This window comes from Lethenteron reissneri, chromosome 35, assembly GCF_015708825.2.
Source record: "Lethenteron reissneri isolate LAM-NWPU_2019-01 chromosome 35, ASM1570882v1, whole genome shotgun sequence".
In the NCBI taxonomy this organism is placed as follows: domain Eukaryota; kingdom Metazoa; phylum Chordata; class Hyperoartia; order Petromyzontiformes; family Petromyzontidae; genus Lethenteron; species Lethenteron reissneri.
The window spans coordinates 1,676,053-1,748,141 of record NC_083813.1 but is presented as its reverse complement, the minus strand read 5'-3'; positions in this window follow the sequence as shown (position 1 = coordinate 1,748,141).

The window sequence follows — 72,089 nt, the reverse complement described above, 5'->3', positions numbered from 1 at the left end:
CAGCGTTGGGAGTGGCACCCAGAGTCTAGTATCTTACAGGGAAGTCCCGTGTGTGAGACTCGAGTAGCGGAGGTGGGAGGGACTGACACCGTTTCTGCCAGAACGCTGGGTATGCAACAGCTGTGGGACCTGTCAGGGGGAAGAAAGTGAGGGCCAATGGCTTCTCGACCTCCCCTTGATATATACACAGACACACGTGTGAGAGGAGCACAGCTGCACCCGCCCATTTGTTTAATATAAAAATGTATATATTTTAAGCATTATTTTTACGCGTATTATATGAAACATTGACGTGGAATTGTTTTGATGTAGATGTGAGCAAATGTGTTGAGGGCCAACCGTGAAATGTCATGGTCCAACTGTCCTCAGCCACGATGCCACGCTGCCCAGGAGTGAGTGAATCCCTGTGGCGACTTTCCAGCGCCCAACTCTTCCCATGCAACGTGAAGGTCCAGCTCCCTCTGACATTCCCACTCGGGAGGACTGCCACCTCCCCTGCAGTAGCAAACCCCCGAGTCAGGGCCCTCTCTCTCTCTCTCTGCGCGTGACACTCTCTCGCACGCACGACGTGTCATCGTTTTCAAGTGAGGCCCACGTTGAGCATGCGAGCTTGCTTGTAGACCAATGGATATCCCTGACGTGTGTGTGTAGCCTATGCAGCTAAATACAATCATATCCTGAAGCTAAGAATGTCCTTTCTGCAAAGGGCACAAATTACATGTTCGGCTTCGCATCTCCCTTTCTCTGATTGCTCTGAACAGATGGGTTGCGACTAGAATGAAGGTTTTCAACATTTTCTGAAAACTGATTAAATTCCAACGGCCTTACTCATCCATAAGCAACCCAGGGGCGTCCTTAAAGTTAATTCCTACATTCTTCATTTTGTTCCAGACAGAATCAGACCATTTACATTTGCTTCTCATTGTTAACTCTTTCTATAACTTAGACAATATCAGTTTGCATGTATGCTAGTTTTATGAACGTGTTCTTGTTTCCAATACGTGACATTGTTGTATAACAGATTATGTCTACGACGAGCTTCCTGTGCTCACAGTATGTGATTTTACTATTTGCCTTCACCAGTTTTGACTTTTGATTGACTTTTCAGACCTTCATAACTACACGTATCCTATGTAACACGATCAACTTCTGGGTCCCATTTCACAAACAGTTTGATTAAATTTTTTTACTGAAATTCCATCGGCACAAACTTGCAGGAAAATCTTATTTAAAATAATGAGTGCGGATGAAGTTAACCAATCAAGTTCTGACTCATCTGCACATAAAAGAAAAAACTATCCCCCGTGTATAGCCTTTAACAGACGTTGGGGACACGTGTTTTCAGCAATCGCCTATGAAGGCTGTGTCCGTTGTGGCTCTGCTGCTGTGGCCACGAACCCACGGGTCAAGATTTCAGCCACAGAATCACGGCAACTGGTTCGCGGAAAGTTTCCACACTTTCGTAGCTTACGCACAGAAAAATGGATAACGTGTTGTGCTTTCAAGCTATGTTTTGGTTAGTTAATTGGCAATGCTGTTCGTGATTCAGTCCTATGTTGAAACTTTAGCTATCATTTGTTTTTTTGAGAATAGTCACGGAATTAAATCCACTCGGTATTGCCCCGTAAAACGACACAGTTTACTTTCGCTCCTCTTCCTGTCGCGAGACCGCCGTAAAACCCAGAACGTTTATCGTTGTTGCCTTTTAAAAATTAAAATCCAATGGACCCACCACTACCGCATTCTTCAATCAGGGTCGTTGTTGGCGTTTTGCGCACGAGCAGCGTTCAAACTTACGCAACCTTGTTTTGATTCATCGAGGAATGAAGGGACAGATGGACTGACAGATGGTCAGACGGACATGGTGTCGTACTTAGATTGCTATAAGCTACGTGTTTTGTGCCATATATTTTAATTTTTAAAATGTTAAAAAAATTGCTTCCATACCAGTTCGTTTTTTTTGCGATTGTTAGCGCAGGGGAAATATTTAATTATTTTAACCTCAGACTTTTATAGGTAAGATGACGTATTTGTTGTATTCGCATTCTTCATTATATTCTGCATTCTGTATTTTGCAGAAACTTTTCTCATATCCTGCTTTTTTGCGGCACGTGGCAAAGATAAGCTGCTGATTTTGGAAACATTATTTGACGCTGCTGCTCCTGCTGCTGTGTTGGCAAAACAAAAACATAGCAGCACAATCGTCAATAAACAGTGTGTGGTCTGAGAAATAAAAAGTATCTAAGAGACGACGTTTCGGGGAACCGATATTTTGGAACAGAAACTAATTGTTATAAACTGACTTCTGGGTTCTGAAGCCGTTGAAAGGCACTGATTGTGAGTTGCAAGTTTTTACTGGAAAAGTCACGTGTAAATAGGGTGTCACCTGGTTATAATTTACATTTATTATTATAGATGACTTTATCTTCTATGCATGCATTCTTTTAACTTAAACATTTCTAGAGATAATATGTGGCGCTTATACCTAACATGTCCACCAAAAGCCAAAACTCACTAAAACGCTTATTAGCTCAATTCTACACACACGTGTGTTCGTCCTTACACTCACTGTGCCCTCACGTGTGTTCGTCCTTTCACTCACTGTGTGTCCACTTGCAAAGGCAACACTCCCATGCAGAACATTGCTACCGTTGTCAAGCACCTGCCTACGCACATTCACTCCCCAGTTGACATTCCGCTTGATTTTTTTATAATGAGTGGACAAGGGAATTAATATTGGAACTCAAAGGAGAACACACGGATGGAGGTCTGCACCCAAATCGTCGACATCGTATTGACTGTTAACGAAAGTAAGCAGGCTTGCGTAGGATAAACCATTAGGAGGAAAGATGACTGACGGATGAGGCTGGTGATTGAATGGTGACCAACGGAGAAAATGTGCCCAAGAGGGTCATCGCCCCGGAGATGGAGCGATTAGATCGGTTCACGTGCTGGAGTGAGACGGATTATGGCATCGGGGGCAGTTAGGGGTGACAACAGCATGGGGAGGGGGAGGACCTTCATCGGGCAGCAGATAGATCGTGGCTGAAGGCGGTCACATCTGAATCCACGCTTGCAAGCTGTATGTTGCGCATATTTACGAAAAAAAATCAAAAGGGTGATGTGAACGGAAGTCATTAATTGATTAATTAAGTGTAAACGTGCCCGTGTACGAGCCAAAGATTGTGGCGCAGTGCTTGGTGCAATTTTCTTCTTAAATCCTGGGGTCAGCGCGACCGTCGGGGCAGATCTGCGCCTACTCTGGCTGCCAGAATGCATTGCCGGTTAGTGTGCCTCACTGCTGACCGAACAGCCTGCGTTGGTTGCCAGCCTTGCACAAAACCACTTCAAATGAATTTTATTTCTCCCATTTGTCGTTTGTAAAGAAGCAACAGCGGGGCCACAGTTGTATTGTTAATGCGGTGAGCCATTCCACGGCATGCGGGATGGGAGCTGAGTGGAGTCGTCCACTTGTTCCACCAGAGTGCGCGCGGTTGTATTTTGGCAGTCATCAGTGATGTGCGCCCTGATGGTTTGCACATCACCGCATTCACAGTTTGGTGGAGTCCCTGATCTTCCATGTTTGGAGGAAATAGCCCCACACTGTCTTCCGTGTGCAGTTGTTGGGACGCGGTTGAGAGCGGCCCCTACTACCGTGGGAGCAGAGAGAGAAACCTGACCGGCGATTCCTTTGTTGGGCCTACAACAGGAGTTCATATGGATTAAACTATATTTTATTTTGACCAGGTAAAACCCACCGAGCCATGTAGCTCTTTTTCAGAAGCGACATGCTACAAATGATAGCTCAACAAAGTGGCTTATCATGCGTAAATGTATAGCAGCCCAATACTCTAAATGCATGTTGTTTCTAAATGTGGAGAAAAAAAACTGGAGGATCTGGAGAAAAATCCACGTGACCACTGGGAGAGACACACAAACTCTAAATATATAACAGGCATCAGGGTCGGGATCTAACCGAAGACTTCCTGCATACAAGGCAAAGTAGTTAACATCTCCTAGCCACCGGATAACTGAGCCCTCACCTGGGTCTTGCTCACATCGATTCACGGTGCGTAAGCCGCCTATGGCGTGTCGACATGGGCACGGGCTGGGCTGGGTGCGTTTCTGAGCCCATCACCAGCTCGTGCGCTGTGCCAGCCTTGATGTCTGGTAACTAAGCACGCTTGGCAGCTCACAGAGTGCGGAGGGTACATTTTGGATTTTTTTTTTGTGAGTGTGTGTGCTCAGAAAAACAATACCGTTCATGTTCACCTGTTAGAGAGGCCAAATTGGGTTCAGCAAATTCCCATGGTTATCTGTGTATTACTGAATTAATATATTGCTTGTGGTTTAAAGAAATGTATATATATATATTTTCCTACATAATGTGAAATAATTTGCTCTTGTGTCACCTATTTGTGTGTCTCCACGAGCAATGGTAATTGTCAAAGTTCTGTCCGTGATTTGTTTTGTTCCCGTTTATTCCCACTCTGATCTCATGTTGCTGGCAAGGGATGGATATTGTGTGGATCAAGCTACCGTCAGAGTGGCAGTCATAACAAAAAGAGGAACATTGGGATAAATCAAGGGGGGGCGGGAGTGGAACAATGCATGGAGGAGATAGATAGGAGTGGGGTAGATCGCTTTTGTACTGGACGTGAGGCAGTGGCATCAGCTCACAGGGTTTATCAAGAAGAGATTTTTAAAAATAAAATTGTTCAGCGCAAGTTACAGCGTCTCCCTGTTGAAATAAGCAATAGGGTGATGCTCATCTCTGGTGTAAATTCCATGTTCCCATGGCAGGAACCATTCTTCCCCATAGGATGACCTCCCATTTTATTTTAATGAAAAAGTTAAACAAATTCCGGATTTCGAGTCCGTTTTATGCAATATTCTAAGAGTTTCTGAATAGTCGTGTCAAAAAAGTAGCAAATGAGACACTTCATTTATTATAATGGTGGTTGATGATTTAAAAAATACGTCTATTGTTGTGTACGTGAAATAAGCACACTGCAGTTAATTGACAAATAACTCAAAACGTTTGTCAACAACACCGGCTTAAAAGGAAAACAAATATATATAAAATTGGCAACATTTTTGTGCAATGGGCCTTCTTCAAAACACATCCTTTAATGTGCAAATATCTTCTTGCCCATTTACTTTACAGTCCTTTCAGATCCTTCATGAAAAGAGCTATATCATTATTAATTAAGGTCCATTGCCCAAAACATCACCAATTTAGTTGAGATTATTTTAAAAACTGTGCTTGTGAACCACTGCCAAAGCAGCGTCACCAAATCATTTGCACCTAATCCTGAGTGTTTGAAAAAGTTCAGGGTGTAATATGAGACCAAAAAACATCATGCGATCTACATTGGCTGAATATTAATTCCCCTAAACGAGTAGAGGTTAAAGAAATTATCAAAACTATTAAAGCAAAATAACAGCAGTATATTAACTTCACGTTTGCAGTCATCAAAGTAAAATGGCCAAGAAGATTTTGTGCACAATATTATTGAATTCAACATTAGTATTTCCCTCAGAAATAACAACAAAAATAACGTTACTATTCATGGAATAAAGTAGTTTTGTGTCCACTTAAACAAAAATGTCAGGAAATTATCTGCAAACTCTTAGTAAACTACATGAAAGAAACTATAAACATATTTTTATTTTACCAGGTAAGGCCCACTAAGCTACATAGTTATTTTTCAAAAGCGACCTGGTCACAAATGATAGTTCAACGAAGTGGCTTATCATCATGTGGAAATGTATCACAGCCAAATACTCTATACGCGCATTTCTAAATGAGTCGATGTTCAGGGATGGCTGCTTTGTTTTCAAGCTCTTGTCAAGTGCAGTCATTGCCAAAAACTGTCTTTATTTTACAACCATCAGGCGTCATTGAATTCATCGACACTCCAACTAGACTTTGTCCGAAATGCTTTTAGACTGTGCTTGCGCTTTCATTTCTCTGATGCTTTCAAGGGGGTCGGGGCCAAGTGGGCCAAAAATGCCTCTGGAGGTGGTGGGGAGGGGGTGGGGCGGGCTCTTCAGGGCTTCCGCTATTGGTGGCCCTTCTGAAAGCAGTGGGCAAGAGGATGTAGTCACAGGGCTGCGCTTTTACCTTCTCTATGTATGTTTAACTTGAGATACCTTCTGTATGTATGTTGAACTTGAGATATCTTCTGTATGTATGTTGAACTTGAGATACCTTCTGTATGTATGTTGAACTTGAGACACCTTCTGTATGTATGTTGAACTTGAGATACCTTCTGTATGTATGTTGAACTTGAGATACCTTCTCTATGTATGTTGAACTTGAGATACATTCTGTGTGTATGTTGAACTTGATATACATTCTGTATGCATGTTGAACTTGAGATACCTTCTCTATGTATGTTGCACTTGAGATACCTTCTGTATGTATGTTGAACTTGAGATACCTTCTGTATGTATGTTGAACTTGAGATACCTTCTCTATGTATGTTGAACTTGAGATACCTTCTGTATGTATGTTGAACTTGAGATACCTTCTCTATGTATGTTGAACTTGAGATACATTATATATGTATGTTGGACTTGAGATACATTCTCTATCTATGTTGAACTTGAGATACCTTCTGTATGTGTTTAACTTGAGATACCTTCTGTATGTATGTTGAACTTGAGATACCTTCTGTATGTATGTTGAACTTGAGAAAACTTCTGTATGTATGTTGAACTTGAGATACCTTCTGTATGTATGTTGAACTTGAGATACCTTCTGTATGTATGTTGAACTTGAGATACCTTCTGTATGTATGTTGAACTTGAGATACCTTCTGTATGTATGTTGAACTTGCGATAACTTCTGTATGTATGTTGAACTTGAGATACCTTCTGTATGTATGTTGAACTTGAGATACCTTCTGTATGTATGTTGAACTTGAGATACCTTCTCTATGTATGTTGAACTTGAGATACATTATATATGTATGTTGGACTTGAGATACATTCTCTATCTATGTTGAACTTGAGATACCTTCTGTATGTGTTTAACTTGAGATACCTTCTGTATGTATGTTGAACTTGAGATACCTTCTGTATGTATGTTGAACTTGAGAAAACTTCTGTATGTATGTTGAACTTGAGATACCTTCTGTATGTATGTTGAACTTGAGATACCTTCTGTATGTATGTTGAACTTGAGATACCTTCTGTATGTATATTGAACTTGAGATACCTTCTGTATGTATGTTGAACTTGCGATAACTTCTGTATGTATGTTGAACTTGAGATACCTTCTGTATGTATGTTGAACTTGAGATACCTTCTGTATGTATGTTGAACTTGAGATACCTTCTGTATGTATGTTGAACTTGAGATAACTTCTGTATTTATGTTGAACTTGAGATACCTTCTGTATGTATGTTGAACTTGAGATACCTTCTGTATGTATGTTGAACTTGAGATACCTTCTGTATGTATGTTGAACTTGAGATACCTTCTGTATGTATGTTGAACTTGAGACACCTTCTGTATGTATGTTGGACTTGAGATACCTTCTGTATGTATGTTGAACTTGAGACACCTTCTGTATGTATGTTGAACTTGAGATACATTCTGTATGTGTTGAACTTGAGATACCTTCTGTATGTATGTTGAACTTGAGATACCTTCTGTATGTAGGTTGAACTTGAGACACCTTCTGTATGTATGTTGAACTTGAGACACATTCTGTATGTATGTTGAACTTGAGATACCTTCTGTATGTATGTTGAACTTGAGATACCTTCTGTATGTATGTTGAACTTGAGATACCTTCAGTATGTATGTTGAACTTGAGATACCTTCTCTATGTGTGTTGAACTTGAGATATCTTTTGTAAGAAAAATCCTCCACGTTGATGAATGGCATGCGTGAAACTGCATACGCGGTGTGAGCAAGACCAGCTCTGCTAGTGTATAACAGTTCTGACACAACCCTTTGGGCACAAAGCATTCTCAGTGTGCCTGCCCTTTTGCGATGTAATGTCGTGGAGATTATCCTCAGAATGAAATGAATAAGTAGACAATACACCTCTTTCCCAAATAAAACAAGTATGTATGTTGAACTTCTTTCACCACTGTACGTAGCAAACCGTGATAACCGGAGGTGCGGGGGGAAGGACAACAAATAAAACACACCAAGAAGCAGTTTTAAAGAAATTCGTTTTCAATCTCGGTAGCGAGATGTTAACTACCTTGCCTGGTATGAAGGAGGTGGTGGGTTCGATCTCCACCCTGACGCCTGCTGTATATTTGGACTTTGCGTGTCTCTAGTCGTGTGGATTTCTCTCTGGGTCCTCCTGATTTTTCCCTCTATATTTAAAAACACGTGTTTAGAGTATTTGGCTGCTATAAATGTCCACATGATGAGCCACTTCGTTGAACCATCATTTGTGGCCAGGTCACTTCTGAAAAAGAGCTAGATAGTTGAGTGGACTTACCAGGTCAAATAAAAATAGTTTCGTTTATAGTTTAGTTTCCGATGCTGATCGCCGTTGGGGGACAAAAATGTTCGAGGATTCGGGTGGATGGAAAAGATTAACCCTCGTTCATTGAAATCTATGAGCAAATTTGTTGTAGACTTTATATAATTTTCCCAGGGTTAATGTTACCTCTTCCATCAAGCAAAGGTTAATCCACGACCTGGCAGCATGTTACATCTGATGGTTAAATCATGGATTAAATCTTTCTGTCTGGGTATATCCCGTAATAGCTTCTTCACTGTTGTATGTATTTAGCATAACGTTTATGCCCTTCAGAAATATCCAAAGATAAACCCGCAAAGAATATAAAATGTTAACTTTTTCACTCGTGTGTTCTGTTTCTCAGGCATATAAATACACATCAGATGTACACTAATTATTAATAAAAAATATGCACCAATATAAATGTAACTTTAAATGCGATTTTTATGCAGTATCATAATTACGTAAGTCGTTCTTTGTATGTTATCGGCATGTGCATTTACTATTCAGACAACTTTTTTCCATTTATAAATGTTAATTATTAAGTGTTTTCAATTAACAGGCATTTAAATAAAATTTCCTCTGCCTTTAATGTTTTACCCTTGTGCACTCATCACCGTGGAAAGACTAACATTAAATGCCACACGTGCGTTTTTTCAAACGCATAGCCAACTACAGTACTCATAAGCATACCTCGCTCAGTTTCAATACTCTTGTTTTGTAGAATGGGCCTTTTGGGTATTTGGGCGTGTGCCAGAAAACCCGAGTAACTGGAGAACACTGAGCTCATTAATTATCCCCATTGTCAAACCCAAAAGAACCCAAGGCGTCCATCCAGCTGCTTTTTAACTATCCCTAGGACAAGAATTGGAATCGGTGACGAAGCCTTTGCCTTTGCAGAACCAACGTATTGGAACATCCTTGATTCCTCCCTTAACATCGTAAATCTTCCTTCAAAAAAATAGCCCAAAGCAGAAGATTAGTGCTGGATACAACTGCATTTGCAAGTGTGATTTGTAACTTTGATGTTTATCTGTGTAGTAGTATCGATAGTTCAATGTTATTGTGGCCATTGTATTGAGGGACTCCGTGCTGTGTGGTGTTATCTTGGTGTGGTCTGGGACTGCGTTGTCGTTTTTGCTGTCTTTCCCAAGCTCGATAAATGGGACTTATATAAATAATACTTATTTATTTCATTGAGTGACTTGCTTATTTTTCTCTCTATTTTGCACTCCTTTCATGCTTTTTGTATTGTTTGTTCTTGTAACTTGGTGACCCACCTGTACTGGGCATCTGTGAAAAAGAGCTTCATAGCTCATCAGATTCCTTCAGTCTAAAGATTCTGACTCTGAACTCCAGCGCATTTGAGGGAAAGTCCCTCAAATTCCACCCACTCGCCGTGCCGATTTTGACAGGGCCCCCTCTATCCCTGGATATTACTGGCGTCTCGCACATGACTTGGGAACACAATCCAATCAACTTTCGCTGAACGTCGGCGGTGTTGCAAACATGTGCCACCATTCCGAGCAATGCGTAGTTTGGAGGAGAACGTGTTACTTACACGGGAGCCATCGCCATTACCAGTGCAAGATTACGGACAATCGGTATCTCTGCAGTGGTTTGGGATGGACACTCTACATGCACCAGGCTGTATGTTAGCGCACTGCAGGGTGGCATAGCGCAGTACACCGCAACGGGAAAGCATGATGCTGGATCCCAACGATAGATTCGCGTGTCAGCATTGATAGACTGTCCATTCGTTGTCTCATTTAGTGCCGAGTTAATAAAAAAACACATGGAAGGCATGCGAGCTTCAAAGCTGAACAGTTACGATTTTTGTTTAACGAAATGTTAATATCATTGCTACATTAGGATTCGCATCGGTATGATTAAAATTGGCATGAAAATTTTGGTCCAAACAGCCAAACCGCAAGCACACGTGTGCATATTGTATGTACCTTGAATACAACGTTATGAATTAAAAAGTAGATAATAACTCTTATTGGATGTATGTTGAACTTCTTTTGCACCATACATAGCCAGCCATCCTAAGTGGTGGTGCAGGAAAGGACAACAAACTAAACCCAAAAGGCAGTTCTAAAGAAATTAGTATTCAATATAGATTTAAAAGTGTATAGCTCCAGTAGCTCCCTAATATCGTAAGCAAGAGCGTTCCAAATGGCCACAGAAGAGCATCTGAAAGCGCGCGATGCAGTAACCGTCTTTATTTGATCGTTAGCCAAAAGCCGCCGCTGCTGCTGCTGCTGCGAGGATGACCGGAGTTTGCGCGATGATGGTTTTATCCTCCTTTACGAGATCAGCAAGGCATTGTGTTTCATTCGTGGCGAGCACTTTATGCGTAACGAGTGTTCGTAGAGCTGCGGCAGTGTAAATGCCAGCACTTGCACCCACGCGGACATCGCGGCGAGGCTAGCCGCTTGGGTGGGGATCCGACAGCCACGGTGACGGTGGTCTGCCTCCCGTCACGCCGGGCAGCGGCGATCGGGGAGGGAGCTGCCACCAGTGCCGCCGCCGCCCCTATCGTCCTGCCACCCCGTGCCGCTCGCTCTCTGGAAGCCGTTGCCAGGACTACGATGGCAGCGGTACAAGCACTCGCCACGTCGAGTTTGTGCAGTCCATAAATACATGTAAATGCATCCTTGTCTGCACTTACAAGAGCGTGGCGTGTACTGAATCACGGCGTCCCACTCGTGCCGGCGCAGCAGGTCAACGGCGGCACGAGCCGCGACGCGCTCGTCACGGATCGGTACAGAGCAGGCAAGAGATTTGATTACGGGTATTGAGCGTGAACTCGGACTTGCGCCGATTACTTTATTTTTCAAAGAACTAAACGCGTTTGTCAATAACGCCATGTGCCCTTAAAGGAGAAAAAAATACACATAATAGGTGATATTTTGGGGCAATGGCCCTTTGTCGTAGCACATAAATAGGGAGGCCAGAGAGATCGAGTGGATGATGACAGTCGAAGACTATGCTTTACACTATGGGGCCTGATGAGAAATACATTTTAAAAATGTTACCTGATGCTATCGAGGTACAGACCCTACGACACATCCTGCGATATTCAATAATGTATTACTGCAGAAACTAACTGGCATTGAAAGTCAAATTATAAAATGTTGCTGGCACATTGCATCATGGGTAGAACTGTTGTTGTGAGGTCAATGCATAATTCACTTAGTGATGCCTTCCTGGGCCCAATTCTCATTCAATAGGATTAGAGAAGTTCCCAAGACATGTCAGGGTCGAAGGGACCAAGGGGACTTGCAACTGTTTTAAATTCTTGAAACCTTGCAAGCAGAGGGTGGAGGAATTTAATGGGGGAAATTTTAAAATGCATTTCATATAAGTGTCTCATTAGCCCTTGCTGTCCAATTGTACTGAGATAGCAAATCTTCTATATATAAAAGTAAAAATTTGTCTGTGGGTTTGTGGCAGGGTTTGTGTGTGGGTTTGTGTGTGGGTTTGTTTGTGTGTTCGCGCGCTTGCCAAGGATTTCGCTCTCCAACCGTGGGGTTCACTTTAAATAAAAATAACCAGGTACCACGCCGCAAGCCCTGTCATGAGCAAGCGCTATTCCTTTTTCACATCCGTCAACTTTTAATTAGTTTAATTAGCGATTTAGTGCGCTTCCTTTATATGTATTTATTTATGACACGTGCACGACCATACCAACTCACGCGCCTTTGGTGGGGGGGACGGCCCATGCCAAGTCAAACGCCTTCAGTGGGAGTGAGGGGGACATTTTCTTTGGTGTAAAAAATGCTATAAAAATACACTGAACGCTCAGGTAAATTCCTCACTGTGTCATGTGCCCCCCACCCCGATGCGTGCAGTTACTACTATACAGTCGGTAGATGCTACCACTATAGGCCGTAGATATTACTGCAGAGCAGCCGGGGAGATCGTGGCTGGGGGGGGGGGGGGGTCAGGGGTAGCAGCCCAGCCCCAGCCTACCAAGGTGCCACCTTGGCCGGCTGGACAATCTAGGCGAGACCGGAGGCTCTGCACGGGACTAGGCCTCAGCACGCCACTCTGTAAAGTGAGTACTTTGTGCTTTAGAGTCGATAAATATTGCCATAGAGTCAGCATGTACTACTGTAGTGATAGCAGGTACCACCACAGTCGGTATGCACTGCTGTAATCATAGCAGGTACCACCACAGTATGCACTGCTGGAATCATAGCAGGTATCACCACAGTCAGTACGCACTGCTGTTAGATTTTTAAGAGTAGTTTTGAAAAAAAAATTGGCCCGGGCAATGTGTGTTTCAACAGGAGGTACAACTAAACGTAAATCTAAAAAGGCATAAGGTTTGTCTGAATGGATAATAAAGCTATGTTTTTAGCGAAGGTGATCAGTCCTGTATATACAGTGAGGAGGAAAAGTATTTGATCCCCTGCTGATTTTGTACGTTTGCCCATTGACAAAGAAATGATCAGTCTATAATTTTATTGGTAGGTTTATTTGAACAGTGAGAGACAGAATAACAGCAAAAAAATCCAGAAAAACGCATGTCAAAATTGTTATAAATAGATTAGCATTTTAATGAAAGAAATAAGTATTTGACCCCCTCTCAATCAGAAAGATTTCTGGCTCCCAGGTGTCCTTTATACAGGTGACGAGCTGAGATTAGGAGCACACTCTTAAAAGGAGTGCTCCTAATCTCAGCTTGTTACCTGTATAAAAGACACCTCTTCACAGAAGCAATCAATCAATCAATCAGATTCCAAACTCTTCACCATGGCCAAGGCCAAAGAGCTCTCCAAGGATGTCAGGGACAAGATTGTAGACCTACACAAGGCTGGAATGGGCTACAAGACCATCGCCAAGCAGCTTGGTGAGAAGGTGACAACAGTTGGTGCGATTATTCGCAAATGGAAGAAACACAAAAGAACTGTCAATTTTACTCGGCCTGGGGCTCCATGCAAGATCTCACCTCGTGGAGTTGCAATGATCATGAGAACGGTGAGGAATCAGCCCAGAACTACACGGGAGGATCTTGTCAATGATCTCAAGGCAGCTGGGACCAAAGTCACCAAGAAAACTGTTGGTAACACACTACGCCGTGAAGGACTGAAATCCTGCAGCGCCCGCAAGGTCCCCCTGCTTAAGAAAGCATATATACATGCCCGTCTGAAGTTTGCCAATGAACATCTGAATGATTCAGAGGACAACTGGGTGAAAGTGTTGTGGTCAGATGAGAACAAAATGGAGCTCTTTGGCATCAACTCAACTCGCCATGTTTGGAGGAGGAGGAATGCTGCCTATGACCCGAAGAACACCATCCCCCACCGTCAAACATGCAGGTGGAAACATTATGCTTTGGGGGTGTTTTTCTGCTAAGGGGACAGGACAACTTCACCGCATCAAAAGGACGATGGACGGGGCCATGTACCGTCAAATCTTGGGTGAGAACCTCCTTCCCTCAGCCAGGGCATTGAAAATGGGTCGTGGATGGGTATTCCAGCATGACAATGACCCAAAACACACGGCCAAGGCAACAAAGGAGTGGCTCAAGAAGAAGAACATTAAGGTCCTGGAGTGGCCTATCCAGTCTCCAGACCTTAATCCCATAGAAAATCTGTGGAGGGAGCTGAAGGTTCGAGTTGCCAAACGTCAGCCTCGAAACCTTAATGACTTGGAGAAGATCTGCAAAGAGGAGTGGGACAAAATCCCTCCTGAGATGTGTGCAAACCTGGTGGCCAACTACAAGAAACGTCTGACCTCTGTGATTTCCAACAAGGGTTTTGCCACCAAGTGCTAAAGTCATGTTTTGCAGAGGGGTCAAATACTTATTTCCCTCATTAAAATGCAAATCAATTTATAACATTTTTGACATGCGTTTTTCTGGATTTTGTTGTTGTTATTCTGTCTCTCACTGTTCAAATAAACCTACCATTAAAATTATAGACTGATCATTTCTTTGTCAGTGGGCAAACGTACAAAATCAGCAGGGGATCAAATACTTTTTTCCCTCACTGTATGTATGTATGTATTTTGAACTTATTTTGCACTGCACGTCGCCAATCGTGCGAATCGGAGATGCAGGGGAAGGACAACAAACTAAACACAAACAACAGTTCTTTAAGAAATTCGTTTTCAATCTAGATTTAAGAGTACATAGCTCCAATGGCTTGCTAATATCGGAAGGAAGTTGCGTTCCAGACGGCCGCAGAAGCGCATCTGAATGCTGTGACCGTCTTTGTTCAGTGGCTAGCCAAAAGCTACTGCTGTGAGGATGACCGGAGTTCCTGTGATGGTTTATGCTCCTGCCAGCTGTACTGTATTAAATTTGGTCTCATTCCTCCCACCAGAGATCGAGACGAGGCCACGCACCTGCACACGCCACTGGGGCTGTGGTCTCCACTGTTGGATGTGACGAGCCACTGGTTTTGACATTGCCTGCACGGCGAGCTGATAGAAGACGTTGGACAAATCTATTGCCGAGTCGTTTTAACAGTTTCCCCGATCTAGTGGAGGCCACGGCGTTTGCACGCGACGCGATGAACCATGTTGGCGGAGGTGCGTGTAATCCAATGGTGCGCCACAAATAATGGCCCGGGTGCTTTTATCCGCGTATTGGTTTTTGTGAAGCTATGCGTGTTGCTTCTTCCCCGACTGTATGGGAAGGTGCCCGGGATGCAATTGTTGCTCATGTTTCACATTGAGCTGTGGACTAGTAGATCGCTGCAGCTTGTGTTTTTCGCGGGAATACACACAGAAGTGTGTCCCTAAACCTGTCGGCAGGATTTGTATCATCCTTTAGGATATGGAAATTGTTAAGGATATTTTTGTCGATATCCAGGTTTCATGGGTGGCAATGTCAAGACAACTGGAACCCTGTACTTTTTGTTTCAATTGACCGGTTGCATAGATTTTTCACGGTTCACGGAGGAGGCGACGTTGTTGGTATGCCCTGCCTACTACCTGTGTGAAGTATTTGTGAGTGGTAAAGAAACTCTTCGTTCCATTGGCTTCATTCTTGAAATCTCCATCGTTGCTGCACAAGCGATGAAGGCGGAAAAGCTGTGAAAAATGCAGGGTACGGTTGTGCTCTATATGTGCTATGAAGAAGGCTCACTGCCTGAAACGCCACCTGTGATCTATATATATAAAATCGTTCATGTCTGTCTGTCTGTGTGTGTGTGTGTGTGGACTTTGGCCCATACGCACTTTCATTGGACGGCGGTTGCCCCTGGAAACGGCTAGCCACGCCTTCGCCGCTTTCATTGGACCTGGCAACGGCTAGCCACGCCTTCGCCAAGGGCTGCAGTTTCATTGGACGGCGGTTGCCCCTGCCAACGGCTAGCCACGCCTTCGCCACTTTCATAAGCTCCGTATTTAATTAAATAATAGCCATTACACAGTATTGTTGGAGCGCTAGGGGGGGGGGGGAGGGAACGCCACCCCGTACCCTGCCTCTTCCAAGCCGACAATTTTAGGCGAGGCCGCAGGCTTTGCACGCTACTAGGCCTCGACACCCACCACGCCACTCTGAGGTAAATTCATCAAAGTTTTTCCTACTCTTCACTACACCCCCACCACAATGTGTGCTATTAATATTACTTTTAAACCCAACGCGCCAACAATCGATTACTTTAATGTTCACTGTACAAATACTCATTAAGCTGGGTGAGCGTACTGCCAGTCTATCATGTACACTGTAGCCTGCTTATTAAGCTCGGTGAGCGTACTGCCACTCTATCATGTACACTCTAGCCTGCTTATGAAGCTGAGTGCGTGTACTGACAGTCTATAATGTGGACTCTTGCCTGGTTATTATAATCGATTCTTTATATGTTCTTTGTACAAACAGTCATTAAGCTGCTTGAGCAACCCCAGTTCGATTCCAACTCACGCCCACCACCGCTGACGATTATTTGAAACGGACCTGGCCCTCCCCTAGGTCCACTCAGCCTCAAAAGCGTAACTGCTGTCGTGTGTGAACATCGTCACTGGGGAGACAAAGGCGGCGGGGCATCGTGGATCCAAGTCCCGGGCGAAGCCGGGTCATGTGTATGTGTGTTTGTGTTTATGTGTATGTCTGTGTGTCTCTATGTATGTGTGTATGTATGTGTATGTATGTGTTTTTGTGTATGTCTGTGTGTGTATGTATGTCGGTTTTGCCGCCGTGGTGGATCCAAGTCCCGGGCGAAGCCGGGTCATGTGTATGTGTTTATGTGTATGTCTGTGTGTCTGTATGCATGTGTGTATGTATGTGTGTGCATGTGTTTGTGTGTATGTATGTGTGTGTGTATGTATGTGGGTTTTTTTGTATGTGTTTGTGTATGTCTGCGTGCCTGTATGTATGTGTGTATGTACGTCTGTGGATGTGTTTGTGTGTATGTATGTGTGTGTCTATGTATGTGTGTGTATGTGTTTCTGTGTTTGTATGTGTGTGTATGTATGTGTGTTATGTGTCTGTCTGTGTGTCTGCATGTATGTGTGTGTGTATTGTGTATGTGTTTGTGTGTGTTTGTGTGTTTACGCTCGCATTACACAAATGTATAATGCGGGTCTAAGGCGTTCCTTACACAGCATTGCCGCTTTATTATTTCAGTCGTTTACTGCCGTATGCACCCTGAAAGTCGTGTGTGTCTGCAGCAAGCGCGTGTATGTGTACCTATGGACGCGCGCGCGTGTGTTGTGTAGGGGGAACGGTAGTGTAGTGCTTAGCGTGCTGCCTGTGTCTGTGTGTGTGTGTCTGTGTGTGTGTGTCTGTGTGTGTGTCTGTGTGTGTGTCTGTGTGTGTGCGTGTGTGGTGTGTGGGGAGCGGTAGTGTAGTGCTTAGCGTGCTGTCTGTGTGTCTGTGTGTGTGTGTGTCTGTCTGTGTCTGTCTGTGTGTGTCTGCGTGTGTGTGTCTGTGTGTGTGTGTCTGTGTGTGTATCTGTGCGTGTGTCGTGTGTGAGGAGCGGTGGGTGTAGTGGTTAACGCTATGCTGCGCTACCAACCCGGCGAACCGAGTTCGATTCCTGCTCATGGCCACCCCCGGTCAAGATTATTTGAACCTCCCCTAGGTCGACTCAGCCTCAAACGAGTAACTGGTGTGGCGTATTAACATCGGCACTGGGGAGACAAAGGCGGCCGGGCGTGGTGGATCCAAGTCCCGGGCGAGGCCGGGTCATGTGTATGTGTGTATGTGTTTATGTGTATGTCTGTGTGTCTGTATGCATGTGTGTATGTATGTGTGTGTATGTGTTTGTGTGTATGTATGTGTGTGTGTATGTATGTGCGTTTTTTTGTATGTGTTTATGTGTATGTCTGCGTGTCTGTATGTATGTCTGTGGATGTGTTTGTGTGTATGTATGTGTGTGTCTATGTATTGTGTGTATGTGTTTCTGTGTATGTATCTGCGTGTATGTATGTGTGTTATGTGTCTGTCTGTGTGTCTGCATGTATGTGTGTGTGTATTGTCTATGTTTTTGTGTGTATGTATGTGTGTGTTTGTGTGTATGTGTATGTCTGTGTGTATGTATGTGTGTGTATGTGTTTGTGTGTATGTGTGTGTATGTATGTGTGTGTATGTGTTTGTATGTGTTTGTATGTTTACGCTCGCATTACACAAATGTGTTGCAGGTCTAAGGCGTTCCTCGCCCAGCATTGCCGCTTTCTTTTTTCAGTCGTTTACTGCCGTACGCACCCTGAAAGTCGTGTGTGTCTGCAGCAAGCGCGTGTATGTGTACCTATGGATGCGCGCGCGTGTGTTGTGTAGGGGGAACGGTAGTGTAGTGCTTAGCGTGCTGTCTGTGTGTGTGTGTCTGTGTGTGTGTCTGTGTGCGTGTGTGGTGTGTGGGGAGCGGTAGTGTAGTGGTTAGCGTGCTGTCTGTGTGTCTGTGTGTGTGTGTCTGTCTGTGTGTGTCTGCGTGTGTCTGTGTGTGTGTCTGTGCGTGTGTGGTGTGTGAGGAGCGGTGGGTGTAGTGGTTAACGCTACGCTGCGCTACAAACCCGGCGAACCGAGTTCCATTCCCGCTCACGGCCACCACCGGTGACGATTATTTGAACCTCCCCTAGGTCGACTCAGCCTCAAACGAGTAACTGGTGTGGCGTATTAACATCGCCACTGGGGAGACAAAGGCGGCCGTGCGTGAGTGGTGAGGGAGGGAGAGTCGTGAGGGAGGGAGAGTGCTGAGGGAGGGAGAGTGGTAAGGGAGGGAGAGTGGTGAGGGAGGGACTCAGCCGCAAAACGAGTAACTGGTGTGGCGTATTAACATCGCCACTGGGGAGACAAAGGCGGCCGGGCGTGGTGGATACAAGTCCCGGGCGAAGCCGGGTAGTACAGCTAGTTTATATATATATATGTCTATATGTTCCCTTTAAGGCCACAGTGTTATTGACGAAGGCATTGAGTTTGTCGTTAATTGTGTATATGCACCACCACCAATGGAGGAGCTACATCACCAAATAATTTACTTTGTTTTGGAATTGTGCCACCTCTATTAAAAATAGCTGCTTTCAATGGTCCATTACATGAAGATGATTCCTCTAAATTCCCACGATTTGTTAAGGTTGTTGCAATTATTAAGCATCCTTTAAAATATATATATAATTTCACCATTATTCACACATGCTCACGGTGGGTATGTATATATAGACCGCTGTGTTTACAATGCTCGTTTTATATATATATACAATGCATACATATGTGTCTGTTCCAAATAATTGGGGCTTCAGCATTTGTAAACAAAGTTAATGAAATTAATAATAAAAAATATGTACTTCTCATGTTTAAGAGGGGATGGAATGGATGAATTGGCGATCGTTTGGTCAATTTGTAAATCCTTGTTTTTGTAAACTCCACATTGAGATGTGTGTATGGTGCGAAAGCTCATAAAGATTACAACAGCACAAGATTACGTTTTTTAAGCTCCTGATAACTATTTATTTTATTTACTATTTTATTTACCAGGTAAGGCCCACTGAGCTATTAGTTATTTTTCAGAAGCGACCTGGCCACAAATAATAGCTCAACAAAGCGGCTTATCACATGGAAATTTATAGCAGCCAGATCATTTAAACGCACGTTGACTTTAAATGTGACGGGAAAAAGAGATGGCCTGGAGAAAAATCCACGCGACCACGGGGAGAGAGACATGCAAACTCCAAAAATACAACAGGCGTCAGGGTCGGGATCGAACCCACAACCCCTTGTATGCCACATCACCGCGGTGCACCCAACTTGAGGATGTAATCTCCAGTGAACCGTCGTCGTAACCCATGTCATTGTCGTGAGATCACTCCAACAACAACACCAGTGGCACCGCTGAAGCAGTCGTAAATTTGGTCACGTTTGGTTCACGCGACGCTTCCATCAATTGGTGGAAGGAGGGTTTACGACGCACAGTTTTTGTACACGACCTAACCCAAAAGAAACCAATTATAAATTCTCACAAGATTCACGCTGCTTATAGTGTGTAGTTTATTAACGAGTGTGATACGGTGCTGTTCTTTTTCAAATGCATCTCGTTTGTAATGGGCCCGTTGCGAAGTTAATTCTAAGCTGGGGAGTATCCCTGCTGCTGCTGTGGCTGCAGGCCCTGGCACAATTATCTGTTTCGTTAGAAAGAACAGCCCTCTGCGTGTACAGACGCCACTTAGCCATGCACGGCACACGACTCTCGCGGGAGAGTAAACGCGATCGTGTGTTACTAGGTGAGGGTTGGCCAGGATTAGTTTATCTTTGCATAGGAGATCTGGGTTATGTGGTCTCCTCTGAACCAATTCGCATGCAAGAAACAAATATGAAAGTTATTAAATAAATATAGTGTTTACAACATTCTGTATTTTACATCGCATTTTTTTTGCTTAATTGTTTCGAAAATACTTAACACATTTCCTAATATGAATATTAATACACTGTGAACTCCTTTAATACGGTATGTGTATAATTCATACATATAGTAAAATAATCATTGTGAATATAATTAATCAATATCTGGTTCAAGAGTGTGGGCTCTCTTACTCAGTAACGTCACTGAACCCAGCTTAGTTTTGAACACAGGATTAAAACCTCCAATATGAATGTCGTACCAATAAACTTATTTAGTTACTTTACATGACGCTATGTAATAATGTATTTATTTTACAACGCTCAATTTTTCATAAACTGCAATCGAGTATTATTTTTTGCCAATGTGTATTTGCCCCTTTATGTGAAAATGCTGCCTCCTTTGTAATATGTTTGCATTACGTTAATGGTTCTTGCCATAGCTAACAATTAGCATTGTAATCTCACTGACAGTGTTGCTGTTATGTCCAGATGTTACGTAACTGTGTTTCTGTTAAACTCCGATGCGCGTGCTTGCATCTTGTTAGCAGCGCTCGCCACGCAAAGTTGCCTTCAGATAGGGACGCGATAGCCCATAAACCACCTTCATCCGAAACAGGACGTGATTTCTCTCCGTGTGCATGGAGAATTTCCACCTGGGCACGAGCTTAATTGCTTTAACGAGAAGTCTGTAGATCGCACTTTTGATTTGGCTTTGACTAGAGAGGCGAAAGGAAAGGCGGTCACTTTGGTAATGCAATTACACTTCCATTATCCCAATGTCTGCTAAACTGTGTTTGCAACATTCCAGATTATTTTGTGCTTTATGAGCGGGCGCAAAATTAAATCCCAAAATGTAAACCGATGTCATGCTGAATTGCCCATAGTGTGCGTTGTGGGGGCTCATGGCAGCGCTGTAGTGGGGTGACACCGTTCCCTCGGCCAGTTCATCCGAAGGGAACATTAACACAACACATCTCGATTGAAAACTAATTTATTTTTTGCGTTTTAGTTTGTGGTCCTTCTCCCTGCACCTCCGACATAGCACGGTTGGCTACGTACGATGCGAAAGAAGTTCAACGTACGTACGTACTTCACGTATCAACTTCACACTTTACCGTGGGGTAGTTTATCGTTTTAAATGTGACACGTTTCCTCAAGGGATAGCAGCACAATATACATATAGTGGCAGATCATTGCATTGGCCACGCAAGAAATTCTCTCCTGGCCAGCTGTGTAAGTTACGATAAATAAGCCCTCGTTCGATGGGACCCAGAAATAGAGCAACGCTCAAACGTTGTGGAAACTTCAAAGGGAACATTCCTCCAAATGAAACTCCACTAAGTTATCTGACACCGAGTCAAAAGGGGCTTTTTGTATATATATATATATAATTTATCTCAGGCCCGATTCGCTTTTAAAAGGAGACTTTGCCCGACTTTGATAGTCACGTTTCTTGCAAAGTGTTTTCTGCAGAATAGCTGTTTAAGTGATCTGGAATAATTCCATGTGCAAAGTTGTTCTGGTCAGAAGTCCCTACAACTTTTGCACGTTGAATGTGTCATCAATGTATTTTTAATTCACTTAAAAGCTGTCACTTGTTGTCTTTTTAACTGTGCCTGTTGTTTTCATCAAAGTCTTTGATTTAATTGACGACGAACGCAATTGTATGTAACTGAACAGAGGTAGCAGCCCTTGACACAAGCAAAGTAAATATGAACTATATATCTGTAAGGAAAACAAAACCCAGTGTGACTGTAATAGCTTAAAATAAAAATATCACATTTACTATTGTTAACACCTATATTGTTTTTCAGGCTATACATCTTTAAAACTATTGTATTAGTCACTTTAAAACTCATAATTCCGAAAACCTGCCTTGCCACCGATACTTCCACGTGCAACTGGAGTTTACGCAGTATCAAAGCACTCATCATCCACCTTCAAGCAGCAGCTCAATGCTCGCCTCTTCAGCTTCTCACCTGTCCAGGCTATCACCTGTTCAGGCACCCACCTGCTCAAGCACTCACCTGTTCAGAAACTCACCTCTTCAGCCTCTCACCTGTTCAGACACTCAACTGTCCATACTCTCACCTGTTCAGACACTCACCTGTCCATACTCTCACCTGTTCAGACACTCAACTGTCCATACTCTCACCTGTTCAGACACTCACCTCTTCAGCCTCTCACCTGTTCAGACACTCAACTGTCCATACTCTCACCTGTTCAGACACTCACCTGTCCATACTCTCACCTGTTCAGACACTCACCTGTTCAGACACTCACCTGTCCATACTCTCACCTGTTCATGCTCTCACCTGTTCAATTTCTCACCTGTTCAGGCTGTGAGGGACTTTGAGCTCTGCCTCCGCACTTCTGAGTTCTTGATGGAACATTGTGTCCATTTCATTAAATATGTGCGCATTATAAAATTGGGTTTATTTACACACGTTTATAACTGTTGCCCAGCACACTAACGTATAGGGTGACTTCTACTGTCGGGTCCCCCATAACATCGTTTCACACAACCCACCACAGTGCGCATTTTACACGCTTATTAACTTTTGCACGATTTCTCACTTTCTCCATTCACGAAAACAAATTGTCATTCCATGCTTATAATAGTAATAATGTTAACTTGTAACGTGCACAGTATTCACTCAGAACAGGTTTACTGACTCGGAGGTGCGAGGAAGCAACAGAACAGTGTGGGGGCAGCAGCTAGGGGGCGAGCCAGCCCTGCCAACAATTAGCCCAAGCTCTGCGGTCCTCTATATATGAAGGTGTTATCAGCCAATTAATGAGTGTTTTACTTGTGGTAGGAAAGCGGAGCACCCAGTCATAAGCTGTGTGTGTGAGGAGGCAACACTCTATCCCACACAGACGGAACGGTTGAAGTCCACAATTGCTGTGCTCTGTCCTGCCTACACCTGGCAAGCCAGGTCATGGAACCTCAATGACCACGGAAAGGGAGTTTCACAAAATTGGTGTGATCCACTAAAACTGTAACAAAAATACCGTAAAATTTTACCAGGTAAGACCCACTGAACTATATAGCTATTTTCAGAAGCGACCTGGCCATAATTGATAGCTTAATGCAGTAGCTTATCACGTGGAAATGTATTGCAGCCAAATACTCTAAACGCATGATGTTAAGTCAAAATGTGGAGGGAACAACTGGAGGACCCAGAGAAAAAATCCACGCGACCACGAGGAGAACATGCCAACTCTAAATACAAAGCAGGCGTCAGGGTCAAGAGCGAACCCACGACCTCCTGTGTATCAGGAGAGGTAGTTAACATCTCCTCACCATGGCCCCCTACTAACCCTAGCAAGGCGTGCGCCACCACAGCCACGGGTTGACCATACCTAATGATTAGTAAACGCCACCTGAGATAGAGGAACATTGATTCAATTTGAGACACACACAAGCACATATAATTCACCATTGTCTCCGCCGTGGCGATGTTTACGCACCACACCAGGTAAACATTTGAGGCTGAGACGACCTAGGGAAGGCGCAGGACTGGTTCAGATAATTATAATCGTCACCGGTGTTGGCCGTGAGCGGGAATCTAACTTGGGTTGCTGGGTTCGTAGTGCAGCGCGCTAACCGCTACACCACCGCTCCATCCCCCCATATACATAATACACACACACACACATGGGCTCTCTTATTGCAATTGCATTCGGAGGAATGCAGAGGAAGGAAAATTGGTAAATGTCACAAGACGTTTGGGAAATCCTGCTCTAATAATTGTTTCTGTAGCAAATTAGTTCGGAAACTGATAAAAATTTAAACTTTTTTTCCAGCAGGTATGTTATATATGTCTGAAAGTGAAATAAGTTTTTTTTCGAAATAACACAACACGCATTTTACTATTTCCCCAAAACATAACATTTATGGTTAGTATAGAACAACACAGATTCCGACTTTCCACCAATATTCTGTTTGAGGCTGTCACCCTACTGCAGTGGTTCTCAATTGTGTTTCACCTCGCAGACCAATCAGCCGACGCAAATAATTTAACATGGAGGTTTTGATAACCAATATTATCCATAATGGAGGTTTTTTGGGTTCGATCGTGAAATATAAATGTGTCACTAAACCCGCCACCACCCGACACAGCCAACTAGTAAGGCTTGTCACGCAAACAGAACGTGCCAACTCGCACGTGCGGGTCTCACAGGTAAGCGACATCACATCTATCCCTCTAAGAACGAAACAGGAGGATTTCTCCACAAATCTGGCTGTCGCCTGATGATGCCGGTTGTAATTACTGGCGAAACGTCGTACTCAGATTGTAAATGTTGTGGATTTACTCTCCAACACACCAATGCAAAAACAATACAGCAGACCACCCAGCCCCTCCACCCCCCCCCCCCCCCCGGTGACAACTTAATAGCTGTTTACCCACACGGTTTACCCCATGTTCTTGTACAGGGAAATTGAGCTTTCATGTCTATACGGTGTACAGCCGTTTCAATACGGGCAAAACATTTTTTGTCTATTTGTTTGTGTTTCTCCCTTGTGATGGGACTTTGTAGGATAAACGTTGAGATGTATAAGGGGCACCGGGTGACCAATAAGGTCTGAATTGGTCTGTAATAAGGTAGGTACTGTTAAGGGGTTGACAGGTATGCCAAAAGCATTAACTTCTCTTGAAATGCCACTAATAGAACACGATTCATGTTCACGTAACATAAAAAACATTTTATATTTTAAACACAGCTAAAAGGTTTTTTTTTATTGTTGTAAGGGTTGGAATTTAGATCTTAGGGTAGTATGTATGTTGAACTTCTTTCGCACCGTACGAAGCCAATCGTGTGAACCAGAGGTTTGGATAGTTTTAATCTGGGTTAGTTTGTCTAACTTCATTTTAATTTAAATATAATGAGTCAAATATGAATTCATGTCAGAAACACAAGGTATAATAAGCGTCAATATTTCTGGATCAACGTGCATTTGCGTCACAGCCCTGCGAACCACCTGGCAGACCGTAGCAAACCACCGGTGGTCCTGGGAACGCACTCTAAGGACCACTGCCCTCATGCACCCTGGCAGTGGGATGTTGTAACGCTCAGACATTCTGCTTAGCTGCTTGTGCCGCAGTATCCCCCCGACTACGTACGCAGAGTACGCCGCGTGCACTGGAGCTATGCACTTTTAAATCTAAATTGAAAACTCATTTCTTTAAAACTGCCTTTTGTGTTTAGTTTGTTTACCTTCCCCTGCATCTCCAATTGGCACGGTTGGCTATGTATGGTGCGAAAGACGTTCAACATTTATACATACAAGGGCAAGATGGCCAAAGCAATCGACTGATTAAGGAATGGCAGCCTAAGAAAGGAAGACACGTTTGAGGATGACCACCATGAAGGTGGTGAAGAAATACATTAAATTCAATAAAGTCTCTGCTAACAGTTTCATATTTACATAAACATAATTATTCATGGTGACGTACGTATCTTGGTGAAGGTGGCATTTGCTCAAGAGAAATTGAGCACCACAGGGTAATCAAAATATTTTTATAACAAGAAGACAGCATAATCACCACTTATGCCACCAATTCTAACACTGTGGCCTTAGTACACCATATTAAACATTTGGCACGTAAAAAATCTAAATGAAGGTTGTCAAAATCAAACATTTTACCCAAAAGTACATATGAAGATGGGGGAAAAAGTCATAGATAAATTATAAAGAAAATTATGAAAAATGTTCAAGGAATCTCTGTTAAAGGCAAAATGTTGAATTCAGGACACACGTGCTCGCGAACGTAAGGAAGGCGCAGCTCCCAGCATATTTTTCAATGCCACATCGCATGTACAATGGCTGTCAGCCTTGACGAATCTAAAAATGCTGAATTGCTTTCATATAGGATTATTATTTTCCACACAGTGTCGTGTCTTTACTTTTTTATGTTCATTTTGTCGTGAAAATTCTCTGCCAATCTGTTGTCCGCAATAATGCTCGCATGGTCAAATTAAATGTCTCTCTCAAACCAGCATGGGAGCTTCATTGGTGGCCTATTAGTTGGTGGCCCTCAGCCCCATAAGGTAAACTCCACATTTTATGGCAGGAGGCCAGTCTTTCCACGAGGCAACTTCTACGGTACTTTTAAAAATGAAAGTGCTAAACATTTTGTTGACCGCAGAGAGTCTTATATCTCGACGGGATTTGAGTTGAGCACTCTATTCCAGTGCCACGCATGCAACAGCCCTAGTGGTAAAAAAAATGAAAACCTCAGTTGGTTCCTCACACCTTTTAAAAAGCGGCAGCCGGAACATATTAGGCATGATTTGTTTAGGGAAAGAGGTGCATCATCCATGGACATGAGTACCAGGGGTTACCAAGGTTCTTGGCAGGATGTTTCTGTTCCCAGTGGCCATCCAGCCCAGGATGCGCTTGCGCACAGACAAAGATCCCCCGTATAGCCTTCACAGACTGTTAGGGCAAGTGCTGTTAGCGAGCACCTATTAAGGCCGGTACTGCACACGAGAGGGTGGGTGGCCAGCACCATGGCTAGCCGCCTTTGCCTCCCCAGTGGCGATGTGTACACACCGCACCAAGTACTCATTTGAGGCTGAGTCGACTTAGGAGAGGCCCAGGACGGGTTCAGATAATTGTCACTGGTGTTGACTGTGAGTGGCAATCTATCTCGGGTCACCGGGTTCATAGCGTAGCGAGCTAACCGTTGCACTACTGTTGCACTACCGAGGGCATGCATTTGCACACACATACACACATACACTGCTATATGTGTGTGTGTGTGAGACATTGATTTGGGATTGGCATGATTGGTCAGTTCTGGACACGGGCAGGGGTTTGTGACACAGTTCAGCTGTCGCAGGGTTCCCTTGCCCCACCCGGTTTCTGTGATTGGCTTGCGGAACAGCAGTGGGCTCGTGTTCCGCCAACCCTACTGCCTGGCAGTGTTCCACCACACTAATGAATAGAAGAAGAAAAAAAGTCTGTCCTGGTGGGTAATTTCCTGGTGATGGTACTCACTGCCACCGGGAAATCCAGCAGGTACATGAATTGCAGCTGAGATTTCCCCCTAGACTAGAGCCATGGAATCTAGCGGTGGTGTAGATGAGAGATGAAATTTGCTAAATCTTCAGAGCAACGGCCTTAAAATAAGTGGCCATTCAAGCATAGCAACAGGGAGTCCATTGATGGTGCAGAGATTACATTGAGGTAGTTAATAAACATCTGGCTACAGACAATGCAGTCCCAGTTGCTGGTTGCTGTGCGGAAATTTCATAAACATTGATTAATTTGAGCATCCTTTTTTCATTTCGGCTCAAGCCAGAGTCGTATTTAATGGGAATGGTACTCCAGGTGTGAATATAATAATAATAATAATCAGGCCCGTGCAGTAAAACTCCTCTTGATTCACGTTAAAGTGAGGGCCACTGTTGACAGATAATGCACATTTGCAGATTAGAGGAATTGTCTTCTGGTGAAAATATCTATTTTCCACGAAAATGAATTTTGGATAAATGTGTACAATAGAATGAATTTGGCACCCGACTGCAGAAAAACTGCAGTGTGGTGGTGTTGGTGATGGCACAGCATCATCATCATCAGCCACAGCATTATCAGAATCATCATCAGCAGTGTCAGCAGCAGCACCTGCAGCTGTAGCATGATTTTGATAACGATAATCATCATTATCTCGTTCTTTCTGAGGATGATAATGATCATCGCTGTTTTTCCATGGAATGGAATTTCTGACAGTGGCCAGAAGTCCAGCTCCACGGTCGCCCTGTTCTTCTTAGGAAGTCACAGATAACAGGAGACGTGTACCATGGTTATCTCGCTCACATGTCTGGGACGGGGAGGTGGTGGCACGGTGCCCCTCGTCTCGCTGGATTGTCGGCAGCATCGCAGGGGTAGTGCAGCCTCTCATCGGGGCCATCACGGTCCTCCGCTGTGGGACCAAATTCCTCTTATGTATGTATGTTTGTTGAACTGCTTTCGCACCGTATGTAGCCAACCGTGCTGATCAGAGGTGCGGGGGAAGGACAACAAACAGTTCTAAAGAAATTAGTTTTATCCAAGGACGACCGGTGGGTAACAGGATGAATTCATCACGCTCGGTTACGACTTTGGGCAAAACTCGTCTTTATTTTATTATTTTCCTTCTACGTGACTTTACCGAAAGAACCAAGAAGAAAAAAACTCGTCTTATCTGTGAAAGTTTGCAGACAACAGGAGTTTTCATGAGTGGGGTTTTGGCCATGGGTAGGAGAGTCGTGGATAATCAGAGGATGTTCACTCCATCCTGCTCTTTCTTCATGATTATTTGGGCCCATAGTTTTTGTTGTTGTTGTTATTGTATAAAGGTGAGATAGTTTGAGCATAACTAGCCTGCATTAAAAGGGACATTTAATGAATAAGAACAAACTAGATTTGAAGCTTTCATGACTGCAGGAATTACTCTGGTTCTTTCGGTAAAGTCACGTAGAAAGAAAATAAATGAAATAATGATAGAATACGACGTTTCGATTGCAACATAAGCAACTATCATCAGGTACGAATTAATTCCACACAACTCTCTCATTGTTTTCTACCCCAAACCTCCCCCTCTGCCCCCCCCTCTCTATTTAAAGCCGCGACACAGAGACGGTGTGTGTTCCTGTGTGTTCTCTCTCTACTTGTGTGTCTGTCTGTGTCTCCGTGTCTATGTTTTATCTCTCTCTCAAATTTAGCATTCTTTGGAAAAACGTTAAACAACCACGTAGGTTGTTGACTATTGTGTGTTAGCCGACTCTCCGGGTTGTATTGCATTATATTTCTAAGTTTGCTAATGTGTTTTCTCATTCATTCGTACCCGATGATGGTTGCTTGTGTTGCAATCGAAACGTGGTATTCTATAATTATTTAATTTATTTTCTTTCTACGTGACTTTACCGAAAGAACCAAAAAATTATTAGAACAACTTTAGTTATTTTATGAAATGTAGAGTACATAATGGCCGTCGAGTTGTGCAGGGTGGCAGCACGAGGAGAGTGTTTATGGAGAGGGAGTGCAGTGTAAGTGAAAGGGCAATATCCATGCCGACTCTGGGTGCAAGTGTGCCAGGTTGGGTTATGTTTGTGAAAATCGGGGGACAGCCCCTGCAATAAAATCAGCTCGACAAAGATAAGCACGACTGTGCCCGAATGTCGATCAAGTATACCAAAGAATAAAGTAAGAATAAGCATTTACACTTATAAGGCACGTTTCATCTAGAGGTCGCAATGCGCTGCACAGAGCTAAAAGCAAGCAAGTAAATAACTCACGCAATTAATATAAGCACGCAGGCTCATGATTTAACCACACACTCCCAAAACACAAAAAAATCAAGAAAAAAGGCCTTTAAGTAAAACAATGTCTTAAGGTGGGATTTAAATAAACCGAGGGACTGAGCAGATCGAATATTTGATGGAAGTGAATTCCACAGCTTGGGGGCAACACAGGAAAGGGCCCCCGGGGTCACCCATTGAACGGAGGTGCGACCTCGGCACACGCAATAGCAGCCCACACTCAGATGAACGAAGAACTCGCATTGGGACATATGGGTGGAGGAGGTCATGGATCTAAGAGGCATTGTTGAGGGCCTTGTAAGTGAGAAGTAGGATCTTGACTTCCACTCGGAACCTGACCGGTAACCAGTGGAGAGACTCAAGTACAGGAGTGATGTGCTCAGCAACTGGTGTTGGAGTAGGAACTCGGGCAGCTGCATTCTCCACGTGCTGGAGGCGGTTTTACAGCCTGAGAGGGATGCCAGGTTGTAATGCTTTGCAAAAATCGATGCGTGAAAAGACAAACGCACGAACCAACTTTTTAAGGTCCGATTACGAGAGAATGGGATGCAATCTGGCTATATTTATGAATTGAAATAAGGCAGTCTTAATGACCTTGTTAGTGTGTGCTTTGAAGGTTAGTGAGGGATCAAGGACATCACCAAGGTTGCAAACTGTCTCGGCAGCACCATCATTGTGGCCATCAATTAACACACTGACCGAGCCAGCCTTTGACAATTCATGGCGGGACCCAACAAGCAGCACCTCTGTCTTATCAGCTTGTAACTGAGGAAAGTTAGACTGCAACCAACCCTTAATTGTCACAAGGGAAGATGACACGCAAGATGCTGCTGCATTGAGGGAGGATTCAGCGTTAATGTAAATTTGAGTGGCGTCAGCGTAACAATGAAAACAAAGTCCAAGTTGGCGTATGATGTGACTAAGTGGGACCAAGTATATGCAGAACAAAAGTGGGCCAAGGACTGAACCCTAGGGGACACCAACAGGAGCAGAACATGTGTCTGAATCTATCCCTCCCAAGGTGACAAACTGTTTACGCTCAGATAGGTATGAAGTAAACAGTGCCGGAAATCCCCATATAGCCTTCCAAACGCTCAAGCAAAGTGGAATGATCAATGCTGTCAAAGGCAGCACTCAGGTCCAAAAGAACAAGAATGCAAGGCTGGCCCGCATGGGCAGCAACCAGCAGGTCATTGACTACCCTAACCAGAGCCGTTTCCGTGCTGTGGCCAGACCTAAAACTGGACTGAAAATGGTCAAAAAGATAATTTACGAGCAGATGATGTTTAAGTTGTAAGGTTACTGAAAGCTCAAGGATCTTGGAGAGATATGGCAAGTTGGAAATTGGAGGATAATTACTGAGGAGTTCTGAATTGAGGCCAGCCTTCTTGAGTATAGGAATGACAGCACATTGGAGTGAGTTGTTAAGAAGATTGGTAATAAAGACTGCAAGACATGGAAAAGTAGCATGAATACATTCATAAGGAATAGGATCAAGTGAACAATATGTTAGTTTCGAACTAGCAATCAATGAAGCAATATCTGATTTTAAACGCTCGGAGAATACAGATAAATCAGATGTCAGCAGTGGTGCTGGAACAGTGGGCAGAATGGTAGGAAAGGGGAGAGTTTTAATTGAAAGGTGAATTGTGTTGATTTTGTAAAAAAAATACTTTAAGGAACTGGTCAGCATTAACTTTTGTACTCGAGAACGGAGAAGCACAGGATTAATGAATGAGCCTTTGAACGGTAGAAAAAAGGAATCCTAGGGTTATTCCATGCATTGGCTATAGTAGCAGCAAGATAGCTGGTGCAAGCATGGTCAAGTGCCTTTCTGTAAATTGTAAGGTGGGACTTGCAGATTTGCGAATAGATGGCAAGACCAGATTTTCTCCAAGATCGATCTGCCTTACAGTGCACGAAGCTCGTCGTTATACCAGGGTGAAGACTGCACGACCGAGATCCAGCGTGATTTGAGGGGGGCCAAACTATCCAATATACTGTTTAAAGTAGTATTGTAAACTTGCACCATGGCATCCACAGTAGATAGCTATACTTCAGAGAGAGATGAGTTGAGAATTGCTGAGGAAAACAAATCTTGAGTGATTGACTTTAGATTCCGAAATGTGATCTGAAATTTTACAAAGGATTAGGTGGAGAAATCAGAAGATCGAACAGCACCACGCAATGATCGGATATTCCAGGATCGATAATTTATAAGTCGGTGACAGACAATCCCCGGGAACAAACTAGGTCAAGCATGTGACCACGAATATGGGTGGGGGAATTAACATGCTGAGTTAAATTAAAACAATCCAGAGTGGCCAGAACATCCCTGGAGAGAGTACATCTCTGTGAGTCGATGTGAATATTGAAATCGCTCGGCAGCAATAATCTGTCATAGGTTGAACACAGCACGGAAAGTAGCTCGGTTAGCTCCCCAATAAAAGAACCGGTGGCCTTGGGGAGATGATAAAGGAGCATCGTTGTCACAGGTTGGATAGCCTTCCATTCCAGAACTAGATGCTCGAACGACTGGAAGGCCGAGATAGCAGTTGGGCGGAGGATGGTCGCTGAGTGATCGAGAACTGTAAGACCACCACCTCAGCCAGATGATCGGAGCTTGCCCTTAAAAGCGTATTCGCTGGGTAATGCCTGGTGAAGGTGGAGGTGATCATCTGGCTATTGCCATGTCTCTGTTGAGGTATAACAAATCAAGATGGCCATCCGTGATAAACTCACCAACCAAAGAAGCCTTATAACTAAGAGAGCGCACATTAAGAAGGCTGACACGTGTGGAGCTGTCAGGTACATCAGGTGATGTAATGTGTGGAGTATGCTCAGACAGTGGCCAGAGGATGCAACGACGGGCTACCTGGTATGTGGACCTAGGTTTCCTCCAGAGTGACCATAACATGGGAATGGGATTTGGGGGCAGCAGTGTAGTAGTGGCGGCCTTTCATACACGACCTAAACTACGAAGGATATAATTTAGCCGACAAACGATCTTTAGACGGCGGAGTTTGACCTCCATATTCGGAATAATGGGCTAAGATTTGGAGCAGAGGGTCAAGATAACGGCACCATTGAGGAATGTAATTTCTCCCCAATTAGCTAGGCCACAGTCAAGGTGAGCGGGACACAGGCTACAGCAGGCCGATTCGGAATGACAACGCGAACTGGCATCCACCGTAGCGGGCAGGTCACGAGCCTAGGCAGACCTGGTGCAAGCCAAAGCAGGCTGGTCACAAGTGAAGAAAGCCGATGAAGTAGAACACAGCACCGTAGCACTAGAAAGCTTGGCTACTGCCAAGGCGAGCCAGACGCAAGCTGCAGCAGGCCGAACGAGTAGACAGGCAAACGAGGCACACGCCACAGCGGGCAGGTCGCGAGCTGAAGCAGGCCAGGCGCAAGCCACAGCAGGCTGGTCAAACGTGAAGGCATTGCCGATGCAGGTGTGCCGAACCAGTGGCCTTTCTGCCAGCACCGGTGCGCTAAACAGCAGTGCATGCAGGCTCAGGGAGCAGCAGCTCTGGCAAAAAACAATGTAGGCACCCTTGGTGGCATGGCAGCATGAGAAACTGATGAAAGAAAACACATTCCTGGCTCATGTGTACTTGGAAAAAGCTTCGAGTGTTTGTGAAGTATAAGTTCCTCCACACCAATGCCCCTTTTATGTGGTGTTTGAAATAATGTTATGAGCCATTCCACAGTACGTGTGGTGCTCGCTGAGTGGAATCCGCTTGTTCGATCAGAGTGCACGTGTTGTAGTCATCAGTGATGTACACCCTCATGGTTTGCATCTCACTGAATTCACAGTTTAGTGCAGTGTTCTGCATTACAAGGCCCGTGGGCCCTTGGCGGCCTTTAATGCGGCCCCTGACGTGCGGCCCCCGACAATACACAAATGTGAAAGCACCTCTTGCAGACGGTTTGGCAGCCCTCACACTGATGTCTTATCGGCAAAAGCAGCCCCCCCTGAAAATTAGCGAAGAACACTAGTTTAGTGAGTTATTGACTGTTCCATTTATGGAGGAATTATCCACACACCGTCAGTGTGTGATTGTTGGAACGCGGTTGAGAGCGGTTCCCGCTGTCGTGGGAACAGAGAGAGAAAAATGGCGACGTTTCGAGCAATGGCCCTTCACAGCGCTTCATTGTGTGTTGATTTATTCAATATATACATATGACTACAGCATATCATGTTTAAAAAGTTTTGCTGGCTGGCGTGCGGGGCAGGCAAGTGCACTGGTGACGTCACCGCACACACCTGCGTGCTCATGGCACCAACGTTGAGCCTGGTGACGCGCGTCGCGTTGACGTCATGACCCCCCTCCTTGCAACCCCCCCCCCCCCCCCCCCCCAGGCTGTGTATCCTGCGCCAATGCTTGCAATACGGTAGTAACAGGACGGTGGTCGAGATGTCTTGTGACCACCCCCCCCCCCTTTATTCTCTAAAAATAGATTAAAAAATGTGGATACCAAATGGAGTGTGAAAGCAGAGATGAATCGGCAAAGGGGAAAAGTATATTGGGGGTCACAAGACATCTTAAGCACGCTGTTCCGTACTCTATAAAGTAAACACTCCAACTACCGTACTCAGATAATGATGGTTGTACGCTAGCTTGCAAGCTTTAAGTTTATTTTATTTGACCAGGTGAGATTTCAAGAGACCAGGATGAGGCTTATTTTGCAAGAGTGGCTCCGGGTACCAGAATGACAAAAGCAAAACAAGAGTTGTAAAGGTGTGATTGGTACAGCAGTGGATAGAGATTGATGACCTCTCGGCCTACTGTATTGATAACCAATGGTTATCACATTACTTAGTAATGTATTATTGTGTATCTCGAGCAGGAGACTAACGTCCGACGGTTGCATATCTACAGTGCTAAATATATAATTTGAATTGGAAAGTAACATGTGAAAGCGGTACAGTAATCTTCTTGGTTCTTTCGGTAAAGTCACGTAGAAGGGAAATAATAAAAAAATAAAAATAAAACAAAATAAGATAAAATTCTCACGATGTGGGCAAGTTGGCAAGCATCTACACTATGGGGACCTCATTTGCACTTTATCAGAGTTATGTTCTTTTGTTTGTATTATGACTGCAGGTATTGCGGTCTATGCAAACATGACTCCTTGCAAAAAGGTGTCAGTTTTGTTGCCAGATAGAAGGGTAAAGAACCAATTATCATATTTTTACTGGCAAATGAGGTCCCCATAGTGTAGATGCTTGCCCCGAGCTCTCATACTCTGATGGTGCATTGTCCTCGAGTTGTGCGCCTTTTGGCGTCATCTGGTCCAACCCATATGAGACTAGGCTCGAAGGAAAGCTGTCTCGGGTGTGGACCAATCAACTTCAAGGACAGTGCACATTATCAGAGTTATGTTCTTTTGTTTGTATTATGACTGCAGGTATTGCGGTCTATGCAAACATGACTCCTTGCAAAAAGGTGTCAGTTTTGTTGCCAGATAGAAGGGTAAAGAACCAATTATCAAGTTGACAAGTGATTGATTGTCCTCTAGATAGACTCTTCCCCCGTCACAGGAATGCTGAATTTCCACCACATGAGCACCACCAATGCTTCCGTGTTGCATCTGTGAGCGGGCGAGCGCTTTGCTCCTTTCTACTTGCATGTTGCAAGGGTTGAGACAACTGTCAGCATGGTGTAGAGGTAAGGGTTACACACGCGCTTTTGCTTAGGGCTGTGCAGAGATTTTATACCGTGATATAGATGGAATATCTCCCAATTTGTAACATCCACTGTGGCTGTAATGGTAATGTGGTAATAATGCCTTGTATTTATCCGCCCGTGACCAAATCGCCCAGAATGTGCCCATTCTCGTCAGACCTCTGAAGCTAAGCAGAGTTTTTCCTGGACATTGCTTAGATGAGTGATCGCCATGTGCCCGGCCAGTAGCCGCCATAGGCAGCCGCGGGGCTGCGCTACGACATGGGAGCAGAGGACAGCGCGGCAACGTGGATTGTTGTACTGCACTTCAGTGCTCTCGTGTTTATGTGCGGCGCCTTCACCAATCTGCACTTACCAGCGTGGTGAAGTATGGTTGATTACCCCCCATGAGCTGCACGGCTTGGAGGAGGCTCACGTGCGTATTTATCCAGGAAAGACTGACCGAGTCTTCAAGAGGGTCCTGAATGTTGATATGTGGCCATTTGAACGAACAGGTGTTTGTTAAGTCGGAGGAAACTAGAGGTATTGAGAGAAACACCCCACACATACGAGGAGATAAAACTCAAAGGTTCGTACAGATGGATTCAATAATCTATATGCTGTACAGTACTCATTCAACTTTTAAACATCTTATTTGACTAGGTAAGGCCCACTGAGCTATACTGTAGAGCTATTTTTTCAGAATCGACCTGACCACAAATGATAGCTCAACAAAGTAGCTTACCACGTGGACATTTATCGTAGCCAAATACTCTAAACGAGTGTTTCTAAATGTGGAGGGAAAAACGGAGGACCCGAAGAAAAATCCACATGACCACGGGGAGAACACGCACACTTCAAATACACAACAGGCGTCAGGATCGGGATTGAACCAATGACCTTCTGTATACCAGGTGGGGGAGTTAACATCTCGCCACCACGTCGCGCCAACTGTATGCCCAGCTGTTTTTTGACAGTTTGACAAGCCTGTGTGATCCACAAACACCCGGGACGTGGCCGCGCGTACGGCCACACCCGACGCGAGCGTCGCTGCACTTGGCAGGTCACTCGTGCTGCGTTTTCAGCAACAACAACAAAAGTCGTCACCGCATTTGTGGGTGCACAGCGGAAACAGCAGCTATGGTCACACTGAAATGCTAGACGTGGTGGAGTGTGTCATGATTTCCACTGATGGGTTTAAGTGGTGCATGCGAGGAATATGAGGCAGAGGTCTGATCAGAGGTCAGGTCAGAGGTCTGACAGAGGCCATCCCAGAGCCATGACACTCCCAGCTTGTTGGACTGAGCGTTGGTCCGGAGGTAGCAGCAGAGTCTGTGTGATTATGACCCCACCTGCCTGGATTTTTCCGTAATTATTTCTGCATATGCGCTGGACTTTCTCCACGCACGCACGCTCGTTTTCTCCCACGTGCACGTGTCCCATTGCAATGGATGTGACTGAGTAGGGACTATCGACTAAGTATCCTAGTGCAGTCATGAGACTCGATGAGGCTTTCCTTAATGGATAAAGGACATTATTGTTTAACTGTTATCACCTTTTTGAATCCTATAACTCATTCCCTCTATCTCTAAATCAGCTCAAGCCCCCGTAAATCACATGACTTGTGTGTGACTGCCCCCACTGGGAACCCCCCCCCCCCCCCCCACTTTATCCCCGCCGCCCCCTGTGAAAACAGACTCTGCTCCATGCAGCTCTTCCCTCCCATCACGATCATAACCCCCTCGTCCCCAACACCTTGGTCTGATCAATCCCTCTTCCCCCTTCTCCCCTTCCTGCCAGGCACTCCTCTCTTCCTGCTGCTCACCTTGAGCCATGTCCTCCTTGTGCAATTCGGAGGACTTCCGTCCCGACATCGCTTCCCTTTCCGCTCATCTTGCCCCGTCTGCCCTTTTTGTGCCACTCTCCTTCCACGAACAATAACAAACAAAACCCGTAGCTTTGCGCGATGTGTCTCGGCCCCTTGCTTTAAACTCCCAGCACCGCTACGCCCTGCTCTCACACACACGCACTATTCCCCCACCCACTTAACTTCTCCAATGCACTCGAGGCATCCCCCAAGACAATAAAAACCGGCGGGAACCTCGCACATCGCTGGCGACATCCCGTGTGCGAGGAGTGGGTGAAAGCACTTTGACCCCACTTCCTCACCTGTACCTGCGCCGGTGCTCCTACTCACAGCTCTCTGGGGTTCCCTTCCTGCGAGGAAGTGGATTTTTTCCTGTCCAGCGCCTGGGAGCAAAGCGACGAGGGGCACGTTTATGACTCTGCTCCCATTCCTGTGGTGTGCCACGGGTAAAACTTTTATACAGCACCCACTGTATTAGAGTGAGTATTTCTCCCCTCGTCCCATCCACCACCTAACCCTGTCATGGAATTAACCCGTGCACGGATATTAACCTGTGCCCACCAACTTCATTCATCTGCAACCTGATATTAGAGGGGCCAGAATGTATTTTTTTTTTACCGAAGCTTTAAAAAAATCATGAAACCGAATGCACGAGGGCACGTATGTCTCTGCAAAACCCACTGAAGTCGTCTGTGAAACTTGGCAATAGACAGGCCACGTCAGGGCACTGCCGGTGACTGCAACAAAACGTTGACGAGAGCACTCCATGAAGGCAATTTGCACACGTAAAAAATATGCATTGTCCGAGAGAAAATCTCCGTGAGGAAAACGCACTGCAAGAGCACTCACGTTCGATATGTGACAGAGGATATATGGCACACACCTGTTCGTTAGCATTGTCAAGAAGAGCTTTGTAGCGCAAATGTTCACACTCGAGCACACGCTCCTCGGTGATGCCTGGAGCAAACGTTGCTGTCAGGTGTGTGTGTGTGTGAGACTGCCTGAATTAACTCAAATATCACCCCCTGTGAGTGGCTGGCTGAGGTGCCATCTGTTGAGGAAGTACGAAAGGCGATCCAAAGTCTGAGACCAGGAAAGTCACCGGGCAGAGATGATCTCCCAAGCGAAATGCTGAGGGAGGGTGGCGTTTGTGCACAGACTGCCCTACATAACAACAGTCTGGACCACTGGACGGGTTCCGCAGGATTAGAAGGATGCCCTGGTGGTCCCCCTTTTTAAGAAGGCAGACCGCACAGACTGTAACAACTACAGGGGCATCTCATGCCTCAGTGTGCCGGGAAATGTCTTGGCAAGGATTATTCAACATCGCCTTTCCAGGCACGCTGAGGACAGGCTTGCGGAGCCCCAAAGCGGTTTCAGGAAAGGGCGGTCCTGCACAGATGCCATATTTTCTGTCCGTCTGCTACAGCAGAGGTGTAGGGAATTCCAACAAAACCTACATCTCTGCTTTATTGACCTGGTCAAGGCCTATTATACCATCAGTAGGCCTGGGTTCTGGGTTATTCTTTGTGCTTTCGGAGTCCCTAACCCTCTGCTAATGATCATTAAGGACCTTTATTATGGTTAGCTGGCCCGGGTAAAACTACGTGGCCGGGAGTCGGAGCCGTTCCCTGTTTACCTTGGGGTGCGACAGGGATAACCTCTGGCTCCTACATTATTTAACATCTTTTTCGACCACGTAGTTCGTGAAGCCTTCGATGGATGTGCCGGACAAATTTCTATCTGGTACAGATACAGTGGGAGGCTGATCGATGCCCGGGTGCTGTCAGGGATGGCTCCCTATTGCACAACCATGTTATGCATGCTGATGCTCTGGTAATTGCTGTTCACTCAGAGAAGGAGTTGGAGGCGCTGCTGCTGAACCTGGAAAGTGCCACTAAGAAGTGGGGCCTTACCATCAGCCCCACCAAAACTAAGCACCTGCCTGGGTATTTTGTACCATTGGACACTCCACCCCCACAACTCCCAATTGTTGATGGGCCAGTTGTGGAGAGAGTGGAAAGTTTCCCATTCCTGGGCAGTGTGCTCATGACCGGCTCCAGTTTGACAGCAGAGGTCTCACTCCGAATCAGTCGAGCGGCATTATCTTTTCATCGGTTGCGTAACGTTGTGTGGAAGCTACCTGGTCTGTCGCTCCGCACGATGCTTCAGATCTTCTCACGGTCATTCCCTCCCTTCTCTACGAAACGTGGACCCCCCTAATGGAACATCTTCGCCGGTTAGAAACATTTAGGCTGGCCTGCCTACGATCTATCCTGGGTTTAACCAGGCTGGATTGTGTGAGAAGCTCACAAATCCTTGAAAGATCTGGACAAAGTCTGATCGGTGAGCTCTTCCGGCAGGCAAGGCTGTGTTGACTGGGTCATGTAGCCCGCATGCCCAATCAATGCATGCCTAAACAGCTTTTGTTCGGCCAGATAGAGGGGGCTAAATGGGCGTGGCACGGGCTAGAGAAGAGATGGTTTGATGTGGGACAGGAGGATGTGGAGCTGAGTGGACTTGCTGATGACTGGTACTAGCGGTGTCAAGATCGGCCTCTGTGAAGGAGGCTCGTGAAGGACACTACTGTGCAGTTGGAGGCAGTCGCCCTCCAACAACAACGGAGGGCGGAGGAGCGATGCTCACAACAACGAGCGGAGTGCCGGGTGGCTAAAGCACAGCAAGTTGGCACAGTAGGGGGGCACAGGTGGTGCATCAGCCAGTCGTCTCAGTCGACCCGTGGCACCTGCTGGGTCTGCCCCATGACCTCCTGTCAGCGGGCGTTCGACACTTCACGTGGACTCAACGTGCACATAGCCTAGCACAAGCGTCGTGGTGATGTCACCGCCACTTAGTGGCGAATGGCGGTTGTTGTTGAATTCACTTTTACACGTTTGTATAAAGATTAGAGATCTGTTCACTGCTATCATTTTTCTTAACATTAATTGCTGCGTCTTAACCTTCTTGTGCCTATCGGTTATCAGAAGCATACATTTGTAATAAAGCTCGTTGACACGACTTCTGGAATCCGTCTTTTATTCAACTTAGGTTACAGTTACTTCACGCTGCTGATAGGCAGTGTGAGAGGGACAGATAGAGAGAGAGACGCACTGCCACGTGGCAACTCGGAGCCCCGCTCCCGCGTGGCCCCCTTCCTCTGTTCGTTCCCGTTCTGACCACGTGTCGTTCGTCTCCACCCCTATTTAATACCCGGGTCACGTGGTACGTTTCAGCCAATCCTCGTTAGCCTGCATGGAATCTTCCAGGCTCCCTCGTCAGCTCCCGGGACCACGCCCCTGACTCATCTCCCCATTGGCTGTGGCCAAAGCCAGCAGAACCAATCCTTATAGCTGTCACCTTTCCATCACGTCAGGGCCATGCCCCCAGGCTTCCCCCCATTGGCTGTAAACCAGGACCGGCAGAGCCAATCACCATGACGAGTTGTGATACGTCAGTGAGCCGGATATATCCTCATATTACACATTTATCCACGCTACTCATGCAGGACGTTGTGGCTTTGCGCCATTGTTATTTTCATGCTTTCCATGTGATCCTTCCCGCCTTGCGTTCTTCACGTACGAGGAGGTCACTGGGCCCCATGCGTGCGGTGAAACTTTGCGGCGAGGACACAGCTCAGGGACAGATGAGCCAGGTAGATTAGAAAAAAATCAACCAATTGAAATGCTAAAGAATGACCTGCAAATCAAAGCGTTGCGGGATACGGTTTTTCATAAACGACGCTGTATAAATGTATTATTACTATTAAGATCCACAAATACGAAGGAGGCATCACAGCGATACGTTCCGCTAATCCTGACGCGGTTATCTGGCTTGACCACCTCAATGTGCAATTTTAGTTTTTACTTTGCATCTACATTAATGGCCATACGAAAGAAGAGGTCTCAATTGAGAGGATACGCGTATAAACGTCGCCACCCTACCACGAAAACGTCTTGACAGGACCGTCTTGGAAAGGAGTTGCGGAGGCCTGGCGAGGCTTTCCCGGGTAAACGAGCATCATATTCATAGAAAAGATAAGGGTCTGCCCTATCATCGTGGGGGTAGTGAGCCGTGCGTAGCAGAATGGGCAAGAAATTAGCATTCTCCACCCCGGCATCCTACTAGCAAAGCAACACTGTGGCCGGGAACAGTCCCGCTTTCACACGTGTGCGTGTGCGCACGACACCCAGCCACAAACAGCTTCTGCCCAAGCAGCTTCTGTTTGGCCGAATAAAGAGGGGTCTTAAATGGGCACGACACGGGCTGGAGAAGAGATGGAGCCGATGCAGTACGGGAGGATGTGGGGCTGAGTGGATTTGCCAAAGACTAGTACCAGCAGTGTCAAGATCGGCCTCTACGGAGGAGGCTCGTGAAGGACGCAACTGGTCGGTTGGAGGCAGTCACCCTCCGACAACAACGGTAGGGCAGAGGAGCGATGTACACAACAACGAGCTAAAAAATTTAGTCTCCTGGAGGCTAAAATGCAGCAAGTTGGCCCAGTAGGGGGTACAGCTGGTGCATCTGCCAGTCATCTCAGTCGGTCAATTCATGGCACCTGGATCTGTCCTGTGACCGCCTGTCAGCGAGCCTTCGACATTTCACATAGCCTCAACGTGCGCCTGGCCTGGCACAGGCGCCGTGGTGATGTCACCGCCACTTTGTGGCAAATGACGGTTGTTATTGTTGTGCACAACGTGCCGCTAAGGCCTTCTGCCAAGTTTGCGTGTTTATAATGTAAATAGCTGTTCCGAAGACAGACCGACCTTTTGAATCCGTATCCTTCATTTGATTTCCGTGCAATTCCTGTTCAACACGTGCACATAAAGCCGTGTGACTTAACGTGCGGGCTCTCTTTGCCTTGCACTGTATCCGTTATCTACCAAATCAGCCATCGCAACCAGAAGGCTTTGGGGTTGCCGGTTGGAGAAAACGACTGAGCGATGCTATCTGTGATGCACATGCCTCTGCGACTGATAGAACGATATGAGGTTTTTGTACTTGTTGACAGTCATTTCGAGCGATTGTGCGTGTGTTTTGTTGTTGTTCTATTAGCGTGCGCTGAAAGGTCAATACATTTCAATACAATTGTGGTAGACTAGTGATAAAAAAGATGTTTGATAATAAACACTGGAATAACACTACACGTGAACGGATAGCTCGTGGTGTGAGCACACGTACAGCGGAGGCAGTTTGCATGCGCTTGATGCTTCAATTTTTGCCACTGCCCGGTAATTTCTTTGGGGAATTACCAAAGTGGATATTAAAGACCCGATAACATAATTGCAAATGCAGGCCATTATGTGGCAAAGCACAAGGTCAAAATTACCAAAATCTTACAATTACCACCAGTGATGTAAATGAGATGTAACACTTTCTATCCGAACGTGTATCAGGCACATGTAATTGTGGGACTCATTAATACAACATTGCTGACACAAAGTCAAAGGGCCTCTATATTCCACCGAGCGTGGACCATTTGTCACCTCCATGAGGTGCCAATAGTTCCACAAATAATGGAAACCACTGTTAGTATCCGAAAAAAAATGTTGCTCATATTATGCACTATCAGTGGTGAAATAAGGGATTATTTATCTCCAAAACTTTACCATTGTTGGCCAGGTTATCTTGACACAGTGCCCCCCAGCCAAATGTTTGTGACTACTAACGGCGGTTACGTTGATGACGATATCCTGTGATCAATCCACTGCTGGATGAAGGCCTTGCCACGTCACCATCAGTGACGGTCTTGCGATGCTTCAATCCATCTCTTGCATGTGAGCTGATTTTCTTTGCGTTTTCTCCTTGTTTTTCCCTCCACATTTAGAATCAACGTGCGTTTAGGGTATTTGGCTGTTATGCATTTCCACATGATACAACACTTCGTTGAGCTATCATTTGTGGCCCAGTGGCCTCTGAAAAAGAACTATACAGCTCAGTGCGTCTTACGTGATAAAAAAAAACAACTTGTTTAGAGTTTTGTTAATGGTGTCGCCCATTGGCCATGGTCTTCGTTAGCGGCTTGCCCTGCCAAGGCCCACTTTAATTAACTCTCCTTGAAGTCAACGTGACGATGTCTGCCATATGCGTTGGTTTCTCTGATCCACGTGTTCCTCTTGGGTAGTGTAATATATAGATAAACTTGTTTAAGGTAACACTGATCCAGTAAGACAGAGTGGAGTGCATTTGACGTAGCTTGGACTGACAAATACAAGATTTTGCTCTTCGCTGCGGTAATGCCAACAATTCCCCCTTTGCTAAGGTAGCACCCACACTCACCTTCCGATTTACCATGATTATGAAATAATTCACGATTATGCATCCGTTCGCCGAATACATCTGCACATTTTGTTTTGAGGTTTGTTGAGCGCTAAGCCACCGTGCCCTGGTATAAGATTCAAAATGCTCTCGGCTGAATTTATGATGTAGAACGCACCGCAGTTAAATTTCAATGTCGCACATGCTGCAGCCTTGGGGCGTGGAGGAATCCTACAGCTGAAAGAGGCCACGGCTTCTCCTTGCAGATACATCTGGTCACGCGATCCACCCATGTCCCTTACAATCGGACACCACGTGAGCCTTGCTGCGCACAGCAGATATAGAGCCCCTATGCATTTCAGCTCGGTTGAAACAATTGCAGCCATTAGACTGGACTCGTCTAGGTGCAGTTCCTGCCTGTGGGTTCCCACACACATTAACATTCGGAGGATCACGTCACTATTATTTGTTCCTTTCCGTCAGGATTGTATGAAACCCATAAAAAAACTCGTATTTTTTTAATCTTATACTCTCCACTTCAAACGGTTGATATAATGAATTAAATGTGGTGCATTTTAATAAGTACATATCTCTCTCTCCAAATACAGACTGATAGAGTCTGGCATAATTACACCTTAATCGACTGCAGCAAATTCATGGATTACAAAGATATTGTACAGTTGGTTAAACAAATTATGAAACTGATTGGGTGGGTGAATGGTTTAAAAAAAAATCCCAGGCACGAGTTCTTATCTCCGCGGTTGCATCTGCGCATAAATAAACGAGGATCATTGTTGAACACCGCTCCTGTTCTTGGATTGCTTCTGACATGCAGCGCAAGTTCATGCAGAATAGTTCTTCACGAGCCCACGCTTAGAATTAAACCGAGAGAATTGTGGCATCGCTTACGCGAACACTGAAAAGGTTATATCGGGAGGGGGAAAAATCTAATTACCAAATTCAACCATAGTTTTGTTTTATTTAGTTTTTGAGTACACTTTCGATGACGGAGGAGAATAAATAAAGTGCAGAAAAAACATTTCGCCGGATTATATTATCAGTGCGCGAAACAGTTTTAAAAGTGCGCATTGTTACATTAACAATTTTTTTTTCAGAAAAAGCTAATTTGGTTGCCCGTGCACAGCGGTGCGGTACACGTTGATATGGCGGCATTACAAAGCACACTAGCAGCGAGACGCTTGGCATCGCACCCTCGCCGCTCACGCGATGCATGATGCACGCATCACTTCGCAGGGAAATGAATGACGGCGGGGGGGGGGGGGGTGGAAGTTTGCAACGGGAAGAAAAAAGGACTCCCTGGACATAAATGTAAAATGGATGCAATTTGAATGATGGATGTCAGCGTAGGAGTCAAGGGGCAGCAGCTGAGGTGCGTGTGCGGCTGTGGCCGCTGAACCCTGAGGGCGCCGGGGTTGAAGGGGGGGTAGACAGAGCCCCGGGGCTGGGCAGCGGTAAGTGACAGAGAGGGCCTTGATTCGTCACGTGAGAGTGCAGGGCAGGACCTTCCCGATTATTTATGCTCATTTCGTGCTTTGTCCTGCGGTGGCCTGACGATTTTTGGGCCAAAAAAGTGCCCTTTTTAGCTCACTTTACTAAATGTTGAAACAACCTTTTAATTTTATTTATGGTTCATTCGTACGCTAACAATGTCTGGAATTTAAACACCAACTTTCATTTTTTAAACGTGCATCGGATTTGTTAATATTTGATGTATAATTATTATTCTTTTCAATGCTAATTCTTCACATTTAAAAATGAGGTTCGTACACAATATTTGATAATTGTTTTTGAGGAAAACACCCCCCCTCACCCTTGTTATCTCTGACCACAAAAAATCATCCCGAATTTACATGTGGGCGCTTCGTCGACGCTTTGCTCGAAAAACAAAGGGGGCGCATCTTCAGTGCTGTTTATGCTCACCAGCCAGGCCTAAATGTGACGCCCATGTGTGTGTGTGTGTGCTCTCTGCGAGACGACCACGGGTGGTTGCCTAATGGTAAAACAATTTGACCACAGACTCACCATCCACCCACGGCGCTCCCCCCCCCCACTGCCCCAACCCCCAATCCCCCCCACCTCCCGCGCCTCCCAGGAGGATCTCGGATGAGGGTGAGATTGGCTGAGTGACCCCGGCTGGCCTGTCTGAACGCCAAGGTCTCCGTCACTCAATCCAATCTGAGGCTCGGACCCTCCCCTGGGTCCACGTGCTCGCTCTCTCTCCCTCGCTCTCTCTCTCTCTTGCTCTCTCGTTCTCCGTCGTGCTCTCTCTCTCCTTCTTTCACGCTCTCTCTCTCTTGCTCTCTCTCTCGCTCTCTCCCGCTTGCCGATGCTGCTGCCATTTTTATTCTTATGTATCTTGCTTCCCATTTTACTGGGAATAAATAGGGGACCAGTCAGCGCTTGGTTTTATAGTGTCCACTTGAGCAGTGTGAGAACTTATTTAGCAAAGGTGGGTTGTCATGTATTAACAAATCACGAGGTCACGATGCGGAATGCGTTATGTAAAGTACCGTTGTTGTTTTTCATTGTGGGAAAACGTTAATTTGATCCTTTTGCACTTCTTCAATCGATCATTTCAGAAATCTTTGGGTGCTCGCGTGCAAATATTACGTCACGCGTCGTCATCTCAATCGTACATTAGCGGCGCTATCAGCGTTTTTCGGAGCGGTTACACTTTTTGTCATAATACATGAAAAATATGTAATAATAGGGTGAGTCATTGCAGGCCTTGGCGTAGCGGCCGCGTTGCGCTCTGTGACAGGCGCGCTTTGTTGCAACGATGCATTCGGTGATTTTGGTGTAAAAATCATAAATCCGCCCCCCGCCGAACCCTTGCCCCCGCTGGCTGCCATCGTGAGAGACCGGCACTGACAATGTGTCCTACCCTCGCTGTGCAGCGTAATTCTCGGAAAGTGACAGATTTATGGCAGAGCTGGAAATAGGAAACTCTCCTTTAAAAAAAAACGAGACAGTACTTCACAATCAATGTGACACACCTGTACCCCCCCCCCCCCCAACTTCAGCTGCCTGGGAGGGCCTGCAGGTGTGCAGTTTACCTTCCCATTTGCCTGCCGAAATGGGCGCCACGGTGGCCGAGATGTTAACTACCTCGCCTGGTATACAGGAAGCTGTGGGTTCGATCTCCGACCCTGACGCTTGCTGTATATTTGGAGTTTGCATGCCTCTCTCAATCTCCCTGTGGTCGCGTGGATTTTTCTCCGGGTCCTCCGGTTTCCCCCTCCACACTTCGAATCAACGTGCATTTTAGAGTATTTAGCTGCTATACATTTTCGTGTGATAAGTCACTTCGTTGAGCTATCATTTGTGGCCAGGTTGTTTCTGAAAATGGGCTATATAGCTCAGTTGGCCTCACCTGGTAAAATAAAAAATTATTTAATAGTGTAAATCTACCAACATATCGGCATAAATATGTTATGGCACTGTCCATCATCAGCAGCACCTTTCTCAAGTCACGGGAGACCCCCGTCGCACGATTACCCACAACCCCTATTATTTTGATTATCATCTGCGGGAGCTGCGGGGTGTGCAGACACTTATATTTTCCGCATGCCTGTTCTTCCGATTATCTGCGAGTATCCGTGAACATTTTCCCGCGGATAAGTGGAGTCAAATCGCAGATAACCCCGTGGATAATAGAATAGAATCCCTGGTATTGGTCCCCTATATTACCGCGCATAAGACAAATTCTCCTGCGTAGCCAGCGTGTGAAATGTCACAGCTCAGTTCCCAAGACTCTACCTGCCCCTCATCTTTTATCTTCACTAAATCAACGTGTGCTTGTCACCGTTCTTGAAATGTAATTTTTAGCATATCATTGCCTTCCACAAACATCCCACCTCCTTACTGGCGCTTTTGTAATTATGTTTTATTTGTTTTGTCGCTAAAGTTTTAGAATGCGTGCGATTTTAATCTTGGCCAGCCATTGTACGGGGAAGTCTTCCACAGGCCAAGTTGCCTGCTCGGCTCACTTTGCAAATCGCACTCGCGAAACTGAAGGGACCTCAATCTTGATTTGAAGCTTTCGTGACTGCAGGAATCCATACTTTTTGGTTCTTTCGGTAAAGTCAGGTAGGTAGAAAAATCACGACGTTTCAGGCGTCCACTTGTGTTGCACCCAAAACGTCGTGATTTATTTTATTTTTATACCTACGTGACTTTACCGAAAGAACCAAAGAGTATGAAGGGACCTCATTAAGTCTCTGCCAAGCAGAGCTCATCAGCGTTGTTTTCGTTGCTTGGGCATCATCATCAGCAACGGTCTGCGCAACCTCATTGCATCCAGTCATCGAGCTGAGGCGTATATGGATGGACTGGCTGGCAAACAAATATACAGAGGACTTGTGGTTTCACGTGCTGCTGTGTATTGAACTATTGAAACTATTTTTTTTATTTTACTGACGTATCATTTGGAAATATATAGCAGCCAAATACAATGATACTCTTTGGTTCTTTAGGTAAAATCACGTAGAAAGAAAATAAATTAAATAATAGAATACGACATTTCGATTGCAACACAAGCAATCATCATCAGGTACAACTCCATTTGAGAGAGAGACAAAACACAGATACGGAGACACACAGACGGACACACAAGCAGTTAGAGACAACATAGAGACACACAGACGACGTGACTTTACCGAAAGAACCAGAGAGTAATTCCTGCAGTCACGAAAGCTTCAAATCAAGACTGAAGTGCATGTTTCTAAATGTGGAGGGAAAATCCAGAGGACCAAGAGAAAAATGTATGTGACCACGGAGAAAACATGCAAACTTCAAATACAGTAGTCCCTCGGTTAACATTTTTTCGGTTAATGTTTCGCCTCCCATCAGACCCCATGGTTTCGACTAACGTTAACATTTTGATCAACGGTAATGTTTACGTTATGCACGCAGGCGCCAATTTTGGCCAATCGGAGCGCTCGTAAGTGGACGAAGCATGCCTCACCGACGCCCATCTATGAGCGTTTACATCTCGACTAGCTTTCTTTACTTCATGTTTTCTGTTTTGGCAGTGGAAACAACTCTCTTGCAGACTCAGTAATTTTTATGTATTTTTAAACTTTTAAATGAATTCGATTAACAGTTATTTCGGTTAATACTAGTTTTCTTGGAACGGATTAAAAACTTACAAACTGAGGGACTACTTTATACAGTTGTCAGGGTCAGGATCAAACCCACGACCTCCCGTATACCAGGCGAGGGAGTTAACATCTCACTACCACAGCGTATAGATTTGCGTTGCGCCCACTCTGGTGACACTCTGTGTGCCATGCTCATGCTGTGCTCGCGCTGTCTGCCACCAGCGCCGCCACTGCCGCCAGGGTTTTACAACGCAATACTGGGCACATGGATCCTCGAGAGTGGCAAACTTTGCCTCGTGTGCAGCGGCCTCCATTGTGTTCCACGCAAATTGATTGCCGTACAATTTATGGAGGCGCAATTTATGAATATTGATTAATTAAATGGTAGTTATGTGAAGACAGATGAGTTAGTTTAGAGTTAAGCTTTGTTTAACATTCTTCAAAGACTTACTGCCTACGGTTACATTATATCAGTTGAATATTGTATGCGGTTTAAATATATTATCGTGCATTGAAACTGCGTCCACTGCTTATATCTGCGATCTTATGAGAATGTCCAGATTTATGATGACTTTCGTGTCAGAAATGGAGGTGATAATCATCACCTTTTGTGGAATGATCAATGACATTACAATTCCACGCGTGACATTTTCCTGATTTGCGAACCAGTGTGATTTGTTAGTTATCGTTAATGACACTTAATTTCAAACTGAAGTCTCCACTCTAAATGACTACTGAGCTATGCTCATATCCGTTGGTGATGCTGAGCGCTGGCAGCTTCACGTTTCTATGGCAGGGGCCATTCCCTCCTTAGGACAACCACTTGACTTTCGACAAAGAAGTACCCATTTTATCAACCGTAGATTTACCTATGGGACGTGTGTGAAAACGAGCTTCATAGCCCATCGGATTCCTCCAGTCTGAATAAAGATTCTGGTGGTAGTGTGGATTTTAGCTCACCCATAATTTACACTCATGCTTCCTATGATAAGATGTGATCTCCAAACACACCACCAATCGTCCATAACACTCGTGCTACTTATGGATTCGTAATAATACATTTTCTTTGTTACGTGGAAAGTCCCATTTAGCGAGTTTCCCAGCTCGCTTGCAAGGGAGATCCGTGGTGCATCAGCACAGAACAAAAACATCAACACCAAAGCGATCCCTACGGAGCAACCGCCAACAAATGAACAGAACACGTCAGAGGTGCAGGCAAAAATAGTGCTTAAAAAAACAAACATTTACAATATAAACTATTACACCTCTTTTTTATTTTACCAGTTAAGGCCCACTGAGCTATATGGCTCTTTTCCAGAAGGGACCTGGCCACAAATGATAGGTCAGCGACGTGGCTTATGTGTAAATTTATAGCAACCAAATACTCCAAAGGCATGTTTATAAATGTGGAGGGGAAAACCGGAGGACCCGGATAAAAATCCATGCGACCACAGGGAGAACATGCAAACTCCAATTATACAGCAGGCGTCAGGGTTGGGATCGAACCCACGACCTCCTGTATACCAGGTGAGGGAGATAACATCTCGCAACCGGGGTGCCCTTAAAATAAACAACAGGCATATTGCACCAAAAACAAGAAGGAGATAATACGGCCCCTACTTTTGAAAGGGCCGCAGAAACGGCTGACCCCAGTTGTTTATAAGCGAGCCAAAACAGCGACTGTTTTAAATTGCTTTGTGGAAATTATTTGTACGAAATGTTTAATAGGTCCACATCCTTAAGACGCTCTTAAGCAGTTGCCGTGAAGAGCGCCACCCGCAGGCTGCCCGGTCGGAAGTAGCAGCCAGCCTGATCCTAGGAGTGGTTATATGTGACATTCACCGAAGCAAATGCAGTCGCTGTAAGGTGAGCGCGCTCGAAACACCGAAGCATGCCATTGTCTCTTGTACACTGTCACGCCAGGCCCATGCCTGCATTTTAGCACCTCTGAGAGAGACCAAGGATCGCTGCATTCTCTTGTGAGACTGCATACATTTCACGTACAATTGTGAGAGACTCCAAAACCTGCTGGGCTGTAACGCGACCAGGAAGATGATAGTACAATACAGCAAAAAGGCTTGTGACTCCATCTGTACAAACCTTTGGGTGTTATTCCCGTCATATGCGTGGGTTTTCTCTGGGTGCTCAGGTTTTCTCCCAAATGCCAAACAATCCTTTCTAAGCAACTGGCCAAACATCCCACGACACAAAGATAAGCTTTAAGCTTTTTTTATTTTACCAGGTAAGGCCCACTGAGCTGTGTAGCTCTTTTTCAGAAGCGACCTGGCCACAAATGACAGCTCAACGAAGTGGCTTATCATCATGTGGAAATTTAAAGCAGCCAAATACTCTAAACGCGTGTTTATAAATGCGGAGGGGACAACCGGAGGACCCGGAGAATAATCCACACAACCACCGAGAGAGAGAGATGCAAACTCCAAATATACAGCAGGCATTAGTGTCAGGATCGAACTCACGACTTCCTGTATACCAGGTGAGGTAGTTAACATCTCCCCACCATGCCGCCCATTCATCCCAACATCGGACTCTTCTGAAAAAGAGTCTTAAGACTTAGTTACCCTTGTGGATGAATACATTACATATTATCTTGCTCCATCGCTATTGTCAGTTACTAGAAGGGGTAGCAGTGCACGAAGTCTAATTGGACGTGTCACATCATGTGGAACTGGTTTTCCATTTAACCAAGGTTCCTGAAGGTCTGCACATTTCTGCAGTTAATTTATCCTGATAACGGCATGTTACAATTGTTATGCACATCAGAATGCAATCCGCTAACCTGATGTTGTCCAGAAGATAAAAGGATGTATGGTAGCTAGCAAGGCCTTGTGTGAGTACATTTCACCTACGTCCCTGCTGAGGCCAGACTCATTACACACACTGCTTGCCACAAATTAACCACAGTACTTTGCTGATCTCGTCAAGGAAAATAAACCATCACCACGCGAACTCCAGTCACCCTCGCAGCGGCTTTTGGCTAACCATCGAACAAAGACGGTCACTGCATCGTGCGCTTTCAGATGCGCTTCTGCGGTCGTCTGGAACCCCCTTCCGATTTTAGAAGGCCACTGGGAGCTATGAATTTTAAAATAAAAATGTAAAACTAATTTCCTTACAACTTATTTTTGTATTTCGTTTACTGTCCTTCCCAAGCATCTCTGATTAGCATCGTTGACTACGTACGGTGTCATAAAGAATTTGAACAGACATACAGACATACATACCTCTAATTAGCACGATTGGCTACGTATGGTGCGAAATAAGTTTTACATAAATATTCCCAGGTAGCACGGTTGGCTATGTACACTGCGAAAGAAATTCAACATACATATCTTCAATTAGTACGATTGGCGACGTACTCTGCAAAAGAAGTTCAACATACATACGTACGTACGAGGCCTCGCGGAAAGGTAACACGGAGAAGCGGGATCCTCGCCGTGGACTCGCCGCTTTGATCACTTAACGCGCACACGACGTAATGGCCACTTAAGCCTCATTTAAGCGACGGGGGGGAGGGGGGGGGTATCGTGCATTAACGCGCCGCTATATTCGCCAGGTTTGGAATGTTTGGAACGTTAAGTAACCCGGTAGCCAACCTGGGGGTTGAGATGGGGCTAAAGGGGATTGGAAGGAATGACTTTGAAATGTGTCTATAAGCAATTAAGTGATGAGTGTGACATTGACGCACGCAGCACGGGAGCCTGTGGCTCCACTGTGGTGGTTGTAGCCTTGCGTATGGTGGCAATATGTTCAGAGAGCTAAATGCCAATGTCGAGGTCTGCTAAGCCGTGATGAGAGGGCTTCAGCAGAGAGTTTGTGTAATTTTAATGCTCCTTCTCTACTGAAAGGGGGAGCACAGACTACGGCGGTTTACTTATATTGTCCATGGTTTGGGTTGCATGACCACAATCGCATGAATGTGGCTGAGCTTGAATGTATCTCAGTGTGTCTCTAGAGGTGACAGTGTGTGTCTATGTATGTCTATGAGTCTGTATGGGTTCACTATACAGTCAATAGTTCAGGTTACATCGCCACGTTCGCACTACTGCATTTGCTGTGTCTTTAATCTTCTCACGATGTGGCCGTGTGAGCAAATTATTCACGCGACGGTTACGTGACACGAGGTAGAAACAAAATTCGATGTGAAATTCACGCTCAAGGAGGCTTCCAGTTTTAGTCAACTGCAGCTGTGCCCCAGCAGTTGCTTGTGAGTTGCGCACCTTCCAATTAAGCTGCAGTCAACAGATGATGTCACGAGGTCCATATTTTGATGTTGACTGACAACCTTTTGTAGTTTTCAGCCAATGTGATGCAAAACCTGCCTTCCATCCCCCGGGGGGGGGGGCTGTCTCGTCCGCATGGGGAAAACATGCCCTGCATTTCTTTATTTTGGCTGTGAGATTACACCGGGGGCACACTTGTTATTTTGGCCCAACTGTTAAGGCATTGAATGAAGAGGCCTTTAATTTGCGAGCCCTCTCATGCGCGAGGGTGTGTGACCCAACGCTGGCAAGAGCTCCGTGACGACGCCGTTGGATATTGTTTCAAAACGTAGAAAATAACACGGCTCGCCCATTGTGAGCTCCTACACAGCTCGGCCAAAATAAATTAGACGTAAAAAATAAAGCTGAGTTAGTAGCATTGTACAGTAATCAGTTGCTTAGTATGCAGTGATATGATGATTTTTTTTACTGAAATTTTAAACAGTTGTAAATAAACAGCGCATTAATAATTTATTATGCTGTCATATATTTTTCTCAGTTTTGCGAGAGACGATGTTTATGTTTTACAGCGTTATACACGGAGAGCTTGTCTTACAGTCTTGACACAACGCGATGATGATGATGATCCGGCCTTTGAGACAAGATTCTGGCTGCACCGGGTTCTGGCTGGACTGTGATGCCATGAAGCCTGCCCCGGAGTCAATATGAATAATAATAATAATCGTGATAATGTTCCAAATACAATATGAATAACCTGACATGCTAGTGGACACCCAAAGCAAAGCTGTGCGCGTTCGACACGTGCTGGCTCGAAGTGTGCGTCCCTCACAACATGTTTTCTCGCGACGAAGTGCAGGAGACGTGGGGGGGGGGGGGGCTTGCAGCAATGGCACCCGTGCGCCGGTTCCGCGAGTGATCACGTGTGTGCACGTGCCTCGATGGCCCCTCGCTTGATTAGCCCAGGTTTCCAATAAAGCCGGCGTAATAATTTCTGTAATATTGCGGTGACGACCGCCGCAATGCGGCAGTTTGGACGGCATTGCATGCGATGGCTGTTTAGCAGCACGGCCTGGAGAATGAGCTCTTGGGGCTGAGTGGACAGGGATTGGGTGAAGAGAGCAAGGAGCTGGATACACTGAGCAGAGCGAATATTTTTTTGGGGGGGGTGGTGAAAACAATGTTGAGTGTGTAACAGCAGCTCAGGAATAGGGCCCCAAAAATCTTGTGCTGGCAAAAGAAAATCATATACGTATGACGCAGCGTAATGCTAAATACATTCTAATTATTAAATCCAGCATTGTATTATTAAATCATGACAAATTAAAAATATCTTTAAGATATATATATCCTATGTGGCGGGATCTTATTTGAAGCGAATGCTGTAATCCTGCAACCCAGAATATTTGATAAGGAATTTAATTATCAGAATGGCTAGCTGTGTGTCTGAAGTGTATGTGTTTAACGTATAATTAAGGTTTGCCATTTATTGTCTTGTGACAGCATGGTCATTGGACAATGCTACCTATCTCATGACGGGGGCTTATTAAGCCAGTACACATCACAGAGAAATGGTCCTCATTAGTTTTTTTTGTATTTCGGTTGCAGATAATGTAAAATGTATGATTTGAGCCCTGATACTTGAGCACAAGGGAAAAGCTCTTACAAATAAATGTGACTACGACAACGCCACCGCCGCCTCCTCCTCCTCCACCTCCGCTGCTGCTGCTGCTGTCAAGCCCCGTCAGCACGCGGGCGCATGCTGCCACTAGCACACAGCATCGTGGGGAGGTGGCGGGGATTCTCGTGTTAGCGAATCAGTTAAGCCCCATACGCGTACAACCAGCGAGACGGCTCAACATTTAATTTCTAAAGAAAATTTTTTCCCCCTATGATATTATGCATACACAGGGAGAATGTTTCAGGTCATTTCTTTGAGTGCATTTTATTTAGGTTGGTTCAATGGCATCATTTCGCAGGTAATTTCGGCAGTTTAGCTCTTGCATTTTAACGTCACTCGACCTTGTCCATGGAATGTCATGGTTCAGTCCTACAAACACCCCGCTGGCCCCTGTCTTGCCGCTAATCAGCCCCACTTCATCGAAAACACACGCACTGACGTCGCGAACCCTGTTATTTAAAGAAATATATTAATATATTTGAAAAATTCTATATATTCGTGATAATACTGTGGAGTTTTTGGCAGAGAGTGTTGCATGTCTTGCGAGAACAGTATGAGAAGTCTCCAGGCGTCACAAGAGACACATTCCGTTATACGGCACTGCGTGCGGATTCATGAGAACCCATTTTATTCAAATTAATGACCTTATTACATCTCAATTTTTTTATTTGGTGGGGTATTTATATTTGTTTTTTTTGTTTACGTGCATCCAATTTTTATATGACGAATATTTTATTTTACGGTCGTATAGAAAGTATGTAACACCCGTAGCTTTAAAAAAAAATGTCCTGCTGCATCACTAACAGTGACACGCTGTTTCACGAACACACGGTGCAATCCAGTATTACTATATTAATTCAAATACATTTTTTCTCAAGACTGAAATAATCCTCCATATTGACACAGCTGGTTTGCTATAACATTGTAAGTCTATGAACACACCCTTAAATGCCGAACAATATATATTGTTTTAATCAATAACCATATTTTAGCAAATGCATGGTTTTAAATGTATTTTGTTGTGGTGATTTTATAGGTTCACGCAGAATACAAGAGACATTTTTTTTAAATTATTTTCACAATTGACCATGATATTTATCACTATGTGTTACTTCCCTTCTACTCAATAATAAGTACAAATAAAAAGCCACGCATATTTACGAACGCACATAGAACGTGCACGCGCGGCACATTTACGCATCGCGAATGTGTATTTTTTAAAATACTAAAACGCACACAAACCCACAAACACACACACACGTATATCCAATCGTGCAGTTCCACTAAGTTGTATTGCACTGATACAGAACCCCGGCTTACAATGCTTGAATGCATATAGTGTCCCAGATTTTTTTTTTAATCCCGCACGCGAGCGGGGGACTGTCATTTCTCATAAGCCGGCCTGAATGAGAATTACTTTGCCACGTCATTTCGCCGAGATTATACGGCCGCGGTGTCCGACTCATCACTCTCGGCACACACAGCCACGCTTAGACCCCCGTGAGGCGACGGGGAAGGAGAGGGGGGGGGCAGGGGGGCAAGCGGTGTGAGGGAGGGGCCGCAGGGTGGGGGTGACATTTAAAATTAAAGCTGCTTATTTGTTTCCTCTTTTTATTTTTTTTTAATCGTCAATTGATGAATCGTGCACGGCTCTTTTAACAAATAAATAAATTAATGAATATGCCCACTGTTAAGCAGAGACGTCGAAATTCCTTTTTCGATACGGCAGGAATTTTTTTATTACACATTGTGTAGATGCTGAAATACCCAGTCTTGTATACATATATATCCTCAATCACATTTGTGTATATATATATTTTCCCGTTAATATCTGCCTATTTCGTGCCTCGCTCGCAGTTTATTACCGTCGCGACTGTGCGGAATTTAAAATTACATTTGAATTTTGCTATCGTTTAAAACCAAAACGTTGTGCGCGCGTGGTATCGGTGCACGGTACTCCTGTCGCTGAGAATCGACAAGGCTTGCAATGAATCGTGCCCGTAATTTCATAGCAGACATGCGGCATCACTGCGCTATGCATTCCACGAATTCTGAAAAGCTAATTGCTGTATTGTTGTGTCAATTCTACAAACACTGGCATATTGTCTTGTTATCCACATACAAACTACGTTACCAACAAGATGCCGGGGCATTTTCATGATTGTCTATAAACTCAAGTTAATAATTGCAAAGGTCATCTTACGTCGTGATATTAATTACATCACATCTGTTAGTATTACACGTAACATTTAATGCTACCTATTGCGTTGTAAATTTTAATTCAAATTGAAATGTAGCATCTCAAAAACAAGCCTGGGAGCAGTGTTAAAAGTTATAGAAGTCGCTTGAAAATGGTGTCTTTATTATAATGTACATGTGAAAATCTCCTTTTCGAAAAAAAATTACACTTTCAATCAGAATACGACCGCTTGGCTCAGCGGTAGAGTGAAAGCAGTTCGCAATCGGAAAGTTGTGAATTCAATCCTGATTAGGGGATAGACTCACCCCGTCAGCCTTCCAGGGGTCGATAAAAAAAAGAGTATCACTCTGTGTAACAGTCAACAGTGATTGTCATCCTGTGGATAAACTCGCCCCCACCATATGAATGTGGAATTTCCACCACTGGCTCTGTCGGGCTTTAAACGGGAGATTAGCACCAATGCCTCGATGCTCATTTAAGCCACGAACACTTTGACGTTTTGAGGCACATTGGATGAGTTGTCAATGTTTAGGGAACATTAAGTGTCATGTTTTCTAAAATGACTTAGCCTGATAAAAACATTTTTAAACAGAGCATACATTTTTTTAGTTCATAAATTATGAATAACAATACATCTGGTAATACCAATTAAAATAACACTACAATGCTCTAATTGTCTGAAGAACAACAACATCAATGCTAATAGACAGAAAATCTGCAATGTGGACATATCACAGGAAACAGAATTTCTCACAATGCCAGAAGAGGATAAAACTGCGTGTCTTCAGTCGTCTATTCTTCATTATTGTAATTGTCAGCCATTATCAATCCACTACAGGATGAAAACCTCCCCTCAAATGTATTATTAAGCAACTGACAAAAACTGATGGACTTTTAATGTCCCAAGAAGACTGACAGATTTCCCCAGAAGGCGACTGCAAAGAGCGGACGATCCTGGAAAAACAAGGACAGGTGGCAACCCTTGTCGGAGTCAGAACAGACTCGGTTTCCTGTGGTGCTGGTGCGTGCGTGTCGCAGCGGGCTGAGTCGTACGTGGGGAGCGGAAGTGCAGCGGTTAGCGCGCTGCGCTACGAACCCAGTGACCCGATTTCGATTCCCGCTGACGGCCAACACCGGTGACAATTATCTGAACCGGTCCTGGGCCTCCCCTAGTTTGACTCGGCCTCAAATGAGTCCCTGGTGCGGTGTGTAAACATCACCACTGGAGAGACAAAGGCGGCCGGGCGTGGTGCTGGCCACCCACCCCATCGTGTACCGTGACAGTCTTCATAGCTGCTCGCTAACAGCACTTGCTCCGACAGTCTGTTACAGGCTATACGGGGGATCTTTGTCTTTGTTTATTATCGTAACGGGCACGTGTAGCTGTCCCTGCTGCAGGTGTGTGTGTGTGGCTATGAGGCGTAACGGGCACGTGTAGCTGTCCCTGCTGCGGGTGTATGTGTGTGTGTATGAGTCGTATCGGTATGTGTAGCTGTCCCTGCTGCAGGTGTTAGTTGTAGAGGGCACGTGTTAGTGCCCCTGCTGCAGGTGTGTGTGTGTGTATGAGTCGTAGCGGGCACGTGTAGGTGTCCCTGCTGCAGGTGTTAGTTGTAGAGGGAACGTGTTAGTGTCCCTGCTGCAGCTGTGTGTGTGTTTATGCGTTGTAGAGGGCACGTGTTAGTGTCCCTGCTGCAGGTGTTAGTTGTAGAGGGCACGTGTAGGTGTCCCTGCTGCAGGTGGAGCGCGCAACGATGGAGACGCGAAATGGCGGCTCATCGCCATTTTCTCATCTGTGCGAGATGGCTGAAAATGAAATTCCGCCGTTATTTTTATTCCGTCTTTCCCCATCATTCCCCTTTGCGCCCTCCCCTTGCCCCCCTCTGTGCACCCACCCTCCCATTGCACCTCTGCCCCCTGGATACCCCAATCCTAGCCGGAGCCCGAGCCACAACCCCTGACATTGCGCCCGCGCTTCGCCTCTCCATCCTTAGCGCAGCGTCAAATTTATGCCGCGTGTATTTGACAGTCATAGCCAGGCAGCAGAAGACAGGATTTCATTTCAAATTATTCCGGTCTCGAGAAAAAAAAAAGTGTCCCGGTGAATTCATGCAGCCAAGCACAGGGCTCCTCATTACCACTCCTCACAATATCGATCCCCACTGTTTTTTAGGGCCTTTTGACAAGTTGGAAAAAAAATGAGAAGGAATATTACAGCTGTATATATGTGAGCTTTAAAATATAGAGAGAATGTTTTTTGTGTGTGTACTGTACGTGTTTGGCTACAGACGTTTCAGTACAATAATCAAAGGTGTATACACGATATAACATACATTTATGTATTTAACCATCCTTGATTATATAATGCACACATGGAATTTTATATATTTGATGCAATTGCACACGCACGACTTCGTCGGTGTACATTCTGGGATTTATCTTTGTAAAGTAAAAAAATGTCGGCTCTGTTTTGTTCGCTTTAAGAAACTCTCAGTTTTAATGACGTCAATGTCAGTGTGCCTTCCACGTTGCCTACAGAATCGTTTAGGAACATCAGAGGCGCCACGAGCCGGCGGAGCATGCTCACATTTACTGACATTGCTCAGGTGAGTCCCACACAAATGCCAAATACCGCAGGTTTGAATGCCCTTTCCGCAGCACCCTGTTACCTCTCAAAGCTTTAACATTAACATGGGACTGGTGTTGTGACCTTCTTGCAAGAAGTCCACATCCATCAGGCAAATAAAATCACCGTGCTAGGAAATACCCAACGGAAACAGTACTGCAGGGCCATAGGTTTTGCTGATATGATCTCAAGGAATGTCAATAAAATGCTCATTAAGTCGTTCCGTGGATCATCGTTCCAAATGTGTATTTATATTGAATTGTAGTTGAATACGCAGCTTTGGAAGTTTCGCAAATGCGATAGAAGTGCACGAAAAAATGTGACATTTAGCTGAACTGTTATTGAAAGGTTATGCACAGATGGCTTTGCTAACCAAATTAGGCTCAATACTCAAAATGAATGCAGGTTATGATGACAAACATAGCAGACATGCGCTGCTGCTTGTGAATTATTCATGTGTAAATTACAAGTCACTGTATATTAATAAGCAAATCAGCAAAGTATAAAAAATGATTTATCTTGGAATTTATTTTTTTATTTGCTCAAGTATATTGTTTGAGATTCAAATGAACTGTGGACATTTGTTGTTCATTTAAACTTCTGGCTTTTTGTTGATATTTATTTTTTGTGTCGCTGTTTTTAGGTTCATACAACATTTTACGTTATAATTATTGGAAGAAAAGTAAAAAATGTCTTCATTCATGACCACTTCTTTTTTTACCAAACATGATGATGATCACACATGTACATACATAGGTCTCTCATATCGCCTTCAGCGCACTGTTGGCACAAGTGCTTTTAGCAAGCATGATGAAGGCCGGCACAGCACACCAGGCGGTAGGTGGGTGTCCAGCACCACTCCCAGCTGCCTTTGTCTCCCTTGTGGCGATGTTGACACATCTCACTAGGGACTCATTTGAGGCTAAGTCGCTCTAGGAGAGGACCCAGGACCGGTTCAGGTAATTGCCGTTACTGTTATTGGTGTGCTAACTACTGACAAACACACACAGGCAGACAGATCCCTCATACAGCCTTAACAGACTTTTGGGGCAAGTGTTGCTAGTGAGGACCTATGAAGGCCGGCACTGTGGCACACCAGGCGGTGGGTGGGTGGCCAGCACCACGCCCGGCCGCTTTGTCTCCCTAGCCGCAACAAATTACACACCGCACCAGGTACTCATTTGAGGCTGAGTCGACCTAGCGGAGGCCCAGGACCGATTAAGATATTTGTCACCGAGGTTGGCCGTGAGCGGGAATCGAACTCGGGGTGCCGGGTTCGTAGCGCAGTGCACTAAATGCTGCACCACCGCTTCCCACACACACACGCGGATGCGCCAACATACACACAAACACCGACAGATACACGCACTGACACCTTGCATGCACACGCAATTGCTCGCAAACACAGCAACCATATCCGTTGAACAGTTTTTTTTTATGTTGAGTTTGGTAACAAGTATTTATTTTACATGAAAGAGCATCTTGATATTGATCACTTAACTAAACGAACGATAACCAAGTAAAAACTAATTTTGGTTTAAAGGTGCAGATAACTTGAAATGTGTTGGCAAGACATTCCATCTGGAAAGTACACAATCCCAAAAACTTGTCAACAACACAATTTCAAACAGCATCTGGTCTTCAGAAAGTAGTGTATGTATGCGGGCTGGTGGCACTTATTAAATAACTCAGCTGCAATATTACGACACGGACATGATGACATTTTGGACAATATTCAGAGTAAACGTGATGGAATTATGACTTTTCTTCCCCCATAATTTTAATTTCTAATGCATTTCATTGACAGCTGGGTATTTGCAGAGCAACGTGCGTGATGTCACACTGTGTGCTAAAACCCAGGGCTCCGTGGGGTGCATTGCAGACTGCTCAAAGCCAAAGGAAATACTCATTACTCCTGACATTATCAATTTGTTTGACATTATCTATCGCACAACATTTGTGTTAGGGGGGGGGGGTATTCATTGTACGTAATATCCCGCGACGAAACCGGACTTGAGAGACGTGGTAAGAGACGCCTCTCATGATGTACAATTAAGGAGAAGTTAAAGTGCGGTGCTTTCCAGGGAAAACGACTCCTCTTGTAGAGCTGGCACAAATTAATAAACGCGGGCGGTGAGTGGGATAGTTTCTCCATCGCTTGACAATGGGAGTCAAGTTTCTAACTTGGAAAGGTCACGCCTCAGATTAAGGGCCCCCGCGGGATAACCGGAACGTGTCCTTTAACCGGAGTCCACACCGTCCGATCACAACTATCCCACCTGCCCCACACGGTACGGGCGTAATAAGAGGAGCAATGGGTATGATTGTTTGCTTGAGTCTGCCCGTTCACAATTATGTATCGGAGAAAAACAAATAAATAAAAAGTTCACGAATGATAACATGACCGTGTGCTCGTGTGCCCTCACGTACGTGCGAGAATGCGCGAGTAAAGTGCACACTAAACTAAACTGTGTTTTTATTTGACCAGATAAGGCCCACTGAGATATTTAGCTCTTTTTCAGAAGCGACCTACCCACAAATGATAGCTCAATTAAGTGGTTTATCATGTGGAAATGTATAGCAGCCAAATACTCTAAATGCGTGTTGATTCTAAATGTGGAGGGAAAAACTGAAGGACCCGGAGAAAAGTCCACATGACCACAGAGAGAGACACGCAAACTCCAAATACATAGCAGGCGTCAGGGTCGGGATAGAACCCACGCATGCCTGTATACCAGGCGAGGTAGTTAACATCTCCTAGCCACCACGCCGAGATGTTGCTTTTGTGCAACCGTGGTGAGAACTACGCGCGACCAGGATGAGCGTCATTGTGAGAGTTGATCTGGGGGTCGCCCCCCGAGATGGCAAAATTAAAAACGAATGTCGATCAGAACGGAACACAAAAACAACATGCGGAGCCACGTGGCGGCCGCTATTTGGAAATGCCGATGTTTTTGCCACCACTTAGTGATTTAAGAACATGTGTGCTGCTCAACAAAAGCCTTTTTTTTCTTAATCCTAAATATTGCATCTAATGGTGTACATTTGCTGAGAGCTCGAATCGTGGCCACACACGGTAACATTTGCAACAGAGCCGCATCTAATGACTAATTGTGTAATAATTGTGTAATTTAAGCTCGGTTGCTGTGTAAGTGAATTGATTAGCCATTAACAGTCGAAATATCGTTGGCTATTACTAATGGCTAATACTGCCTGTTATTTTCCTATCGCAGTGTTATTATGGTTGGTATTTAAGTGATATGCATGGTTTTGTAGATTGCTACAATTCAGCGGAACTAGTAAACAGCAGAGCGGTTGCGTACCATGTACTGTGCATGCATATGCAGTATATTTACAGTATGTTTAATTCAAACCGCAGTATTTAACAATGTGGGGGCCAGTTGAGATTATGTGCTTATGTTGTGTATGTTGTACAGGAAATTACATTCACTGCGGGTGCAGCCATCGTAAACAGAACATAATCAGCATATTAAACATTACTTCTATAAGATTGGAATATTGAGGCATGCCAGAATCAGAAACGTTGAGTCTCTCTGTCTAAATAAATAATTAATTATGTCATGATATATACACAGTGATCCTCATACTATTAAGTGCCATAGGACATTTGCTGTTTTTTTAAATCAAACTGAAAAAAGTGACACTACCCAAAATAAACATCTATCCTTCCGCATAAAAAATACAAGTATTTTATTTACACGTCCTATCAATCGCACTGCCTTCTGTGAGTGCTTTTATTCAGCAGGATTGGTTGAACACAAGCAAATCTCTGGACCGCTTTCGAAATGCAGTGCCTCGGCAGCAGCAGCAGTCAGGCTTGCTTCAACATAGAACCAAGACCGAATCCGTCTCATGTTTCTCTGAGCATTGTTTCCTGTGGTGTTTTAGTGGCTCCAATGGGTTATTATTTGCAAAGAGAAAATTCTGCAGATGTATTTGCATATTCATGAGTGGGCAGAGCCTCCATGAAGGAGAGGAGAGCTTTGAGACGCAGTTGCGAGGATGCTTGTATGTAGCCAACCGTGCTATTGGAGGTGCGATGGAAGGACAACAAACTAAACAGAAAAAGCAATTTTAAGAAATGAGTTTTAAATCTAGATGATTTAAAAGTGCACAGCTCCAGCGGCTTCCTAACATCGGAAGGAAGTGAGTTCCGCAGAAGCGCATCTGAAAGCGCGCGATGCAATGATCGTCTCTGTGTGATGACTATCCAGAAGCTGCTGCGAGGATGACCGGAGTTTGCGTGATGGTTTATGCTCCTTGACGAGATCAGCAAAGTAATTGTGATTCATTTGTGGCAAGCACTTTGTGTGCAATAAGTGAGACCTAATAATGTATTTTTTGGCAACCGGAAGCCAAAGCAGCTCGGCTAGCACTGGATGGACATGGTCAGATCTTGCAGTACCCATCACGGCACGTGCCAAAAAATGTTCTATACGCTGCAGCTTGGTAATGCTTTTGCCAGAAGTCCCGTAGAGTAGTGAGTTGCAATGATCGAGCCTTGTCGATACGATGCTACACGCCACTGTGTTGGCTATGTCACGACTCAATAGTGGTCGAATGTGTCGTAGAGCCCTGATATGAAAATTACAGGACCTGACTACATTTTGCACGTGGTGATTAAATTACATTCTGGTAGAGTTTGGTGCTGAGGTTCTTCAGATACGAATATAAAACTGAATGCTGGAGTCTGCAACCGCCACACCTAATCCTCCCACAAATTTAGGTTCATACAACAAGTACCAAAGTCACAAATACCCGTGTCCAACCAACGCAATTAAAACAACCCACGCCTGTTTGAGGGGAGGCCTAAAGCCAATGCTTACAGCAAGTGGGTAGATGAGCCACGTATGAAATGTATTCTCCCCAGAATCAGAAGAATCTGTCATAATGTGGTTTATGGTGGGTCCATGTGGTGGTGGTGGTGGTGGCAATGGTGTTTCGGATGAATGGAGTACGTATGTATGTTGAACTTCTTTCACACCGCACGTAGCCAACCGTGCTATTCGAAGGTGCGGGAAAGCACAACAAATTAACCGCAGAAAGCAGGAGTGATCAATGCATGGTATGATGCAGTGAAGGATGATGTTTATTTATTTGTTCTACATAACTTGAGTGTGTCCTTCTGGCGGACGTGTGAGCACACGGTTGTAGCTGAGTGCGCGTGGGGAGAAGGAGGCATGTGATGCCCGGTTATTGGGTATGGGCACGGCACCCACGGCTCGCTGTCCACCCAGCGGGCAGGGAGAATGGGGCGGCAGGAGAGAGCTGTGTTTTTAGCCAGCCGCGTGCACAATGCGTGGGATCGTACAAAGGAAGTCAAGAGATATTGTGTTAGCGAAGCAGGTATTCTGCGGACTACATAAACCACTTGGAGACGTCAACCTTTGGTGCTAAGAGATAGACTGAAGAGATAGGTGCTTGAGGCAGGAGCAATGAATGTGTGACTGGGGTCAGGTCGCTTGCATTTAACAACAAACCAAGTGGAAACATAAATTAAATCACCTACGTGACTTTACCGAAAGAACCAAAGAGTATGGATCCCTACAGTCGCAAAAACTTCAAATCTAAATTGGAAACATAAACTCCAGCAATTCCTTGGCACGAGAGGATGGAACTTTAAAGTTTGGCATAGATAGTGGAAAGACAGCATTACAATGCGTGACCTCGTCCATCGCAGTCTCTACATGGCAGCGTGTCGTTGTCGTCACCGGCCACTGCCTCTCGTTTGCTGTTGACCAGAGGCCTTTACGGTCATCGTGCCCCTCCTGGTCCGGCACAGATACTTTCCACCTCACTTCCGCACACGAGCTAATTTTATTTCTGAATCCTGCTCTTGTTCGCCTGTATGTTACGAGCTGGATCCTGTAAGGAGCCGAGGCAGAATGTATTGCCGTGTGTGGTAAGACTTGTGCCCCTCCAAGAGTTATTTTAAATGAATTCTGAAAACATCTTGCGCATTGCTTTTGGTTCAGACATGTATGCCTTAGATCCACCTTTTCATCTCTTCCGAGTCATGTGCAACCGTGATCGCATGTGCGTAAAACCGTACATGTGACAATTCACTCCCCTGCCGTCGATGATTTGTCACGACTCAGAGTTGCAGTTAATTTCAAGAAGTTATTTCTCTTCGTCGTGTTGTTACTGCCTTGTTTGTATTGCCTCTTGGTCTGTATCATTTATACATTTGCGTTGGCCTCATTAGCCTGAATGTATCATTTGCAAATAGTTTGCATGCGTCGCGTAAACCGTGATTAATCAATTCTTACACGCACGGTTCAATGCCTTTATCCCAATTGTGGGAATTGATTTGGATCGATGAATTAGTCACGTTGCTGGTGAAGAACACAATGCATCCCAGTAGCTGCTCTATTTAGTCAGCTGTCTTTGCGTGAGCCTACTAAACTTGATACTTGATTGAGAAGGCATAATAAGCCATCCGTGCTCATGCAACACATTTTCCCCCCCGACTTATTTTGCTCTCAAAACCATGGCAAGCTATTGCAGCTTATCGATGCAAATCCGTAACCCTTGTGCGTCCAAGGATCCCCCGGAGAAGCCAAGTGGCGTTTCTTTGGTCCGTAAAGTGGATAGGGTTAAGGACAGAGCTTTGCGTTGTGCGCATGGGTAGGGCTGCATCTTCAGTGTGAAACCACAGCCCCGATGATTTCAACGGAACTGGGCAGGAGGCTGTGATTATTGTGCGAGGTCTAATTGATGGACGTGTTCAATCCACTGGTGGGTGAGGTGGAGATAGGTTTGCCACCTGTACCGGGTTGATTTGCACCAAGATCTGGTACCGGTAACATGTTGAACTTTATTCCAGTGTAGGCTTGACTGCGAAATGCATCCAGCTACAGTGAAAATGTGGCAACTAAACTAAAAACTATGAACTATTTTTATTTTATTAGTTATATAGTTGTCTTTTTTTAAGCGATCTGGCCACAAATGATAGCTCAACAAAGTGGCTTATCACGTGGAAATGTATAGCAGCCAAATACTCTGAATGCATATTTCTAAATGTGGAGGGGAAAAACCGGATGACCCATAGAAAAATGCACGTGACCACAGGGAGAGAGACTCGCAAACTCCAAGTATACAGCAGCAGCAGGCGTCAGGGTCAGGGTAGAACCCACGACCTCCAGCATACCAGGCAAGGTAGTTAACATCTTGACAACTTATTCCGAAAGGAAAGTGCTCATAATGTCGCAAGCAGGACCCAACTTTTCCGGGCAAATAATTAAATAATCTTTCATTTCTCATAAGTTGGCCATGCTATGATTAGCACCTCCGATTAGCACGGCTGCAGACAGTACGAAAGAAGTTTAACATACATACATACATACGAAGCAAATTTATGGTTTGGAGACTGGTTCTGTGATTTTACAGCCCATCATGTATCATATTCAAAGGCTCAAAGCTTCACGTATGGAGTATTGTGTATAAACGAACACGAAACAAAACTAAACAATAATTTGTTTTACCATGCAAGGCCCACTGAGCGACGTAGCTCTTTTTCAGAAGCGACCTGGCCACAGGTGACAGCTCAATGAAGTGGCTCATCATCACGTGGACATTTATAGCGGTGTACGGTGAGACGGGGGAAGCGGCGGGGGGCGGGACACGCGTGTGGGTGTGCGTGGACGCGACGGCTACCGAGGTCTGCCGTTCACGAAGACGCCGCGACGGCGTGTGCTCGAGATCGGGGAGGGGGGGTTGTGAGTTCAAATCACAGTTGGGGCTGACCTCGCCCCATCATCTCTGTAGGGGGTAGAAAAAGTGAGTTCCACTTTGTGTGTGGGGTGGGGCCTGGAGGTGGAGAGAGTGGCCGCGCTGCGGGAATGTGGAATTTTCTCCGCTGGGCTCCCACAGGCGTCCATTGAGATGAACACTGCGGGCACTCAGACATTGAGGGCACTCGGATATTCGACTCCGATGTTGCACCCAAACCAACTTGTCTTTTGTTTCGTGTAAAAAACACAAGCCCTGTAAAATAACCGTATGATGATTTATTAACCGCGTAGGCATTGCAAAATATAAACCACTCGCAAATATTATCGCATTGCCGCGGTGATGCCGCGCTAACACAACACGTTTGACTCTCGGTGCATGCACTCTGGGCGCCAGTGGGGCTGCGATGCCGTCAGTAATGGAAAACCCAAACAAATACAGAGATAAATGTCCCCGTATAGCTTGAACAGACTGTCGGGGCAAGTACTTTGAGCGAGCACCTCCGAAGGCCGGCACGGCACACGAGGGGGGCGGGTGGCCAGCACCACCCCCAGCCGCATTTGTCTCCCTAGTAGTGATGTTTACACACCTATGCCAGGTACTCATTTGAGGCTGAGTCGACCTAGGGAAGGCCCATGGCTGGTTCAGATTATCGTCACAGGTGTTGGCTGTGAGCGGGAATCGAACTCCGGTCGCCGGGTTCGTAGCGCAACACGCTAACCGCTGCACTACCGCTCCCCACGATAGATAAACCAAGAAACACACACTTTATACATCTGAGCCTGAACCCCAAATATTTTAACCCGCGGGGGGAAAAAAAAACACGCAATGTTTTCTTTATTTACGTATTCATGGCATTTTCCGGTTGTTAATTTGCAACCGCCTTTTGCCAATTTTATGCTTGGATGCAGCTTTCACCGGAGACATTTGCATGCAAACTCGGTGAAGAAGCTCACGAGGCCTCTGCTCTGTCTGCGCTTTGCCCAACTTCTCCCCGAGACGCACGCGGGGCGGCCGATGTCGTCACCATCGGTCTCCCCCCCCACCTCCCCTCCTCACAAATCAACATCACCATTGTCTCAAGCCTGCACTCAAAGACAACATTGCGACTTTAATGCATGCAGATGAGATTAAGGATGTGTGCAAAGTACCGACCGTGTCTTTGATTGGTAAATGTCACTAACCAGTCAATTGCCACACGCAATTAACTCCGGGAATAATTTGTGCCGAGGCCGGCCCTGCGTTATTACGAAATTCAAAATTGAGTTGAAGTTATTTTAATCGCAATGCCTCACGTGGAATTATATCGCATCTGCAATATCATCGCATTAGTGATTCAAGTTGTGAATGAATATTATAATTTAATAACCGATATAATTGTTTTAGAAGCTGATATGCAGGCAACCGTAACAGTCTTCTTTTCCCCTTTAAACATTTAACTTGACATGTTGCAGGCATACAAAGCACGTTCTATTTGACATCAACAATCATATGCTGCATATCACTGCGTTTATTTTAGAATGCCTACACACTCTGCAGAAGCATTCTCTGTCACGTGTGTAATTTAGGTGCCTATGTTCTGCTGCCGTGTATGTTTGCAATGACCTCTGTCGAGTACAAATATTGATTTGATGTGACCAATTGTGGACCCTGTGAAACGATACAGGACGTTTGTTTTGCAATAGATCAGAATCTTTATTTAGACTGGAGGAATCCGATGAGCTATGAATATCTTTTTCACAAATGTCCAGAAGGGTCGGGTCAGAACGTTGTTACAACAACACAGAAACATGATTGTTGTGTAAAGTAAACAAATCACCCAAACACATACAAATTAAACTAAACCATGCCCATCCTACCAGGCAAAGACCACTGAGGTATTATTTATTTCAGAAGCAATCTGGCCACAAATGATAGCTCAACAAAGTGTCCCATCATTTGGTAATACAGGAATTAAAACGGCAGATCTGTGTTCAAAGTGCAACAAATCCTGAAACTTTAAAAAAGAAAGCAATTAATGGGATCTGTAACCTGCTTTTATATACCATCAACTTTAGCCCAATAAAGCATCCAGTCTTTCTTATTAACGGTTGATAATAGGTATTATATGATGCATCAATTAGTCTATTCTTATGCTTACGCTACACGTGTTAACTAGAGCGAATGAGAATTGGTTCTTAACAATGTATGCAATTCATATGTAAATTACATGCTAATGTTATATGGAGGCTAATGGGGTGGATGAAACTGCACAAATGGTGCAAAGAAATCAGAAACAATAGCAGCAAGACAGCAAAACGACGCAAAAAAGAGAAGTCACTGTTCGCCTTTTGGCGTCCTGTGCTCTGACACTGGTGAGACTAGGCCCGAAAGAAGGCTGCTGGCTCTTGTGTCGGCCCATCAGTTTCAAAGACAATGGCATCATATATTATCATCAGTGCATGTTGCCATGTTCACCACAAGTGCGCGTGTGTGGTTAACGCAAACTTGATTCCTTGGACATCTTAACACCTGTTTTATTGCCAGAAAGGGTGAAACTTATTATTATTTTTCCTACTTTGATATTGCCAAAAAAAGGTCCCGTAAAAATAGAATAGATTCGTAATCTATGCAAGAAACGGCGTCAGTTCCACTCGTTCCTGGGAGCAATGAGAACGACTTTCTCAAAGACTGCGCACAAGGCCCACCGCCACGTGGGGTTGCTCTTTTGGCGCGTGACTTAATTCTTCCCCTTTTGGGGTGCTTCAACATAAATGCTGTGTGGAAATAATCTTTCGGGCAATCTCTGTGGATTAAATGCACTGCACACGGCTCAAGAAACGGCGAAATGATTACTCATAGGCAAGGAGTACGCGTGAAATACTGTCGTCAAGGTGGAACATTGCGGTTGAAGTACGTAGTCGCGGTTGTAACGGTGGTGGTTAAATATAATCACGCGTTTTGTAGACGACTCGCCCACTGACATGCGGCTGGCAAATATATGTCATCATTATATGAGTAAAGAGTTGTAATGCTCATGGATTCTATGTATGGTGAACTTCTTTCGCACTGTACGTAGCCAACCGTGCTAATCGGATCGGTTGAGTGAGAGGGTTAAAAGCACAGTGTTCTAACCGCGTGAACTTCTAGCGATTTCCCCCTCGCCCCCCGTTGGTTTCGTGAAGGTGCGCGCGCGAAACTTTCACACGCCGCGGCGGTCGTTTGTAATCGGCGCGCAAGCATCACTCCAGTCGATGGATCTGGGTCAGAACCCCCCCAAAAACAAAAAACCCCATCCACACTGGAGGGGGTGGGGGGCGTGCTCCTGCGTGGGCACTAAAACGCACGCTGGAAAACGGTGAATTGCGGGGCCATTACGCGCCGCCGCCATCGTCATCGTTGCCCACGCAGCGAAACAAACGAGCGAAACAAACAATCCGGTTCCGCTCATTAGTGCAATCAACCCCTCTTCTTCTTCTTCTGTGCCAGCCGCAACGGGTGACGCGGCGCAGCCGGCGGAGAAGTTGTGGCAGCGTGGCACGGTTTAACACAAGAGGGCCTTTAATGGCCATAATCAAAAGCATCTGCGGCAATAATTAGTTGCTTTATGGCGGCGCCATTGTGCACTGTTTATAGTGGCAAGTAATAAATATACCTCATTCTAATAAATTACTTTTGTTTCCATTCACCCATACTCTCACACGCGTGGGGAAAACACTCTGCTCTTTGTGTGAAATGTGTTCTTCAGTTGAAACAGTTTTTTGACCTTTGACCCTTTTAAAAATATTTTTCAGAAACCTAATGTTTTTCACGAAGGGGTCATTCAAAGGAAACAAATGCAATGTTCTGAGTTTACGTTTTATTAAAATGATATGCTCTTACAGAAGTAAATTTTATCCATTTTGTAATAACACAACATGCAAATTAGTGGATTTTATTGCGTGTGAGTTTGTTTATTTTTTTGTGGACATACTAAAAAATGTATTCACTAATATTCTACAGTCCTCTATAAATGTACTGCTGAAGAAAGCTTCCCCACACTGTCAGTCAAGGGTGTTGTTTATCAGTGTGGGACAAATACTGGACATCTGTGAAAAAGAGCTTCATAGCTCATAAAATTTCTCCAGGATAAAGATTCTGATTGATTCTGTGAGTGAGTGAGTGAAGGGGAGGCCTCGGACTCGTTCGGATATTATTCACAAATGATGTCAGCCGTGGCCAGAGTTCGGCAACCAAAACATAATAAGAAACATTCTCTTTTAGGATTCGGTAAAAAAAACGTCTATTTCAAGCGCGACAATTCGTGTGTGAATACGAGGTCCTGGTCTTTAATAAATAACTGTCACGAAGCAGCCCTTAAAGAGCCACATGCGGCTCCGGAGCCGCAGGTTGTGCACCCCTGGCCACGGCCATGAATTGAACTCAGGAAACAAAGGTTCATTGCAACCCGAGGTTTATAGCACACTGTGCGAACCGCCAATTTACCGCTCCGCGCTCCAGAATCGTAAGAGGGGAATTGTAAGCGAGTGCGATGCGGTTGACGCGAAGCCACATGGCTGCTCATGTTCTCACATGACCAGATGGGCCCTGCCATTCCACCCCACTGAAGGAATTGCTCTGTGCCGGCGTGTTGAATTCCGGAACACAGTGTGCTGTTCATCATCGACATCATTATTGTCATCATCGTGATGAGGGATGAAATATCCAATATCACTCTTCAATACGAGGACAAACATTAACCGCGGTGTCCCTTATACAATCACAGGTCAATAAGTTTTCCTTCCTGGTTAAATGCTCCGAAAATAACTCATTTACACAGCGAGTATTTCCTCTCTGAAGGCAGCACATCCTTGTAAATGAGCAATTGTAATCGTATTGTCAACGTTTAATATTAAGATGCCGGAATCGTTAAATGATGTTGTATTCCGTGTTCACCTGCTAGTCAATGTAGCCTTTTCAAAGATTACTAGTGGCACTATTAAATTAAGGTAATAGTACCCCTCTCAAATTTTTATTTTTTATATAAATCAGGATGTTTGAGATCAGGGGTCGGCAACCTGCCGCTCCGGAACCGCATTCGCCTCTTTCACGACTGCTTCGTG